At 38.8% G+C, this 62,077-nt stretch overlaps 3 protein-coding genes across 3 annotated transcripts; 2 read left to right on the top strand and 1 right to left on the bottom strand.

Moving 5' to 3' along the window:
* The first annotated feature begins 36,723 nt into the window (after window positions 1-36,723).
* LOC125582305 (uncharacterized protein At1g43920, Chloroplastic-like) lies at window positions 36,724-37,253 on the top strand. The gene is made up of 3 exons (XM_048748927.1): window positions 36,724-36,876; window positions 36,976-37,066; window positions 37,123-37,253. The coding sequence occupies exons 1-3, from the start codon at window positions 36,724-36,726 to the stop codon at window positions 37,251-37,253; spliced, it is 375 nt and encodes a 124-aa protein (XP_048604884.1).
* Window positions 37,254-40,865: 3,612 nt separating this feature from the next.
* On the bottom strand, window positions 40,866-43,361 carry LOC106388650 (lysM domain-containing GPI-anchored protein 3). The gene is made up of 4 exons (XM_013828771.3): window positions 42,547-43,361; window positions 41,713-41,830; window positions 41,444-41,637; window positions 40,866-41,373 (listed from the first exon to the last, which is right to left on the bottom strand). Exons 1-4 carry the CDS (start codon window positions 43,196-43,198, stop codon window positions 41,069-41,071), a joined length of 1,269 nt encoding a protein of 422 aa, XP_013684225.2. The 5' UTR covers window positions 43,199-43,361; the 3' UTR covers window positions 40,866-41,068.
* An 11,163-nt stretch (window positions 43,362-54,524) lies between these two features.
* On the top strand, window positions 54,525-57,314 carry LOC106408132. The gene is made up of 4 exons (XM_048748926.1): window positions 54,525-55,451; window positions 55,523-55,773; window positions 55,879-56,037; window positions 57,284-57,314. Exons 1-4 carry the CDS (start codon window positions 54,525-54,527, stop codon window positions 57,312-57,314), a joined length of 1,368 nt encoding a protein of 455 aa, XP_048604883.1.
* The last annotated feature ends 4,763 nt before the right edge of the window (window positions 57,315-62,077 follow it).

Below are 62,077 nucleotides of genomic sequence, written 5' to 3'. Positions count from 1 at the left end.
AAAATAATCTATGGTCTAGACCAACCTGAAGATTCCTCATCCAACACCACTAGACCACAACATTGTGGTTCTTAAAGCACTACAAAAAAGATATTTTTACATCATTTATTTTTAATATTTGCATTGTTTATAAATGATGTAAAATAATTTTACATCACTTAAATAAATGATTCTGAAAGTGGTGATACAAATAATTTACATCAATTCATTAACAATATGTAAAAATATAAATTATTTGCATCATTTATGATAAGTGATATCATTATATATCAATTACAAAAACATATTTTAACAACTACATCAGTTTTCATAAATGATGTTAGTATTGACATCAATTAAATAACGGATTGGAATTATTTATATTATTTATTAATAATTGAAGTTAAATTAATATCAAAATTTAAATTATTTCGTTATTATATAATTGATAATTATTAATTAAGAATATTATCATCATTTGTACATAAATAAAATTTTGCAATATATAAATTGAACAAAATATTTTCCATTAACATTTTATATTTTATATTATTGAACATATAACTAACAACAAAAAGGTACATGCCTAAAATTAAAGGAAACACGATGATGAATTTAAAAGAGAAAATAATTGCAATGGTTAAACACAATTTTACACTAAAGTTAAAATGTTAAGATCCTTCGGTTCTTCTTTATTTCTTTTTGTTCATTGTAAAATTCTCCACCGATTGATATATCTTGAGACTTCTATGCTTCTTCCACTTTGAATCATCTCCTTCTATATTTTTAGATGCTCTTGAGTCTTGACCCTAGTAACAAAGAATACTTAAACCATAAACAAATTTTCTAGAAAAAAACCTTGCAATCTTCTAAAAGAATGAGAACCAGGAGAAAAAGAAAAGTACCTCTGAAAGATTTCAATCAGATTCGACGGGTTAGAAAAATCCAGTTTCCTTTGAAGTTCTTCAACAGAAGAAACAAATACACATACTTTTGATAGAAAGTTTAAGAAACTGAAAGAAAAAAAAGATGAAGATGAGGACTTTGAGAGAAAAGAGTAGCGTTTGTTGAGGTTAAAGCTCCAAAAATATTATACTACCTCTCGTAGTCTTTTTTCTTTCTTAAGTAGATGCTACCTTATAATTAATTCGTTAACGTTTTATTTGGGATTGTAGTAGTGGTTCCCTTTTTTGTAGGGATTGTAACTGATCACTTAAATAATTTTACTATATAAAATATTTTTTATACATATTAATAACTTGTTAAATTATTTTATCGATGTAAGCTAATTTTTTTGTTAGCATCAGTTTTTATTAATATAAAGTATATATCATTTTAATAAGTGATGTTAACCAACAGAAATAAATATATCAGTTGTTGAATTGATATAAATCTATATAACAATATCAGTTGTGTTAAAATGATGCAAATTCATATAAATTATATCATTTTGTTGAATTGATGTTAATTTAACTTATAAAAACATCAATTGTTCTAACTGATTTAAATTTTTTATATATTTGTATCATTTCTAAATAAGTAATTTAAAATCATATCATTCAATTTTGTGATGCAATTTAAGTGATACAATTCAATGATTTTTTTGTAGTGAAGGTTCTTAAAAAGTTTATTAATCTTTCCGTTTCATAAATAATACTTTCTCCATTTCCGAAAGTTAAATTTTTTAGATTTTTTTTTCTTAAATGAAGATTTTCTAAAATTTTAAGATATTTTTAGTAGTTAATGTTGATAAGTTGTATACTTTTTAAAACATTAATTGAAAATACTTGAATTGGGTAAATAATATTGGTTGATATGTATTGGAAAATATATATAGTAAAGTAAACAATAAATTTAATTGTACACATTCATTATATTTTAATTTGCGTAAATACTCTAAAAATCACTGTGATACTTTTCTTACAGATTAAAAATTGATTGCAAGATTTTTTTTTTTTTAATTAAACTTTCTAGAATTTGTTATTGCATCTAAAAGATTGATGTTTAGAATTTTAATTAATTAATTTTACTTTAAAATCAAAAACAAATTTAAATGTAAAAATAAAAGTGGTAGAATTTTATATGAAAATAAATAAAATATTAAATTAATAGTATAAAAAGTAATAGATAAAAGTAACTATTATCGTAAATAATCAAAAACTAGGTTAAGATCCGCGCCTTGCGCGGGATCAACATTATATATATAAATTATTTTCTGTATTATATGTTCTTACATATTATGAAATAATAAATATATATTGAATAATTAAAAATCACTAACTATTACATATATAATTAAATTCGTGCGAACGTATAAATCAATTTTATTAATCCAAACAATTTTTTAAAAAATTTGATAGGATATGTAATTAAATTTAAATGATATTAACATACATAGTATATTTTTAATATTAATGTCTATTAAATGATACTTTCTACTCATATGTTTTTTTTATCATGTGTATCTTTAATAGCAAAAACATTAAATTACTGATAACAAAATTTTCATTGTGGGATTAATAATTTTAGTAATTTATAATTTAAAAAAATTTATCAATGTTAGTTCAAAACTTTTATCAAAAAAAATTATTCAAAGTAAATTTTGAAATTAAAATATTTATTTATTCAATATGGTTTATAGTTTAATTTAGAATGATATATATACATATATATTTTAAATCTTAATGATTAATTAAATTAGACTTTTATTTATATGAATGTAATCATTTGTATTTTGTCATAACAAAAACTTTAAACCATGGATCACAAAATTTGAATGTGAGACTTTTAACAGTTTTAGTAATTTATAGTCATTTTTAAAAATTTAAAATATAACATATACAGAAAAATCTAAATTTTTATAATATGGTTATTGTGATTTTCTTAAATTATTTTAATAGTTTAAAATTAAACAAATTTGATAGAAGATACATAATTTTTTATCAGATCTTTATTATTCAAAATCAGTAATTGTCATATATATTTTAGCCACATTAAGAAATTTTGTAATCTTTATTTAAGGAAATAATAAATGACATTAATAATGAATTTATGGTTAGTTAATAAAAAACTTATTATATAATTAGATGTACCAACATATTTCTCTAATAATTTTAAAAATCATCCTAGTGATGATACGTGGCTACAAATAAAAGTTGTAATGTTTCACAAATAATATATAGGGGATATCAATCTTTCAAATGCGTAAGAATATGCTAATTTATTAAGGTTCCGCGTGTATCGAATTAAACCACATACTCCACCGTTTGTGCAGGCCCCCGTCAATTCCTTTTAGCTCGGTCTTGCGACCGTTAAAGTAACTATTAACGCGTTAGCCGAGCCCCAGATCAGAATAGACCAAGGGCGAACACTCAACGGTTTACGGCATGGACTCAAGTGGGTCTATCGATACAAGTGGTAAGACCTAGTTAAATTAATTGAAGGATTAGATGTAATTGTTTGTCCAATGGGGTTCATTGTTTAACCCAAAGCATAAGGTAGGCCTAGCATAAGGGTCAACTGGTTTTCCCTACTACACTTCGCATCCGGTGATTTATGCTGATATACTTCTCTTTTTCTTCTCATCAACATTATATATGAGCTCACAACTTCGATACAAAAGTTTATAATGAACTTCTTTTTTCTTTCTTTCTACATGTAGTATAATTTCTACTAGGTTAAGCTGTGTGCCTTGCGCGGGATAAATATTTGATATACAAACTATATTTATATATTATTATTTATTTTATGTTTTCTACATATTATGAAATGATAAAATAACAAATATATATTAAAATATTGAGAAATTGATAATATTACGTATATAATTAAATTGGCTTGCGCATATAAATAAAAAACCACTCTTATTTATTAACGATCATTTTATGGTAAATAAATAAATAAAAACAATTTTATCCATTCTATATTATATAATTAAATTTAAATGATACACATAGATATAAAATATATTTTTAGTAAAGTTGTTTATTAAATGAAATTTTTAATCATATGGTTTTATGATTATTTTTATCTTATAATAAAAATTTAAACCATTGATAAAAAAAATTAATTTGAGATGTCTAATAGTTTTAGTAATTTATAATCATTTTTAATTGAATGCAAATTTCAAAATTAAAATATTAGTTAAGTTCTCAATATTTGTTCAATGCAAATAGGCATGGGCAAAAAAAAACCGGAACCGAAGAACCGAACCGGAACCGAACTGAAATACTTGAAACTGGAACCGAACCGAGACCCTCAAATATCCGAACGGTTCCTATATTTATATATCCGAACCAAACCGAAACCGAACCGAGAGCCAAACGGGTACCCATATATATAACACTATTAATTATATATACATATAACATAGCTAAATATATATTTATAATTTAAAAATCTATTAAAAGTACAAAAAATATTTGAAAATAACTAAATTATTATAAAGTATCCGAACTACCCGAAACTATCCGAAATTCGAAACTATCCGAATAATATTATCTGAAATATCCAAAGTAATCTGAAATATCTAAATTTTAATCTAAATCATCCTAATATTTTTTAATATTTTACCCTAGATAATTTATATTTTACCTGAACTATTCAAACTACCCGAACCGAAACCAAATGAGAACCGATTTTTCGGGTATTTTCCGGTTTCTAATTTTACTATCTTAAACCGAACTGAAATCGAAACTATCCGAACCAAACCGAACCGAAAATATGTCAAGTAGTAAATGAATCCTCTAACCCCCTACCCGAACCACCCGAAACCCGAAATACCCTAACCGAACCGAATCGAAACCCAAAATGACAGGTAAATGTAAATATCAATATATAGTTTGTATTTTATATGATATGTAGTTTAATTAAATGATATATATATATATATATATTAATATAAACACTGATTAAATAAGACTTCTTACTCATGTGGTTTATAATTATTTATATCTTATTATAACAAAAATTTCAAACCATTGATAACAAAAATTTGTTTGACACTTTTAACAGTTTAGTAATTTATACTCGTTTTTAAAAATTCAAAATACATATACTAAAAAATCTATTTTTTTTATTATATGGTTAATGCGATTGTGTAATTTATTTTAATAACAAAGATTTAAACAAAAATGATTGAGTGTATACAAATTGTTAGCAAATCTTTGTTATTGGAAATCATTAATTGCATATATATATTTTAATAACATTAGGTAATTTCGTAGCTTTTATTTAAGTAAAGAATGAAAAATAACTTTTAATACTAAAAATGATTTTATGATGGGTTTAATGAAAACTATAGTTTATGTTTAGATGGACCAACTTACTTTTCTAAGGACTTTTGAATCATTCTCATAATGATACGTGTCATGCTTCTAATGTTGTAATGTTTCTATTTTAATATATAGGAGATCTATACTATTATTTGCGAAGTAAATTTTTGTAACGGAGCTCTCACATCAAAAGTTAGAGTGGTTAATATCGTTTATACCCTTAATTAATAAAATATATAAATTATCTATAAAAACAAAAACGAATTTTAATATTTTTATTAGATAAATAATTAAAACTAATAATAATAAGAATTATCTAAAACCTAAAAATCTATTTTAAAATAAAAAGATAAGTCATATGTATACTGTGTTGTTATCTTAAATAATATAATGTTTTATTTTTTAGGAATGAATATAATGTACGAAATATTTTTTTAAAAACTTATACGTAAAATATCTCAAATGAAAATATATATATAATAATTTGTTAGAACACGTAAATAATTAATCATTATAATCTTTGAAATAGTAATGATTGTATTAATAAGTAACTATAAAATGTTTAAGCCCGCATGAGCGGGTAAAACACCTTGTTTAACCTAATACGGTGAGATTGAAGCAGAACTAACACGAATATATAATTTTAGATATAGTATTCTAATGTTATTATCCATTAATAGGTCCTAATTAAAAGAGTATAAATCTGAGAGCTGGAACATTGCGTATTATGGTGACATAATCACAACGTTTCTGAGTGAATATGATCTAAATATATTACATAGTTGCATTATTAACCTAGAAGAAGGTTTCAACGAAAAAAACCTAGAAGTTTATCCTCAAAAAACATGTAAATCGTTGAAACTTTTTCTTGTGATACATATTTATGGTTGGTATACCAGGTGGTTTCATGCGCAAAGCCTAGAAATAAAATTTATATAAAATAAAATCGTGAATTTGTTACTATTTAAATTTTGGTTCAATGATTACAAAATAAAAACATATTATTTTGTTTGATTTATTATGTTTTCTAATAAACTGATTTCAAGATATTATATCGTGTTTAAATTCAAATAAATTCAACAATTGAAACTTGTTTAATCACATATTAACGATGATTTCTGGATCTAGGAATAATTTTGAATGTTTAACACTCCATATTTTTTTAATTTTTAACTAAAATTATTTTAGTTTTATATTTTTTAAAAGTACTCATCCGTTTAATTTTGACAAAATATAGATATATATATATTTATATGAAATTACTTATTTTTATACTAAGTTGATTTAGAATTTTTTTTTACAATTGCTATTATATTAATTTAAAAAATTAACAATAATAATTATATGATTTACATATATGGCATGTACAGATTGTTAGAGCATTATGAGCCTCTCATCTTTATTATCATAAAATTAAATGTAAAAAATAGAAAGATAATAAAGATGAGTGAGGTACGATTCTGTGGGAAGGTATTTCTTCTGACCGTTTAGAAACCAAGTGCAACATGTCATTCTTTCATTAACTTACTTTTTTTGTTTTAAATTTTAACAAAAAGTAAATATTATTATTATTATATATATATGTTATATACTCATTTGAGGTATGAAGCACTAATGATGCTCTTATAATCTTATTTTAAGAATCTTACCAAAATTTAATAGTCTTAACATTAATAATGTAGATGTCATAATAACAGAATGCCATGTCATAATTTTTTGTTAGACATATCATCATTTTTCTTTGAAATCAATGTGATGATGATATACAAAAAAGTTTTAAAATGTTAATCTTTTCGTTTCATAATACTTGATGTTTTGCCTTATTGTACAAAAATTAAGAAAATGATATTTTTCTTAAACAATCGTTTTAAAGATATAATTTTAAAATCAATTAATTAATTTTTTAAAAGACGGTAAAATCTAATTGGTTGAACAGTTTCCAATAAAATTAAAGTTAACCTTAAAATCTCAAAACCTCATATAAATTGAAACTAAATAATCCTTCAAAAACATCATCTATATTGATACGGAGAGAGTATTCGGTAAATAATGTCTTCGGAGACAACAAAGACAAGGAATTTCACTCATTAAAATATTATTTGTCAGTAAAAATATTAAATTCCATAATGAAACGACATTTATTACAACTACAGTAAATAGAACGACAATGTTGACGTTATCAATTACACTAGAAGCTCAATAAACTAGGATCCGAACGGTGACCGCGATTTTGATAAATAAACGGTGTAAAATTAAAGTGTAGTACGGTCTAACTGTGGTTCATGCAGTTTGTGGGATAAGTGCAGATTTGGTTGAAAAAATAGTACGGTTTTGATAAAAGAGTAGTGTGGTTTTGAAAGAAAAATAATGTAAAATTTATATATTAATACAATTATAAATTATTTCTTTTGTTAGTGATAATGTCATAATAGTTTTCGTTTTAATATAATAAAATTATTCTAATTATAATTTATGAAAAATGTTGAAGAAATGTTAATTAATTAAATTGATGTTTGAATGTAAATTATCGATGACAATATTTAAAAACTAAAACTAAATTATTGATGTTTAAATAATTATTGGAAAAATAATTATAATAGTATACCATTCACTACCTTAGTATCTACCAAATTATAAAATGTGGAAAAATAGTGAATAAAACAAGTGCATGACAAATTCATATTTTCTCTATCTATCGCCTTTTATTTGGATAATAACAAATCATTCATTCATTTGTATATCAATGAATGGGCCGAGTAAGATTTCTGCTGAAAAATCACGGAGGAAGAACAAATGGTCTCTATTGCAAAGAAGACAAGATGGGTCTGTTTGAAGAATCCTGTTGCGAGTTGGGCATCGAATCCAAGACAAACAGCCAAGTAAGAAATTTGTTTTTTGGAATACCTCTCCTCATCCATACAATCTTACTCCATTTTGACTCGCGTATCGAATCGTAGACTGACGAAGTAGAGAATTTCTGAATTATTAATAACTTTTTTAAGTGTTTTAAACGATTTTACTAGATTTCGATCCGCGCAACCGTACCGATTTTTTTTTTCATTTATTTTTATATAAATATTTTGTTTTCAATTCTAAATTGAGATATATTATAATATATATCTGTCTATCAATTTTTAAAACATAATAAGTTTACTGTATATATTTTTATTAAATATATTGTTTCAAACTTTCACATGTATTTGTATCTTCTTCTATATATATTTTCAGATTATTATTTCATTATTAAAATCGTAACTATATATATAAAGATTAGTAAAATATTGTTTTATTGTCATATTCAAAGATATTGTAACATTTCACAAATTTAGAAAGTTTTTTAAAAATTAAACTTTTTGCATGATAGATTTATATTATCGAGTAAATAATTAAACATTTAGTTTTTGCTTAATTTTTAAAATAAACTATATAGTTTAAAATTTGTTTTCATTGGTTTAAGGTAGTAAAGTTAATCATTGTTAGATAATATGATTTTTGTTATTTAAAAAAAAATTATAATTTTAAAAGTTAACATAGACAAATATTTAAATATTTAGCATATAGAGGTATAGTATTACAACATTAAATTATATCTATTTAATTTATACTATCTATAAATCCAATGAATCATCTATTGTTTAAATCCAATTATTGATAACCCAATAAAAATTTCTGGTATGCCCAAAATTCAAATGATAAGATTAGATATTAAATGTAACATGACCTTTTGGGAATATGTCCATTAGGTCCATTTTTAAAAAAAATCACACATGAATCAAAGTTGTGACTTCTGTTTTAATATATAAGATATACCATTACAGAAATTAACTTTAATAATTATCTTCTTATGATTTTCGAGTTTTCATTTATTTTAAAATTATTACTTATTTGAGATTATTTGAAGTGCCTATAACTTATTTTCCTTCCGGCTACCGAAGAATTAACATTTTGGCATCGCCAAGAACAGGAGACCGACACGTGTGGCAACACGTAATTAGTCTGAACCATTTATGTGGGGCCATGATATCCTTGTATAATTAAAAAAAATAACAAGACGATTAATTGAATAAGTAAATGTTAACTCATGTATAAAAAGTAAATAACATTTCTCTAAGAGCATCTCCAAAAGACACTCTATAACTTCAAATTTGAAATTTTTTTGCTCTCCAAAAAGGAACTTCAAAACTTCAGATTTGAAGTTTCATATTTTTGTTTGTATTTTGGACCTTATAATTACACATCACATTATGATTCATAAATATTTTCTTGTTTATTGTTTTAATCCTTATAAAAATAATATCTCATAAATATTTTAAGTTTTGTTTACAAAATTTAAGTTTATACATAAAATTAAATAAAACTTTAAAATAAAATTTAAAATATTTAAAACTAGAATTAGATAACAAAAATATACCAAAAGAACTTAACAAAAAAACTTTTAAAAATTTACATGAAGACATAACTATTACACAAATTTAAATATTACAACAACACTAATAGTCAGGTAAGTTTGAACCGGAACCTTCAAAATTTCTAAATATTGTCCAATTTTTTTTTGTGTAACTGAAGATGGTTGTTGTTGTTGTTGATGATGTCTTTTCGTACAATTCTTTCTTGTTTATATTGAATATATTCACGAGTATTAATATCATCGATAAAAATAAGTCTTTTAGCAATATTTTATGTTTCTCTTTTACTTTCTTGTTCTTATCTAATGTATTTACAAGTACCCGATTTCAACAATTTTTATCTCTAATCTACAAATTAAAAATGAGGATAGCTATTTTTACTTCAAAATGTACTAGTAGATCATATATGCATTACGAAAATCATTTTATGGAATAATATGATATTTTGATTGAAGTTTAATATTAATTAATTAATTTTGTTTAAAATTTTATATGTTTATATATGTGCTAGTTATTTACAAAAGTATATGAATTCAAATTAGTTATGATAAATATAAAGATCATATTATAAAATATAAATAGTTTCAAAGTTGAGTTTGAAGTTTTGATTTTGGAAAAAAACATCTTTAAACTTCGAATATAAAGTTTTGGAAACTCCAAAATAGAGTTCCATTTTGGAGATGCTCCAAGCAAACACATTGAGTTGATATGAGCCCAATTATTAAAAGATCTATTGTAAAAAACCAGGCTTCTTTTTCTCTCTCCCCCTCCCCGCCTGCCCTCCGTGTTGTCGTCGATTATCTTATTAGGTCTTGTTTTTTTTTTTTTTTGTTATCGACGCCACGGCGGTTAATTGTCGTTGAGGTACGATGTTTAACTCTTTCTAAATCCCCCTACTAGTCTTTTACCTAATCTATATCTGTCTCTCTCCAATAGAAATCATAAGTTAAGATTTCCTATTTGAGTATGACGCAAGAAACCAGTGCTAAAAATTTAGGTCAAAACTGATTCTTATGATTCCTTGCTTTTGTAGAAAAAAAAAGAATAAAAGAATGATGCAACTTGATTTGGCACCACCTCAAGAAATCTTAGTAGTGATTGAGGAACAACACGGGCGGTAGCCAAGGGGGCGTAGTGAGAAGCTGATCTTGGAAATTAATCATCGTATTGAGTATGCACCTATCAAGCCGCCGCTTGGGAAGAATACTGTATTCGAGGTTGAAAGGTACAGCTTTTTGAAGAGTTCTGATCATCCTTATCACGACTTTTATCGGAAAAAGCGTGATGCATACATTGCTCAGTGCCAAGATGGGATGATTCATTTCCGACTACCTAAATTCGATGATCTAAAGCATCCTCCTCTTTTCAGAAACCCTCCTCCAGACATCACACCCATCCAGCTCGGTTTGGTTAAGGTCATTCATTGCTCAGTTTGTGGCGCGCTACGGGATACAATTTTGGCACGCTTTGATCGACATGCATGTATATGTTCCCTCATTTCATCTTTTTGAAGTCTACTGACAAGAACTTCAGTTACTACAATGGATTTGTTGGTCTGTACGTATCAAACAGTCTTAATTAAGGCCTCACCGTGTGTTTTGCCTTATGCTGATAAAGCTCTCGGGGAGTTTTTCCGCTATCTTCGGTTGGAGAAGCTGCATGAGAACGTCATCGATTTGCATGCTTTGGCGTATGGTCTTGACTGCATGGACGCCGATGCTCCTCCTCCACTTATGATGCTCCATCCTAATGATCAAGATGAGGATGACGACATCCAACCTGTACCTGATCCCCTTCCACCATATATATATATATATGGGAAGTTTACTAAAGTGACACAAATTTATTGGATTATTACTAGAATAATTCATATTTTTAAAAATTTATTAGAATATTTTTCTGGTCGAAATTACCCTTCTCCATAGTTATATCAAAAAACAGAATTACAAAAGTGCCATTAATAATTGATCGCTGGCACATTTATTTTCAAAAAAATAAATCTGCCGGATATTAAGTCTGCTAATTAAATCGGTTTAGAAAATAAAATCTGTCAAGAGAGTGGTGTCAGATTTTCTTTAAAATGGCAGATTTGTTTATACGACAGAGTTGTTTGTTCGATTTAAGTTGAAAACATATTTTTAAGGATAAATCTACCAAACGAGGTAGCAGATTTGTTATAAATGATAGATTTTTTTGTTAGACTTAATTTTTATGGCAGATTTACGTATCCGATTTAAATGAGATAATAGATTTATTATAAATTGTAGAGTTTTGTGTTAGACTTTAAATTTCTATGTCAGATTTTTTTATTTATGAAGGGGCAGATTTTTATAAGGAAATCCGGGTTTGAATAAACCAAACTTAGTTTAATTTTGAATTAAATTTGGTTTTCTTTAGTTTCAAATCCGGTTTATTTCTAGTGTAACTAAAATCAGAATTATGTTTAAATTTTTGAAATTGACGTTAACTTCTGACATGCACAAGTCAATAGAAAAAAATATCGCATGCACCACTTATATAAAATCATCTTGTTACGTTACACAGAGAATGATTTACATGTATCACTTTTATAAAAAAAAAATACATCTTGTTACGAAGGAATGATTTTGCTTGTTGAGGTACGGAGGAAATGATTTGTTTGGGTCGGTCAAACAATACTAATGGTCAAAAGGCCAAACCGTGTTAACGTTGAAACCTAATTGTACCTATAATGTTTTGTTCTCATTCTTCATCTTGTTTACAGGTTAAAGCTGCAAATAATAGCATTGTTCATGAACAATTCAATCAAACGGTTGAGAAATTTGTTCTTTATCGATTTGTCTCAGGTTTACAATTTGTCGAGTATTTAATAACCGACGAAGTATTTAATAACCGACGAAGTATTTGATAACCGACTTCCACTTTCCACCCAATACCTTAACGGTATTTCCACTTCTAAATAAACACTATACATACACTAAAGAGTGCAAACATGTAGATGTCTATTTACAGAGAACAAGAAGTAAAGTTAAAGAGTATTGGGTTGAACTCAGAGAGGCCTAAGGTTGTTCTTAGGAGAACTTATCCCTGGAGTGTCTGCAATGGAAAAACTCCATAAGGCATTGACATGTTGAGGTAATGCGTAATCCATCCCGACTCAAGTACCAACCAATACTTTCTCCACACCATCCAGAACCTCTAATCCTCCTGTTTTCACACGTATTATTGCACAACATATATTCTTGAGAAAGAGCAAACTCAGGAGACCACTCTGTTGAAAGTCCAAGCGCTTGCCCGACCAGAAAGAGGCACATATGAATGCAGAGTAAGTGAATATCCGCATAGTGTACAGAGCTTGATGCAAGGTATAATTGTATAAATTTATAAAGATCAGACTAGCCTATCCTGGTCAATTTAGAAGAACGGGGTTGTCGGTAAACTGGCCACAACGCTCATGTGTGGTCTCCATCCCTGCAAAACTATCACACCCTATGAAGCCAACCAAAGATCTATATAATCATTTTCTAATACAAACATCGAACAAGCAAAGAAGACACGAAACAAGTAGTAACTTCAAGTTCAAGATCTAGAAGACACATAGTTTTACTCATTCAAAGCACGATACTTTCATTAACAGAACACAATCCCTAAAAATCGATTGAGGGTTAAAGCTCTGAAAATCAATTGAGGGTTAAAGAAATACACGGGATTTTACCTTGAAATCACTCTTGGTTGAAAACGAGCAATTGTTTCGTCTCTTCGATTTAAAGGCGGAGGAGACAGAGGTGAAATCGGATTCAGGGTTCCTCTTGTCTTACAGAGACGACGGCGATTCGGGTGGAGGTGACGAAATGGAAGGCGGCTCTGGCAGAGAAGAAGTTGTCGGAGGCGGAAGTGAAAGAGAGGTGTCCGATTTGGTGTTGTCGCAAACGAAGGAGACGACTTTCTCCAGTCTTGATCAAAAGGTTTTGTTTTTCTTTATAAAAAAAACATTTTCCTATTAATAATTTCCGATGGCAATCTCGTGAAAAAATGAAAGAGAGACTGGTTTTTTGGTATTTTCGGTTGCCCTGTGCTTTAGTCTAATAATTACAAAAGTCTATGAGTTAGTCTAGTAATTACGTGTATGATAATTCTAGGTAATTTCTCTATATTTATTTCCCGTAAGGATTGCGAGGTTGGTATCATTAAGAGCATGATTATCCGGGATCCTTAGTGGGTTTCTTAGTGCGTGGGTCCCCACAAAACCCTTAATGATCGGTTACAAAAACTACTAATTAAGAACCGATCTTAGTGAGTTTCTTACACTGTTCGCGGGCCCCACTGACACGTGGCGGCCCATGATTGGTTTGCTTTTTAATCTTAGGGATAATCATGGCCTAAGCTTACTGCACTGTTTGTGGCTCGGCACAGACAGTGTTTTCTTCGGGCGCTGATGATGAGAGAGGTTATGAACCCTCACTTTGACTTTTTGTTTTTCCATTGGGACATAGGCCTGATAGATTATTGATATCTCTAACTCCTTTATTGAACATCAGAAATGGATTACAAGAGTAGCTTTGCAAGTTCCGATCTCAATCACCTTCTCATGGCGAAGATGAATGATCACGACGATCTCATAGCGACCGTGTTGTGACTCATGGCGTCAACAATACACACATACAAAGCATGGAGAAGATAGAATGAAGAACTCTCCTTTTTATACTCCTTTCTCTTCTCCAAGCAAACCTTCCATTTCATCCCAAGTCTCTCCTTCCGACTAGCAAACCTCCACGTCAGCTTCGGTATATTGAAGAAGCTTATCAAGGCCTCAGTTTCCGGTCGATGGAGCCAGCTGAAATCAGGTCCCATTTTTTCAATGTGCTTGTTTACGCGTATTCAAACATACTAATGGAGTGAAGACTAGGGCTATGATTGATTTGCATGCCTTTGTGGCAGGTGTCGACTATCTTGCTCACGTGCATGAGCCTCTGTATTCTGGTATCATGTCACCACCTCAATTGTAGGAGATGGATTACATCCCTCCACAAGGCCCATCGAATAACAGACCCTAGCCCGACAAGCTTGACCAGTTTAGTCGGCTTAAGCGGCTAAAGGTGTCGGCTCGATCCCAGAGTACTTTTAGCCGATCAGCTAAGCCGACTAAATACGCTCGGCTTATAGAGAACAGTACCAAGGCCCACATACTCGGCCTTTAACGACAGGGCCCAAAGGACGACACGATTAGGGCATCACGGACGGATACACTATAAGAGGGGATGAGGAGACAACGAAAAGGAGGACTTTTTGGACAACACACACAGAGGCGGCTAGATCTAGGGTTTCCCAATCATCTCTTTGATCCTGTTGCTTAAACCTTTGATCTTGTCTCCTTATTTCCCGTCAATCTTGTAACCTCTTGTTTGATTCTAATAAAAGCGTCTTTAGTCACCCCATTCCTACGTTCATTATTCTAATCAACCGAATCCTGCACAAACAATTGACGCCCACCGTGGGGCCGACTAAAGTAACGTTCTAGATCTACATGGTTCAAAACGACGCCACCCTCGGCGCTCGAGGAGGCGAACCAACCCCAACGCCTGAAGCCGCGCCGCCCATCACCACAGATTTCATGAGCTCTATCATGGCTCGACTTGCTCATCAAGACGAAGTCCAAAAGACGACCAACGACCAGTTAACTGCTCTGGTCGCGGCTCTCACAGCTCCCGACGGCCAAACAAGCCGTCCCCAGCAGATACGCCGTCGCCTCTTTAACACCAACCCGACGGCGACCGGAGGCGAACATCTCTCCGACGACTCTGAGCCTAACGAAACCCTTCTCGCCGACCACCACCTGGTAGGTTATGATCTGGCAACCATACGCGAGCTCGCCGAGCTCAAACTCAGTTTCCAACAAATGAGCGAGAAGATCCATCAAGTAACCAGCGCGGCCCCGCAAATCGAGAGCGTCCTCGCCGCAACCTCACACACTCCGTTTACTAGTGCTCTGACCAGCGTCCAACTCAGAAAAATAGAAAAACTGCGCCTACCCGAGTACAAACCCGGCGGAGACCCGGTGGAACACATGACAGCTTTCAACATTGCGATGGCACGGGCTCGACTCCCAGAAGAAGAAAGGGACGCAGGCTACTGCCAACTGTTCGTCGAAACTCTCCACGAGCAAGCCCTAACCTGGTTTTCCCAGTTAGAAGAAAACTCCATCGGAAGTTTCTGCGACTTGTCGGCAGCCTTTCTGAAGACTTACATTATGTTCACCAAGCGCAGCGCTACTGCCTCTAGCTTGTGGAACCTCAACCAAACCAAAGACCAGAGTCTTCGCGACTACATGGAGAAGTTCAAAACCGTAGTCTCAAGGATTGACATTCCAGACGGTATCGCCATTGACGCCTTGCGGAACACTTTGTGGGTTCGTTCTAAATTTCGAGAGGATTTATACCAAAACCCAACTACGTCGCTTCAGGACGCTATCGCGCGATCTGACAACTTCATCAAAATGGAAGAAGATACTAACGCCATTCTCAGCAAGATGAACGCACCCAAAGCGCCAGCGGCTAAAAACGCCAACACGCGACAAGAACCGCGCCAGCATGCTCCAACCGACAAAAACGGCCGCAAAGACGGATACATGTATGTCGTCAACGAGAACAACGTGCCGGTTTCAACTCTCGTAGTCCGCGGCGAGGGATGGAACAAGTGGGTAAGGGAGCTCGATTCGCCCGACAAACCAGTCGATACTGTTTGCACCACCCAACCTGCAGCCGGAGCCGGGTCAGCAGCGGGGTCTTCCAGGACCGTCGATCTCACCAAGCATTGCAAATATCACGACGTCAAGGGACATGATACCACAGAATGCAAATCACTCTACGCTCATTATCTCTCGTCACTTGCGAGCGGTGAATTTAAGTTCGAACCCTTGAAAGCTAAACCAAAGAATGACAAGAGCTGGACCAAGAACAAGGAAAGAAGAGCCCAGCGCAAAGCAACCGGCAAAGGTCGGCAAAACGACGCTCAACGACAAGACGACGAGGAGGAAACCCCGAAGGATAACGGTGGGGGAGACTCCTCCGCCGACGAAGAGCATCCTGCTAATCGCAGACGCATCGAGGCTATACTCTCTCAGCAATCTTTGTCGTCCGACGACGATAACGACGATACGCCTGTACTCGGAGATCTAAGTGACGTCCTGAAGCGGAAGTTCGAGTCCGAAAATGATAGCAGCCCCAAGCACAAAGATCTACGGACGATGCTGGACACACGGAAGTCTCGTCGTATCTCGACAAGCGACGCTAACAACAACAAAGGGCCAATTACAGACCTCCAAGATAAACTCAACGCTGGCGCCTGCGACCTTCGCATACAGCTCAACCGTTCAAAACCAACAGACTTACGACGACAGTTTGAGCGAGCTAAAGGCCATTTTCATCCCCCAGCGCATGACACCAACATATCCACGGACCTCCGCACCTTGCTAGACTCTAAGCGAGTACAAACGGGACAGTCGCTGAACGTCATCATGGGAGGCTCCCCTCCTAGCGGAGACACTGTCCGTTCTGTAAAAGACTATCGTCGACAGGTCGCGACTTCCCAGAAGTGGCCGACTAAACTGACAAGTCATCTTCCGATAACCTTCTCACCGGACGACGCTGAAGGAGTTCACGCTCCCCATAACGATCCTCTTCTCGTCGTCCTTGGAATTGGAGAGTATGATGTCACCAAGATCCTCATTGACACCGGAAGTTCCGTCGACCTCATCTTCCGAGGAAATCTACAGAAGATGGGAGTTGATCTTGACGACATAAAAGCATCTTCCAGGACATTAACCGGATTCAATGGATCCTCCGAAACTATCTTGGGAACGATCCGCCTCCCGGTACGCGCGTGTGGCGTTACTCGAACGGTTAAGTTTGCCGTTGTAAGCACAAAAGCTCCTTATCACGCTATACTCGGCACCCCTTGGCTACACTCGATGCAAGCCGTTCCTTCCACCTACCACCAGTGCGTCAAGTTCCCTGGTACGGACGGAAGGATAAAAACGCTGCGAGGGGATCAAAAGGCCGCTAGGGATCTCCTAGTCGCCACAGTCAAACTCCAACGGTCATCTCTACCCGTTAATTCTGTGTCTCCCCCAACCTCAAAAGTCCGTTCCCAGGAAAGCGAGATTCTCGAGTTACCTATTGACGACGCCGATCAAAGTCGAACCGTAAGGGTTGGTGCATACCTTTCTGAGGAAATGCAGCAGTCAATTCTGAACTTCCTCAGGAAGAACGTGTCTACATTCACTTGGTCTATGGCAGACATGAAAGGCATTGATCCGACTATAACGACCCACGAGCTAAACGTTGACCCGACATTCAAACCTATCCGCCAGAAGCGACGTAAGCTCGGCCCTGATAGGTCGAAGGCCGTAAACGAAGAAGTTGACAAGCTACTCGGCGCAGGTTCGATCGTTGAGGTCCGCTACCCCGAATGGTTGGCAAATCCGGTAGTCGTCAAAAAGAAAAATGGCAAGTGGCGCGTCTGCGTCGACTTCACCGATCTGAATAAAGCCTGCCCAAATGATAGCTACACTCTTCCCAACATTGACCGTTTAGTCGAGTCTATGGCCGGAAACGAGATGCTGACCCTCATGGACGCCTTCTCTGGATACAATCAAATAATGATGCACCCGGATGATCGCGAGAAGACAGCCTTCATCACAGATAAGGGAACCAACTGCTATAAGGTCATGCCGTTCGGTTTGAAGAACGCCGGAGCAACCTACCAACGACTTGTAAACAAGATGTTCGCAGATAAGCTGGGCATCACTATGGAAGTGTACATCGACGACATGTTGGTTAAGTCGCTCCATTCCATTGATCACCTCCGTCATCTTCAAGAATGCTTCGAAACTCTCAACAAATACGGCATGAAGCTGAACCCAGCAAAGTGCACATTCGGAGTCTCTTCAGGCGAGTTCCTCGGCTACATAGTCACGCAGTGAGGAATCGAGGCGAACCCGAAGCAAATATCCGCGGTCCTGAACCTCCCAAGTCCGAGGAACAGTAGAGAAGTACAACGGCTCACAGGCCGGATAGATGCTCTAAATCGTTTCATCTCCAGATCCACCGAGAAGTGCCTCCCCTTTTACGATCTCTTGCGAGGAAATAAGAAGTTCATTTGGGATGAGAAGTGGGAGGATGCATTACTCAACTCAAGCAATACCTGACAACACCTCCAGTACTCGCTAAGCCGGACGTCGGTGATGTTCTATCTCTCTATGTCGCGGTGTCACAAGCTGCTGTCAGCAGCGTTCTGATAAAGGAAGACCGCGACGAACAAAAGCCCATTTTCTACACAAGCAGACGCATGACCGGACCAGAGACGCGATACCCGACTCTGGAAAAGATGGCTTTAGCAGTTGTCGAGGCAGCAAGAAAGCTTCGACAGTATTTCCAGTCACATTCAGTGGAGGTACTGACTGATCAACCTCTCCGAACGATACTCCAAAACACCAACAGATCTGGCAGACTCACGAAGTGGGCCATCGAACTCGGCGAGCTCGATATTACCTACAAGAACCGCACAGCGGCGAAGTCCCAAGTCCTCGCGGACTTCCTGGTCGAGTTGGCCCCAGAATTGGAACAAGATCTTATACTCCCAAGCTCAAACTGGACGCTGCACGTCGATGGATCATCGACCAACAAGGGAGCAGGTGCCGGAGTCCAACTACAGTCCCCGACCGGAGAGCTAATCAGGCAGTCTTTTAGCTTTGGCTTTCCCGCGTCAAACAACGAAGCAGAATACGAATCTCTGATCGCCGGACTCCGCTTAGCAAAAGCCGTAAAAGCTAAACGACTAAGCGCCTATTGCGACTCTCAATTAGTCGCCAGTCAGTTCAGCGGCGACTACGATGCCCGCAACGACCGAATGGATGCCTATCTCAAAATAGTGCAAAGCTTGACAGCAGAGTTCGAGTTCTTCGAACTCATCAAAGTTCCCAGAGGCGAAAACGTCTGCGCCGACGCCCTCGCGGCCCTTGGCAGCAAGCTTCGTGATCAAGTTAAACGAACCATCCCGATACATCGTATCGAGAAACCAAGCATAGATATTCCTGCCGACCAAACCCTCGTTGCCCCGGTCATCGAACCCGCTACTCCAGACGACGACGGATTTGGTCCTGATTGGAGAACTGAGTTTATCGACTACCTCTCGAAGGGAGAACTCCCAAACGACAAATGGGAAGCTCGCCGACTAAAAACACGCAGCGCCCATTACGTCGTTCTTGACGATGAACTACACCGCTGGACCGCGAGTAAAGTACTCCTAAAATGCATTCATGGCGACGAGACAGCAAGGGTTATGGCAGAGACGCACGAAGGCGCTGGCGGAAATCATTCGGGCGGACGTGCATTAGCAATCAAAGTAAGGAGCTTAGGCTTCTTCTGGCCAACAATGAACGCAGATTGCGAGTCTTACGCGAGAAGCTGCGACAAGTGCCAACGGCACGCACCTAGTATCCATTGTCCAACTGAAATGTTGCGAACAACCACCGCTCCATACCCGTTCATGCGATGGGCAATGGACATCATAGGACCACTTCCCTGTTCCCGCCAAAGACGCTTCATCCTCGTCCTCACCGACTACTTTACCAAATGGATCGAAGCTGAAGCATACGCTCAAGTCACGGACAAAGAAGTCCGCGGTTTCGTCTGGAAAAATGTTATTTGCCGCCACGGTTTACCTTATGAGATCGTTACCGATAACGGATCGCAGTTCATGTCAGGCAACTTCAAGGAGTTCTGTGGCAAATGGAACATTCGATTAAGCCCCTCCACTCCTCGTTACCCGCAAGGTAATGGCCAGGCAGAATCCTCCAATAAACTCATCATCGATGGCATTAAAAAGCGTCTGGATCTGAAAAAGGGTCACTGGGCCGACGAGCTCGATGGTGTCCTATGGAGCCATCGCACAACGCCGCGAGGATCGACTAAATCGACACCTTTCTCCCTCGCCTACGGTGTAGAAGCCATGGCTCCCGCTGAAGTCAACGTTTCAAGCCTCCGACGCTCCAAGATGCCTCAATACGTCGAACTCAACAAGGAAATGCTACTCGACGCCCTTGATGAGATAGAAGAACGACGAGATCAAGCTTTGCTGCGCATCCAGAACTATCAACACCAGATCGAGAGTTACTACAACAAAAGGGTCCGTGCCCGACCTCTGGAACTCGGTGACCTCGTCATGCGCAAGGTGTTTGAAAACACTAAGGAGCTAAACGCCGGTAAACTCGGCGCCAGGTGGGAGGGACCTTATAAAATCATCAAAGTCGTCAAACCCGGAGTATACCGACTCCAAACCTCACGTGGTGAAGAAGTTCCCCGATCATGGAACTCGATGCACCTAAGACGTTTCTACTCGTAGGTGTATCCCAAAAAAAAAAAAAAACCAAGTAGATGCACCCCATGGTCACTTCTAATCGACCGAGTAAATGCGCCACTCACGGCCACTTTTACTCGGGAAAAACGAACTACGAATGGCTTGATCCTCAACCGAGGTACGTAGGCAGCCTTAAACAGGTCCAACTGTAACAAAATCAAAGTCAAAATCTTGTTCTTTGTCTCAACTTCTACTGAGTGGATGCCTGTTATCAAATCCAACGGCTCCCGTGTCTCCAGCAGGAGACACGCGGACACTATCGTTCCATTTCCTGGCTATGTCCTGATCAGACACTTAGCTTGAGGACCCAACAGTCGCTAGTCACCTATGCCCAAGGAGCATTGACCGACTAAACGGAGTGAATCTTTAACCTTTCCTCGACTAAACGCGTAATGGACTACCTACCCAATTACTCGATTGTCATAGAGGAAACATACAAAAGAACCTTCCACTCTTAGACCCAGTCCCTTGTTCTCGATATAGAACGATGCGCCTAAACGTCGTCTCGATCAAAACGTGACAAGAGCTGAATAAATCCCCTAGCGGTTCGTTTCCTTATCTATTTGCAAAAGCCAAAGGTCGGGAATCTATTGTTTCTAAGCGAACACATCGCGAGACACTAAAGATACTGACATTTACTTTAACAAAGTTTGCAAGTACAGATGAGAAACACAACCCACAAATTTAAAGATCGCTTAAAACAGCGACTTGCCAAAAAAAAAAAATATATGTCTAATCATACAACAACAGGGTCTATCAAGACCACAACAGATAAGAACATAAGTGACACGTCAAAGAACAGAATCTTGATCGTCAGGACCCTTGGTAGCGGCAGCAGTTGGGTCCTCCGCCCGAGTAGGAATAGAAGCAAGAGAGTCTACAACGGGACGTGGAGGAACATCTGTATCCCCAGCTTCGTAGATCACCTCCTCCTCAGCAGGACGTGGCAGCGACGCCTCCTCGATCCCATCGTTATCCTCCTCCCCATCCTCTCGTCTTTCGGAGGAAGAATCCGAGACGAGCACAGGATCCTCGACACCCACGTTCTCGGTCTCTCAATCTCGAACCAGAGTGTCGCCTATCTCGAGGCCGTCCTTTCCAGGAGACCCCTTCAAATTCTCATTCGCTGGGCGCTCATCAAAACCGCTTCCCACCGGGGACTTGACATGCTCGGTGGGGACAGACGTGACATCAACAAGTGGCTCCTCTGACGGCTCCTCAACAAATTCGAGCGAGGTAACGAGCCGAGAAGCCGTCTCTGGCCCGAACAAATTTACGTTCGACCCATAGGGATCGAATGACGTTCTGAACCTGTCCTCGCCAAAACGAGAAGGAAGGACCAACGGAGAAAGAGTAAGGTCACTATCGGACAGCGGCTCTACTCGGAGTTTCATAACCTCCGCCTCGTAAAGTTTCTCCTGCTCAGCGAAGACATCGATCATTTCTTGGGGGATCTCCGTCCCACTCGCCTTTATAACCTCAAGGCACTTCTTCGTTCCCGAAGCTTGACCATACAGGTTCTTCGCCTTCTCAAAAGCCTCCAGACGAGTAAAATGGTTGCGCACGCGATCAAAACGGCGACTTGCCTTCTCAGCCATAGCAGCCTCGACTCTTTCCCTCTCACGAGTAACCTCCAAACCCCGGGAGTCCCTCAAGCGTTGCCTCTCTCTGATTAGTTTGTCTACCGCGGCATCTCTCTCTTCGACTAGCTCGGTCTTCTCCTTCTCCAGGTTCGCAGCCGTTTGCTCCAAATGACTTTTCTCTCGAACGAGCTCTTTCCTCGCCGCGCTGGAAGACTTAAGCTTGCCCTCCAGTTCTTCGAACTTTACTCGAAGAATCTCTTTCTCCTCTGCGGCCTTCTCGTTGGCCTTCTTATGCTCCGCCCTTACTCTCTCGATGACCTTCAACCGCGTCTGGGCAAGCTTCTCCGAAGATCCCAACTGGATCATCGTCTGTTTCAGAGCACTGTCGTATTTCTCAACGAGAAAGTTCATACTCCCGTCACTCTGCAAAAACGACAAACACAGACCACGTGAGACGAGTAAACCCGACGAATCGAATAATGAGATAAAGTATGAAGGGTAGCGCAGTTACCCGAGCTCTCGAAGAAGCAGCGTCTATGTATTCATTCCTAAAGTAAAGGTCGTCCAACTGTGGCATCTCCTTCGTCCCACCACGAATTTGGCGCGTCAGCTCCGCGCACCTAAGAGGATTAAGGATTAGGGGGTTGTCTCATTGTAGGAAAACTCGACCCGATCGGGGAACTCGATCTTCTTCCTCCTCGCAGTAGAACCCTCTGAACGAGACCCTTTCCTCGCAGACGGATCGGGAATAGATCTCTCACCCGTAACAGGATCACTGCCCCGCGCTGAGACCTCTCTCTCCTCAGGAGGGGTTTCAAGAGAAACGTCTTCTCCCGCGACAACTTCAACGAGGCCCGTCTCCGCATCAGAAGGACGCGGCTCTGCCTCAACGGACTTCTTCTTCTTCTTCTTTCTGGGACGATCTTCAGGCGCCGCTTCGGAACGGTCAGACTCGGCAGAACCCCTTGTAGCGCCTTCTCATCCTACAGCCGGCGCCTCGCCGCGATCAATGGAGGAAGTAGCCCCTTCATAAGGTCTCTTCCTTCCTCTCTCCCTTCCTTGCTTCCAAACCCTCGGAGGTTTCGTCGAGAGAAGCGATCTCTTCAAGAGGAAGCTCTTCGGTTGCTTTCCTCCTGGCTTTCTTGCTCTTCTTCTTCTTTTTAGGACTTGAGGCAGGAGGCTCCGCCCCAACGTCTTTGTCGACTAAACCAAGAGCTCCTTCCTTGGAAGCTCGGCCTGCGTCAGAACTGGTCGCCCCTTGCACATCGGCAGTAATCGACTTCTTCGAAAGCAATTGCAGCTTCCCCTTTAACAGTGCACTCAAATCCGGCACTCCGTCCATCTTCCTAGCTTCGTCCAGAAGTTTCTGATGTTTCCGAGTAAAAAGAGACAGACGCGACTTACGGGGTCCGAGCACAACAGGAAGCCTCGATTCCCAATCAGCTGTAAAAAAAAAAGAGAAGAGAGACTTAGTTGTTGATAGAACTTCTCGGAGAAAGACCGATGAACTCACCTCTAGCAATCCGAGCTTCTTGGCGTCTTATCCACTCTCGACTAAGATCAGGCCAACGAAGATGACTGTGAGCCGCGATCGCCTGAGCACTCTCGAAGAATTTCTCCGGGTATGCGATCGTATTCGGGTGACGAACTGCAACAACAAGAAACACCCCGTTAGGATACTCGAATAAAGCATGATGACAACAAACACTATCTACCAAGCGTTTTGTTCCACAGAACGCGGTAGTCGTCCCCAGGTGGCTCTACGAAGGCATGCTCGTCAGATTTGACGTAAAAATATGAGCGCTGCCAGTCCTTCGTCTTGTTCGGGTGCCCTGACAAGACGTTGTAGCTCGAGCGCATCTTCACTGAGAATATCCCATGTGGCTCCGCCTTCGTAAAAGTCAACTCTTCGAATACTCTCACACTCATCGAAACGTCTATCTCCGCTGCCATCACCATTAGCATAACCGCGATGCGCAGCGACCCGTTAAGCAACTGACAAATGGTGATGTCCCGACGAAATGCGTACGACGTGATCAGTCGGGGAATTGGAAACCAGAGCTTCGTATGGTCTCCAAAATAAGACTCATAGACGCACTGATAGCCAATCGGAGGCGACCAAGGACGCTGTCCCCTGGAAGGAATGATGTATGTAACGCCGGCACCTCCACTTCGCCTCAATAAATCCTTCACCGTCTTGTGGGAGGAGCAAGAATCGAAGACATTCCCCCACGACTGAGTCCGCGGGTCACGAAGCAATTCGGACGGGAGTGGGCCGAGTTCTTCGAAGATCCCACTAGGATGATAGATCGTGGGTCGGCAGTCTATCTGGTCGAAAGGAATCTCCCGACTAGCTCGTCTCAAAGATCTTGAGGCTTGGCTAGACGCTTCAGAGCCGCTACCGCTCACGTCACTGCTCCCGACTTCAACGCGATCCGCGCGTTCGTCACGGATCATCTTATGAGCATCAGCGACCAAAAGGCGTTGAGATAGGGTCATATTGTCTAAATCCTGAAGAGCGTCGCGATGAATCAAGTCGAAATCATCCAGCGGGCTGTCAGCTACCCGTTCATCTCTGGTCGGACTCGGAGAATCTGCGACGCCCTTCCCTTTTTCTTCTCGCGACAAACGACCTTTCAGAGGCATGATCCTGGATTTAGGGGACGACTACAACCGCTAGACGATACCGACAAGCCTGTGTGAGGAGAAACGTACCTAGAGGGAGAAAGTAAAAGTAGAGAGAAGGGAGAGAAAGCAGAATACCTAAACTTGCAGAGAAGAATGACGAAAGCGAAAGGGAGGAGCCTATTTATAGCAAAAACAAGGACACATCCTCCGAAGCGCAATCATTAGGTCTACAGAAACCTAAATGGGCCTCAAAGGCCGCCTAAATACCCAAAGGCTTACTCGCGACGGTTCGGTTTCTCGTTCAAACCGATCTCTAATCGAGATGCCAGACCGAAATTAATCCCCGATTTCGGTCTAAACCGGTCCTCTAACGTAAACCGATGAGATAAGCTTGAGCCCTTATATCGGAGTAATTCGCCTACCGAGTAAAACGTGCCTCCGTGACAAGAACCTCGGCGAGCAAAGCAGATCATGAAGAAGTACTACTCTAAGCGACTGGAAACGTCAATAAAGCGGCATGCGACTAAACACGCTAGGACCTGATATACGAACGAACCTAACCCACAAATTCACTGAGACCGCTACGCCGCTCACAAGTGAACTGGGGGGGACTTATTGTAGGAGATGGATTACATCCCTCCACAAGGCCCATCGAATAACAGGCCCTAGCCCGGAAAGCTTGACCAGTTTAGTCGGCTTAAGCGGCTAAAGGTGTCGGCTCGATCCCAGAGTACTTTTAGCCGATCAGCTAAGCCGACTAAATACGCTCGGCTTATAGAGAACAGTACCAAGGCCCGCATACTCGGCCTTTAACGACAGGGCCCAAAGGACGACACTATTAGGGCATCACGGACGGATACACTATAAGAGGGGATGAGGAGACAACGAAAAGGAGGACTTTTTGGACAACACACACAGAGGCGGCTAGATCTAGGGTTTCCCAATCATCTCTTTGATCCTGTTGCTTAAACCTTTGATCTTGTCTCCTTATTTCCCGTCAATCTTGTAACCTCTTGTTTGATTCTAATAAAAGCGTCTTTAGTCACCCCATTCCTACGTTCATTATTCTAATCAACCGAATCCTGCACAAACATCAACGCCTTTCAGTTATGATAAAGAACCACCAGCCAACACTAGGTATACTTGTTATGCTTCCCTTGGGACCTAAGATCAGTGACTCCCCTCATAGCTCAAGGTCCCAGTGTAGCCGCCTTGAATACAACTTTCCTCCAGAGATTAGACCCGATGAGCTTGGTGTTTATCAAGCTCACAGCGCAGTTTGTAACAAGGTATGGGATGTCGTCTTTGATGAAGATAGCAGCGCCTACTACGTCGGAGTTTGAGTTTCTGAAGCTAACTCATAGCAGGAACGAGCTCTTTTTTGGCGTTTATTGAGTGAGGAGTATTGGAGGATATTGAAGCCGTTGGAGAAAAGCGGTGATCATATGGCCAAGGCTCTTGAGCTTTAATTTTCTTCTGCTGTCTTCAATTGAATAAGCTGAAAAATGGAGTGGCTGTCATGGAATTGTCTGTTTTTTTTTAGTGGTGTTGATTATTTTGCATTCATGGATGTCGCTGGCTACTCTGCTATCGTGGCTTGACCTGAACGCCGTTCAGTGATGATGAACCGGGTAACAATGGAAATGGATACTACTGGTGGTGGTCTTGCTCTAAGAACTCCTTTGTCGTTTCCGTCTAACTATGATGAATTTGCCTCACCATACCATGAGATTGGTATCATTAAGCTGACGGCTATGTTTGTGGCACGGTATGGGGTGCGCATTTTGTCGGGAACTGACGAAGAAAGTGGATACGAGAGCAGTTTTGAAGTTTATGGAACCAAGTGATGGAAGGTTCCATCTTTATGAGATGGCTGTTGATGCATATTCCAAAGTATTAAAGGATTCAGATGCTGATACAGAGACAGTTATTGAGAGATATTTCCAGTGTCTTCAATGGGAGGAGGAGCAAAAGACTTTGGATGATTTGTATGGTTTTGTGGAGGGTGTTGACTGCTTTGCTCAGATGGAGGATGAATACTTTTCTGAGATCATCTAGTACATCTGTATGATTGTCCTTACGATCATTATGATCTTGAGACCTCTTTGTTGGGGGTGGATTTACATCTTCCCTCAAGGCCCATTAGACAATGAATTATGTCTATATTGTTAGAAAGCTCTAGGCTTCATCTTTCTATAAATAAAGAGCTACCTCCCTATGAGAAAGGATCTTCTCTTCTCTATTTGATACCTAGAACACTTCTTATAAAGAGTTTATGAATTCTTAGATTTACTTTACACTTGTAATCATACATGTAATACAATCTTTGATCAATAAACTCTTTTTGATGTTCATTTTTCATTTGATTTCTATGTTGATTTCTCTTAAGCCTCAAGAATCTAAGAAATCTATTTCTTAAATTCTTCATTGTATGAATCTGACAAACACACCGTTTTCGGTTCAAACAGTTGGCGCTAGAAGGAGGGGGCCAGAGAGAACAATTTTCATAGGATATCAAACTTGGAAAAACCCTAGATCTAGGGTAAAAAAAAAAAATCAAGATCGACTCTTTCGTCTCCCATTCTCGAAACAGCTCATGAGACTGGTCAGTGCATCGAGAGGAACGGGATGTTTTACCTCAAGCTCTCCAGGCTTGGTGACATTGCGGCGAGTCTCTCTAGAAAAGCCTCAACCTCCCGAGATGGGCTCTGACTCCGTCACCGTTGGGCTCTGACTCCATCACCGTTGGGCTGAGAGTCGCTTAAGGTCTGTGTCCAGGTGATTCGATGCCGTTTAGCTCCCCTAACGAAGAAGGCAATCTTCGACAAGAGTTTGATTTTGGAAAAGCTCGTGACTTTATCTCGGTGAGAGCTTGTCATTGTGATTCGATCTCGGTATCTCGTCTTCATGGGTGACGAAAACTAGTAAAGGATCAAGCTTTACTAGTTAAATTTACTCTGGAGTGGTCGGCATCTCCGCATCTCGGCTTCTCGGCTTTTCGTACTCTGATCTTGTCCATCAGCACTAAGGATCCCGAGCTTAACATCACGAATGCAGTTCTGATCTCGTCAAACACTAGTTCAGCATCGCCACAGTTCTTTGCGTAACTAAGAAGATCGTGTGCGAAGAGGATCCACAAGACGACGAGCTCGTACCCTAACTCCACCATTTTCTCCACAAAGGAAACAGCTTCAGCATCTTCCAAAGAAGAGACAGAGCGAGAGAGAGATTTGAGAGGAGCGAGAGAGAGATTTGAGAGGAGCTACAGAAACACTTGATCAAGGCATTGAACGTGTAGTGATCGTTTCCAACCTCTGAAAGTTTCTATCTTTTTGCTAGGATAGATGAGACGTTGTGTCTCTTTAACTTGACGAGGGAGCTTAGGAGTTTGGTAAGCTGATGATTGATGGATTAATTGTGTTAGAGGAAGCTCATGCCCAGTAATGGAAGATCCTTTGATGAAGGAAGACGTGTTCTTGGTTTAGCTTTTGTGGAGGATTCCGGTGAAGCAATCTCTTCGCTGTCATCACAAGCCATCTCTGCATCTTAAGGACACAAGATAAAGGGAGAAGAGAAACAAAGAGAGATCTTGAGCTAAACTTGTGGTTTGTCTTGTCGACAATCACCATCTGGTTTTGAAATGATCTCCGCAGGTCAGTCTATGCGGCTCCTTCTCATCAATGCTCAAGACTTGATCCAGGCAAGAACCATCTCGTCACAAGAGCTCGTCCTCTCATCCTTTTGTTTGCAAAGACTCCTAACAGAAAGAGAGCACAAGAAAAGAGGGATCTTGAATCAATCGCCTCATCACCTCGTCGTTTGTTCTGCCATTTCTGCAACTCGCTGAAACTTGCTTATCAGAGGGTACATGACAGAGGAGAAGGAGGAAGAGAAGCCCAGATATCTGTTTCAATTGGAGAAGACAAGCACGGAAGATGACGTAACGATCTCAGCACGATACGTCTTGAGGCCGACATGACCTCACCTTGTTCTCCACGTTTCGCCAAGACAAGCCTGCCGCAACCGGTACGAGCTTCTCTGAAGTACCGCCATGTTAGGCTTGTCCACAAGAAAGCTCAGTCTTTCACGCTCCATCAGTGGCAACGAGCTCATCATGAGATCATCTCAATAACAGTTCGATCTCAGCAGACGTTTGTCTCTTCTCCTCCTCGAAGATAAGCATTCTATAACCTTTATGAGATAACTAGCGTTGATTGATTTATTACTTATAACCTTTGCATATTGCTTAATAATTAATCTATTATTGCTATCATGTGCAACTCGTGAACACTATGTAAAACAAGTTCGGTCACTTAATTATCAATTACACAAAATTGATAATTTCTTTTCTTATGGCTTATCTTGATCTGATCACCAGTGTTTTTGAAAGACAGTATTGCTGCTCGTGTTAACCGCCACTCTTGCCAGAGACTATGCTCGACGAGACTATGCTCGACGAGACGCTGCTCTTGCCGGTGACTGTGTTCTCGGACACGACGCGTTTCTCTTGACAGCAAACTGCGCGTTCATCAACGTTATCATATAGCCTGACAAGCATACACGCCAACAACTTGCTCGGCAAACACGACCTCAACACGAGACTTCGGGTCGGCAATAGTTTGGTAAACATGTATTTTATGTTAGGAAATACGCGGTCAAATTTTGCGGAAAACCAGAATTTATGGGAGCGGGAAAACACACACAAAATTGTTAACGGAGTTCGGCCAATGTTGCCTACGTCTCCGGACCTGCTACAGATCTTTTATTATCAACCCGGGAAATTTTACAAACTCTCAACTCACACCCGATCCCAAATACACTCAAGAAATTATTCGTAATTTCTTAAAGAGAAAGATTTTCTCACAAGAAAGATTTTTTTTTTTTCTCTCTTGCACTCTCTTCTTCTCTTCTCTTGTTCTCTCTTACTTTGTTTTTCTTGTTTGGGATGAATTTCCCCTTCTCCTTCATGCATGTATTTATAGAAGGGGGATTTGTGAGTTGGTGGTGATTTGGTGTAACAACCAAACTTACCAACCAAAAAACCAAAAAAACGTGTTCTTTTCTGATCAACAATCTCCCACTTGAATACTGATTTCAATCTGTCTTCACACTTTGATCGATGTAGCAGGTCTTCTCAGCTTGTTACTCTGACAAGCCAACTGAGGTTACACACAACCTCAGCTTATCATACGGCACGACCTTCGTTAGCATGTCTGCCGGATTCTTGCTTCCTGGGATCTTCTCAAGCACCAACATTTCATCTTCCAACGCTGATCTGATGAAATGATATCGACGATGTATGTGCTTCGTCCGAGCATGGTAAACTGGATTCTTTGCCAAGTCGATGGCACTCTTACTATCACAGTACAACACACTTTTCTCTTGGCCATGGCCTAGCTCCTCTAGAAAAGACTGTAGCCATATCATCTCTTTTGTTGCCTCCGTTACCGCAACATACTCAGCTTCACAGCTTGATAGAGATACAATTTTCTGCAACTTTGAAACCCAACAAATTGCAGTACCGCCAAAGGTGTAGACATACCCGGTTGTGCTCTTCGTGCTGTCAATGTCACCTCCATTGTCAGCATCAACATATCCCTGCAATCCCGTCTTAGACTTCGTGAAACGTAGCGATAAACTTGGATTTCCTTTTAGATATCTGAAAATCCACTTAACGGCTTCCCAATGTTCCTTCCCTGGATTGCTCATAAATCTGCTAACGACTCCCACTGCATGTGCAATGTCTGGCCTTGTACATATCATCGCGTACATCAGGCTTCCTATAGCAGAAGCATATGGAACTTTATCCATACATGCCATCTCGTCTTCCGTCTTTGGAGACTGTTCTCTGGATAACCGAAAGTGACTTGCCAGGGGAGTACTAACTGGCTTCGCGTCATCCATGTTAAACCTCTTGAGGACTTTCTTCACATACTCCTCTTGTGATAGCTTAAGACCTTCCTTGCTTCTACTGATTCTCATCCCTAGAATCTGTCTTGCTTCTCCAAGGTCTTTCATCGCAAACTCTTCTGAGAGTTTCGTCTTCAAGCTATTGATCTCGTGCAAGTCTGCTCCTACTATCAGCATGTCATCGACATATAGGAGCAATATCAAGTAGGACTCTTCAAGCGTCTTGAAGTAACAACAGTGGTCAGCTTCACACCTCAAGAAACCAACGCCTTTAATAAAGTTGTCGAACCGTTTATACCACTGTCTTGGAGCTTGTTTTAAGCCGTACAAACTCCTTTTCAGCTTGCAAACAAGGCTTTCCTTCCCTTTGATCTCAAAGCCTTCGGGTTGCTTCATATAAATTTCCTCATCCAAATCACCGTGAAGAAATGCCGTCTTCACATCCATCTGTTGAAGATGCAGATCTTCTTGTGCTACCAGCCCAAGAACCGTTCTAATGGTCACCATCTTGACTACAGGAGAGAAGATTTCGGTGTAGTCAACGCCTTCTTTTTGTTGGAATCCCTTCACAACAAGCCTCGCTTTATAGCGCTTACTCCCATCAGGTTCTTCTTTTATTCGGTAGACCCACTTGTTATGCAATGCCTTTTTCTCCTTAGGCAAATCTGCTAACTCCCACGTGTGATTGGATAACAACGAGTCCATCTCGTCGTTCATTGCAAGCTCCCACTTGATCGACTCATCAACTTGCATAGCTTCCTCATAACATTCAGGCTCGCCTCTGTCTGTGAGCAGAATGTAGTTGAGCGATGGAGAGAATCTTACTGGCTTTCTGATGATTCTGCTTGACCGTCGTAACTCCGTGACTGGTGTATATGGGACCACTTCAGAATCATCACTTTCTTCAGCCTCACCACTCTCGTCTTGAGAGATTTCTTCTTCTGCTGTTGCGGTATCCTGTGGCAACTCCGGTGTCAGGATATCTTCTAAGTCAACAGCTCCAGGCTCTTTCTTCTCCGAGCCTTCTCTTAGCTTATCCTTGTACAACGCTTCTTCGTTGAACACAACATTCTTGCTGCGGATGATCTTCCGATTTTCATCATCCCAAAACCGGTAACCAAACTCCGCGTTACCATAACCGATGAAGTAACACTTCTTAGACTTCGAGTCAAGTTTACTTCTTGCAGCATCATCAATATGAACATAAGCTAAGCATCCAAACACCTTTAGATAAGAAAGATTTACTCTCTTTCCGCTCCAAACTTCTTCAGGGATCTTAAATGCCAACGGTACAGACGGTCCTCTGTTTATTAAGAAGGCTGCGGTATTGATTGCATCTGCCCAAAACGTCTTTGGCAATCCACAGTGCAATCTCATGCTCCTTGCACGCTCATTCAAGGTTCGGTTCATCCTTTCCGCTATTCCATTCATTTGAGGCGTTCCAGGAATAGTCTTCTCCATCTTGATCCCATTATCAGCGCAATATCTCTTGAACTCGCCGCTGATGTACTCACCACCATTATCAGACCTTAGACACTTCAACTTGAGATTCGTCTCAATCTCAACCATGGCTTTCCAAATTTTGAAAACCGAAAACACTTCATGCTTGTTCTTCATGAAGTAAACCCACACTTTTCTTGTGGAGTCATCAATAAAGGTCACATAGTAGTATGAACCTCCCAGCGATGCAACAGGAGCGGGTCCCCACACGTCAGTGTGCACCAGCTCTAACTTCTCAGATTTTGGCTCTCTTCCTCCTTTAGAGAAACTAACTCGTTTCTGTTTCCCAAGGATGCAGCTTTCACACATCTGATGATCCACCGTCTTCAGATCCGGAAGAGCGCCATTTTCCACCATGAGTTTCATCCCTTTCTCACTCATGTGTCCCAACCTACAATGCCACAACTTGGTCTGTTTGGCATTCTCGACAACAGCAACAGTGTCTTGATAACTCGTCGTCATATAAAGAGTGCCTCTTTTATGACCTCTAGCCACCACCATGGAACCTTTCTTGACTCTCCAGGCTCCACCACCAAAATTAACATCGTGCCCCGTATCATCAAGTTGACCTACTGAGATCAGATTTCGCATCAACTTTGGCACATGTCTGACCTTCGTAATCTTCCACACATGTCCGTCTGACATCTTCATGTTGATATCTCCAATACCAACTATGTCCAAAGGTAATCCATCAGCAAGATATACATTTCCGTAATTTCCCGCAACATAATTTTCCATGATGTTATGGTGCGGTGTGGTGTGGAACGACGCTCCTGAGTCAAGCACCCATGAATCGACTGGGCTATCGACATAGGAGATTGACGCTTTGGTGGTATTTGCAGTTGCATCACGAGCTTCAATTTTCCTCGGGGAATCAACAGACACTACCAATGCATCAGCGATTTCACGTGTCACTACATTGGCTCCGCCTCTAGTGTTGTCTTCCTTCTTCGGTGGTGCTCGGCAATTCTTCTTAATGTGACCTGTCTTTCCACAATTCCAGCACTCTGCAGGCTGTCTGGATTTGGACTGGCCCCATCCATTCCTTGACTTCGATCTGCCATTACTCCGGTTATTTCTATCTGGGTTTCTCCCTCTGTTTTCCACGTTGAAAGCAGAGCTCGTTGATGCCTCCCCAGAGTCTATCCTTCGAACTTCCTCACCAAGGATACGATCTCTAACATCATTGAATTTGAGCTTTTGAGTACCCACAGAATTACTAACCGCTGCCCTCATCGGCTCCCAACTATTTGGCAGAGATGCCAACAAAATCAGTGCTCGCACTTCATCATCAAACTCGATTTCAACCGATGACAGTTGGTTGACAATCGTGTTGAACTCGTTCACATGTGCGGCAACCAGGCCACCTTCTTCCATCTTCAAATGAAAGAGTTTCTTCATGAGAAATACCTTATTGTTTGCCGAAGGTTTCTCATACATATCAGAGAGAACTTTCATGAGCCCTTCCGTGGTCTTCTCCTTCGCAACGTTGTGAGCAACGTTTTTCGACAGTGTTAACCTTATAACACCCAGAACTTGTCTGTCAAGGAGCTCCCACTCATCCTGATCCATCTTCTCAGGCTTCTTGCTCAGCGGTTGATGAAGCTTCTTTCCGTACAGATAATCTTCAATTTGCATTCTCCAAAATGCATAATCTGTACCGTCAAATTTCCCGATACTGTGCGCCAAACCGTCTTCGCCTCCCATCGTTTCTGGAACCACCGTGTATTAGAACACCTTCGTCGACAAACCGATGTTACCGACAAAATTCACTATTCACGAAGTACTGTTCACGAGAATAGTAACCCCGCAAAATATTTGACCGATCACCGTAACTCAGGCTCTGATACCAGTTGTTAGGAAATACGCGGTCAAATTTTGCGGAAAACCAGAATTTATGGGAGCGGGAAAACACACACAAAATTGTTAACGGAGTTCGGCCAATGTTGCCTACATCTCCGGACCTGCTACAGATCTTTTATTATCAACCCGGGAAATTTTACAAACTCTCAACTCACACCCGATCCCAAATACACTCAAGAAATTATTCGTAATTTCTTAAAGAGAAAGATTTTCTCACAAGAAATATTTTTTTTTTTCTCTCTTGCACTCTCTTCTTCTCTTCTCTTGTTCTCTCTTACTTTGTTTTTCTTGTTTGGGATGAATTTCCCCTTCTCCTTCATGCATGTATTTATAGGAGGGGGATTTGTGAGTTGGTGGTGATTTGGTGTAACAACCAAACTTACCAACCAAAAAACCAAAAAAAACGTGTTCTTTTCTGATCAACATTTTAGGCACGAGTTTAAATTGAACTTGCTTTTTATTAGGCACGAGTTTGCGGTCGACTCGTTTATTGTTAGACACGAGTTTAAAAAAACTCGTCTTTGACTAGACATGAGTTTACAGAAGCTCTTCTTCTACTAGGCACGAGCTCTCAGTAAACTCGCTTCTGTCTTAGCATGAGTAAAGTAAACTCGTCTTTCGCTAAGCACGAGTTTAAAGCAAACTCGCTTCTTACTAGGCACAAGTTCGAAATAAACTCGCCTAAACCGTCATAGGCATGAATGTGTCTAGTTCATTGTCTAATAAACCCTATTCGTAAACTTCGCAGAGATCGATTCCATCTCTCTCAACGAACTTGGGGGGACTCACTGTTGGGGGTGGATTTACATCCTCCCTCAAGGCCCATTAGACAATGAATTATGTATATATTGTTAGAAAGCCCTAGGCTTCATCTTTCTATAAATAAAGAGGTACCTCCTTATGAGAAAGGATCTTCTCTTCTCTATTTGATACCTAGAACACTTCTTATAAAGAGTTTATGAATTCTTAGATTTACTTTACACTTGTAATCATACATTTAATACAATCTTTGATCAATAAACTCTTTTTGATGTTCATTTTTCATTTGATTTCTATGTTGATTTCTCTTAAGCCTCAAGAATCTAAGAAATATATTTCTTAAATTCTTCATTGTATGAATCTGACAAACACACCGTTTTCGGTTCAAACACTCTTCATCAAAGCCAAAGAGACGAAAGGTTGACGAGTCAGCTAGTGTTATTGAGGTAATGTTTTTTTTTTCTAACTTGGGACCTTGTTGATACGGTTTACTTATCCGAACTTGTAACACAGAGAATAGAAAACGAGAGTGATAAACTGATGATGTTTTGATATTGAAATGATAAAGCAATTACAAGTTTAGAGAGATTTAACAGGAGTCTCTCAACCTCTCCATGAACATGATGATCAAACTCTCGATAAAAGATCTCTCTAACTCTCAGCACAGCTTATATACTAATGACTATCTTAGGTTAAAAGACACTTAACCCAGCCCATATTATTCTGGTTGGCTGGCCCATTTACCCATTTACTTCTCTGAAATATAAGCCTTCGTATCACTTGTCTTGTGTGTTGACTTGACTTGTACTAACTAGCACTGGTTACATTTCTATTAGGGTTCCTCTAGGATTAAGGTTTGTGTTCCAACGGGTGGATGGAAGGAAAGCGATTTAGATAACAGTGGAGTCATGGTGGGAAAACGGCCAATTCATACATCAACAGGGGGTCCCGGTCCCGATCAGTACATGCACTCAACACCTGTGCTAAAACATACATTAACTAAATTTAAATTTAAATTTCATACATCAACTTACACTTTTAGGCCAATTCATACTTTTATTGTGTTGCCGTTAGTCAAATTATAACGGTGTCTTATGTGGACATAACGGGTTATTACGTGGATCAAGAGGGTGATTACGTGGATTAAGACTCGAATGTTAAAAGAAAACGACGGCGTTTTGGGGTATTGAAAACGACGCCGTTTTGTGTTTTCAGAAACTAAAACCCTTTTCTTCGTTGAAGTCGCGACAGAAGGGAAGCATCAAACTTTGAGAAAGACGAGATTGAGAAAGACGAGATTGAGAGAAGAGAATCGCTAATGTCTAGCTCATCTAACCTTAATTCTTCGTATGGTACAGGTAAACACAATCAATTTTGTCTTGAATCAAGTTTTGTGTGGATGTTTAATTGAGTTATATCTAAGCAGCAATGAGTGCGAATCTGAGTCGCCGTAGAGTTGAAAAAGAAAGAGGGTTTCCGAGTTTTTGTAAGAAGTGTGGAGAAGCTGCTAAGATTTTCACTTCTAAGACCATCAAAAACCCAGGAAGACTTTTCCATGGTTGTCCTAATGGGAGTGAAGAGGTACAAAATTAGACTTTGTTTGAGTTTCTTGTGTCTTTTCTAAGACAAAGCGAATTGACTTTGTTTGGTTTAACTATAGTGAACGATTTTCTTGTGTAGGATAAGAATCATTTGTTTAAATGGACTGATGAATCTGCTGTAGAAGAAATTGAAGATATGAAGAGCCATTTGGAGCTTCAGTCTCAGAGATGTGAAGATGTAACAAGAAGCTATGACAAAAAATTGAAGATTTGGGTGATGCTCTAGCTGGATTTGGGAAAGAGATGAAAGAGATGAAAGAGTTGGTTGATGGGTATGAGAAAGATGTGAAGAACTTGAAGAAGATGGTTGTTTGTGGAGTTGGAATGATGGTAGTGTATTACTATTTTGCTATGTAGTTGTGTGCAAGATTGGACTGAATGTTCTCAATTTTCGGATAGAAAATTCATCTCGGATTGTTGGTTTTTCTAGGTGTTACGGCTTGTATTATGAACGAGAACCTATTAGGAATTTGTCTTCTGTTTTAATATAAGAAGTTTGTTGCAAGATTGTCATAGCATAAGTTTTATCCGAAATTATCATAGATGCTGTTAAGTTTTGAAACAGAAAATTATCATAGCATAAGTTTTATCCGAAATTTTACAAAGGAGATTAATAAGTTTAGAAAAGAGATGACTTAACAGCATCTTAAGTCACAACTAAACAAACCGACAACATCTAAAACACCAAAAACCAACATTCTTGTCACTAAGCCGCTTCCTACTTGAAAACATACCAATTTCACCAAAAACCATCATCAAACTCATCTTTCTTCAAAATACATGAGAACCTGAATAAGAAGCAAAATATGTGTTGTTACAAGAGGCTGACAAGTTCAATGATTAGTGAAATCTAATTAGGAAAGCAAACCTGAAGTTAGTCATTCAAGTTGGATGTTTGCGTTGGCTGACTTGGTCCCGGAGCATCACGTTGATCGAATGACATTGACTCTCCTTGTGAGGACTGTTTCTTCTTCCTTGGATAAATCTTTCTTGGTTTGTTAGGGACTCCAGCATGCTTACAATGTAGAGAGTTATGCCCAGCCATACCACATCGATAACAATGAATCACCTTCAAGTGTCTAGACACTTTCTTGCATTTAGTAGGCGACTCATGAATCGACTTCATCCTCTTCTTTGGATTCTTCTTCCGTCCTTTCTCAGCAGGTCTTGGCGGTGGCTCAATCTGAGAACCAGGAGTTTCCTTCCAAAACTTCATTCCTTCCACCGGAGTGATTGAATCACTATATTGCTGCTTCCACAAAGTCGTCAAGTAACAATCCGCCACAAAATCTTCGGCATTAAGCTTTTTATCTAAAATCACCTTCAAAGCATGACGACAAGGAATTCCGGTGAGGTCCCATCTTCTGCAGCTACATGCTCGCCTGTCCATATTGACAGTGTGGGAAACGTTATTCTCTTCTACTTCTGAGACACCATTCGGACCAGGTGTCCTTTTCTTACACCATTTCCGTTCTTCCCCCTCTTCAATGATGGTCTTTGCAACCTTTTCGCTATACTTCTTCCTATACTTCAACAATTTCTTCTTCCTCACCTCAATTCTAACCATTGTTTGTCTTCTCATGGTCTCAAGCATTTCCACTAAAGGCAGAGAACGAGCTTTCTTCAGACCGCTATTGTATGACTCTGAGAAATTGTTGAGTCCATCTTCGCAAGTAGAAATGGTGCTGAAGAATGCCCGAGTGCAGGTTCTAGGATCTCTCGCCATCAAGTCATCATATATCTGAGAGTCGAATGCTTTAAGCTCTTTAAGTGCCGCTTTATAATCACCTTCGTTGAAGCTATTTGCCACTGCCCAAAACAGTTTTTTAAACTTAGGCTTGTTGGGATGTAGCTTCTTAACGTTTCTAGCAATATCATGTGTCACTGTCAAGTTGTATCTGTCTTGAATGATATCTTGTATGAACCTTGGCATCAATGCATTGTTGTGCCTAATCTCATTTATGAGAAGCTTAGCAATCGCATAGTCAGTCAATAACTTGCAATACCCGTCTTTGGTACAAGAATGCTCTTCTTGATATGACTTCACCATGTACAAATTCACCGCTTTCTCATAAGAACAATAGACTCTCCAAGTACAAGGAACCTCACCCACTACAGCACACTTTGCCTCGGAAATTTCATCTCCCCATCTTGTGTATTTGACATTCCAACCTCCCATTAATGCATATTCTAACACAGCTTCCTTGAACTCGCTTATGCTTTCAAAAACCTGCATAATTTTCAACTCTCCACTTCCTCTTCGCCATCTTTCATATCCATTTCCGATGTCATCATCTTCATCATCCGAGGCTGGAGGTGTATCTCTATGAGCTTCATTGTACTCTTCCTCATTGACAAACTCGCCAACTATAGCTGCTACACGCTCATCCCGCGGGTCTGGTTCAACATTCTCTCGTGCTTCATTAATTTCTATTTCAGACTCAGCACCATCCTGCGGACCTGATTCACCATTCCCCTGATCTGATTGACCACCCTGCGGACCTGATTCACTCTCTTCAGCCTCATTGTTAACGTCCTCATGCTCAAGATACACTTCCACGGTATCTACCCATTGTGTCGCATCACACATCTTTTGGAAGTTTAAACCACCATCACACAAAACCTTTAAATCTGATAATGTTTCATAGGGAAACTTGTACCAAACTCGCTGCCCATACATATCAACAATTTCTGCCGAGATTATCCCACCAAATAGACTGTGAGGAGCGGTTTGGAGATAATGAACTTTTCCACCGATATAGCAAAGACCTCCTTCCAAGTTCTCAAACTTCCCATCATAGCTTATAATAAACGTAATATCATTCTCCCCACTGCAACAATTATACAACACATCAGTTAATCATGATTATTTTTTCATTGACACATTTCATCAAACACCTTGTGTGCCCTCGAAATTATTCTTCTTTTTCCTAACAGAAACTTACCTCATTGCAAGTAATCTCTCATACACTTGCTTTCGACTCCTCTAAATCATCTTCTGTCAGCACTTCTCTCGAAATTCTCTTCTCTCAATCTCGTCTTTCTCAAAGTTTGATGCTTCCCTTCTGTCGCGACTTCAACGAAGAAAAGGGTTTTAGTTTCTGAAAACACAAAACGGCGTTGTTTTCAATACCCCAAAACGCCGTCGTTTTCTTTTAACATTCGAGTCTTAATCCACGTAATCACCCTCTTGATCCACGTAATAACCCGTTATGTCCACATAAGACACCGTTATAATTTGACTAACGGCAACACAGTCAAAGTATGAATTGGCCTAAAAGTGTAAGTTGATGTATGAAATTTAAATTTAAATTTAGTTAATGTCTGTTTTAGCACAGGTGTTGAGTGCATGTACTGATCGGGACCGGGACCCCCTGTTGATGTATGAATTAACCGTTTTCCCGAGTCATGGTTATTGGAAAAGGTGGCGAGTTTGAAGGAGAAGATAGGCAAGATGATTCAAATGCAAGCAAAGGAACTGAAGTTAAGGAGAAAAGCAGGAGGGGTTTTAAAGGAGGACAAGTCACTTGCACATAACAATGTTGAAGCAGGAGAAATCCTCACACCGACCGACTTGGCGCATTTCAAGGTGGAATTAGGGAGATGCAAGTCTTGATTATTTACTAAAATATGTTTAAAACTTGTTTTTGATTTGGTAGGCAACTGTGTTTTGCCTCTGGTTTCTTGAAATATATATGGTAGGCTATGTCATGGTTACATCGACAGTTTTGACTGAAAATGTTGGGACATTCAAACGTTTGGAAGTCTCCTCTCTTAACTACCCAACATGCAAAATTCCTCTTAAGAAAAAAAAAACTGTTGGTACAATTTTTGGAGCATCAAAGAGTTATATAATGAATTTCTTCTTGAATGGCTGTTTGCAAGAGCTTGTTTCCATCAATATAGAACAATGAACGTCACAGACAAAAAAAAAACATAACATCAAAAAAACACACACAAAAAAGAATAGGATCCAAAAGACTAATGAAATAAACCATAAATCAAAAACAAAAATACCAAAGTATTAAAATTATCTACTTGCAAGACAGTTAACCGGACACTTTTCAAACCATCAACTGCTTTCCATCAATACAAAGCTGATTCAATCACACACTAGTAGTATTCATATAATTAACAAAGAACAAAGACTAATGGTAATATATCACCTTCCACTAAACCAAGATTACAAAAGAGTAAGAAGCAAAAGAGATCAAAAACACAACGAGTGAGTGATAGCTAGTCAGGCAAGAAGCTATAGAGATACTCCCAGCTGGACCATTAGCTGGATAGCCAGGAATAGAACTGCTTGAAGCAACCGTAGGTCCTCTTGGTGCAGCTGCAACTATGGAGGGTCCTCCACTAACAACACCATCAGACTCCGGTGCGGGTGAAGGTGTAGGTGAGGGTGAAGGTGCATACATCAGCTCCTTTGGAACAGTATCAGGTGGAGCTATAAGGGGAGCCAATTGTGGAGGTCCTGCAGAGACAAAAAGATTTTCATTAAGTGGGTTCTCATTCTTGTAAGAGTGATGTGTCAGTGTACTAACCAGGACATCGAGGTTGTAGAGACCTGGATAGCGTGGTCAAGATAGTGCCATTGGCGAAACCATTGTAGGTACAAGTGGTAAGTTTACAACCAGCACTAGTCTCCTGCGAAGTGATGTTTCCAAGCATGAACTTGCTGTTTCGACATTGCATACTAGAGCAAGAGACTTCCAAAGAAGCTGGCTCGCAATACATACTGCAAAACATCAGCTCAGTTTTAGCTAAACTCGACTTTAAAAACAAAATGAAGTCAATCGGTATTATTAAGTACCTGCGGCTTCCGAGTGAACAGCTGCATTGTACACAGTGGTCTGCGGTGAGAGCGTAGCTTCCGTTTGGAATGATCAGTCCGTAATCCGTAGCGTATTTGGGGAAGTTTGAACCACAAGCTGTGATGATTGTATTACAAAACAACAAAACATTCTAAGTAGTTACATGTCACTTGAAATACAAAACTCATATAACAAGATTAGGACTTTACACCTCTTATGCCACCGAAGATGACTTTTCTAATCAGAGCGTTTTAATACAAAACAACAAAACATTTTCAACATTCAAAGTAGTTACGTATATGTCTGAATGCAAACTCATATAGAAAGATTGAGACTTTACACCTCTCATGCCACTGAAAATGACTTAAGAGAGAGTGTGTGGAACTTATCTAGCAATGGGACAGCAAGGATAGAAAACAACAAAACATTCAACACTCTTTAAGTAGAACCACCACAAGCTGTGATGATTTAGGACAAAAAAAACAAAACACTCTACACTGTAACTAGTTACATGTCACTGAACTACAAACTTCTATATAGACTTCACACCTCTTATGCCACTGAAGTTGACTTCAGAGCGTTTCATTACAAAACAACAAAGCATTCAACACTCTAACTAGTTACTTATGTCTGAACTCCTATAGAAAGATTACGACTTTATACCTCTCATGCTACTAAAGATGACATAAGAACGTTCTAACTAAACAAAGGGAGAGTGATAGACACTTTATTACAAAACAGCAAAACATTCAACACTCTTAAAGTAGTTTACTTATGTCTGAACACAAACTCCTATTAAAAAAAAAAAAGATTGAGACTTAAAAACCTCTTACCTAGCAATGGGACAGCGAGGATATCACCAGGGTTAATATCAGGAGCTCCCATGGCATTCACATTCGTCAAATCCGCAACAGTAGTCGAGAACCTCCTCGCAATCCCAGCCATCGTGTCCACACCTCTCACAACATAAGACAGATAAACCGCAGGGAGAGACTCATCCGTCCCATTGAAGCAAGCACACGGCAAAGGAATCACAAGGCTCGTCCCAACATCAAGAGACTCGATATCCGGATTGGCCACCTGAATCTGCTCCGGGGAGACGAGACCGCCGTAAACGGAGCCGGCGATGGAGTCCAGCGTGTCGGAGGTGCGGGTCTTGTAACGAGTGGAGGTGGATTTTCGGATGCCGTCGACGCAGGAGCAGGTGATTGGGATCTTGAGGAAGAGGTGGGAAGGGAGGACGTGGTTCTCGACGTCGGGGTAGGAGGTGGAGATGGAGTTGGAGAGGAGGATGGAGACTGGGTCGGCTTGGAAGAGGGAAGCGAGCTCTGTGACTTTGAGGTCGGTGTAGAGTGTGTAGCCGAGGAAGGAGTTGCATGTGGAGCTCGTGGAGCAGGGCTCTATTGTTGATTTTGAAGTGGCCGTTGATGCTAAGGTCGAAGCTATGATTAGAAACAGGAGTATTGGTTTTTCTGGGTTTTTCATTTTCAGGTGAGTTTGGGTTTGGTAAGAATCAGAAAAAGCTTTGTTCTTTCTCTTCCAAGTAGAGTGAGAGAGTAAAGGTTGAAGCTTTTTTTAAATAGTTGAGAGGTGTGTGAGATTGAGAGAGAGAGAGAGAGTAGAGCAGCAGACAGAAGACAACGGTAGCTTAGTGATTAGGTCTGGGCATTTTAACCTGAACCCGAAGACCCGAAACGGAACCGATCCAAAAATATCCGATCCGGAACCGGATCGAAAATGTATAAGTACCTTTTGGATTTAAAATCTTTAACCCAAAAGAACCGAAACCGAAAAAGAACCGATCTGAATAGACCCGGACCCGAATAGACCCGATCCGATAAGAACCGTTTTGTACCCGACTTAAAACATATATATTTAAAACTACGATATTTTTGTGTTCTATTTTATATATATTATTTTATGATTTAGTTGAAATATCTTTTGTGAACAACATTTGTTATTATTTTTTAACATTTTTTAAGTAATATAAAGTTTTAAAATGTAAAATTTAGAGTTTTAAAATGTTTTATTTTAATTATTAATAGTTTCATTTAAGTTGGTTTGTAAAATTTTAGATATATATGACATATATTCAACTAAAGTTGATGGAATTGAGTATATCATGTCCTTTTCAGATCCTAAATACCCGAACCCGACCCGGACCCCATATGATCCGAAAAATTACGGGTATTTTATGGTTATTTTAATTATAGACCTGAACCGATCCGAATCCGAGAAGAACCGACCCGAACCCGAATAGAAAATTTCTAAGTACCTATTGGGTCTAAATATTTAGGATCCGAAAAAATCCAAATCCGAAAAAAACAGGCCTGAACCCGATCCGAAGACCCGAACGCCCAGGCCTATTAGTGATGGTGCAGGTGACATTTTTTGCTATGACGTATTTGCCCCTCTTTGTTTATATGTTCGGTTTGACCCAACCGGTTGAAGGTACGTACATGGAATAATTCACCTGTATAACGGTCAACAATGATAAATTGTAGTCAGATTGTATTCAGTTATAATTTGGGAATCTGAGATGATTTGAAAATTATGAAGGTTACAAGAATTTTAAATAAATAACTCTAGAAAAAAACTACAAAAATTAAAGTTCAATGTTTTTAATTAGGACATTCTAACAAAACCTCTAAAATCACTAGGGAATTCTTCAAATTATTTTTTAAATAATTTTAATAAACGAATTTAGAGTACATTTTATAATTACAAATTCAATGATACTAGATTTCTAAATTTTCTTTTTCAAATTATCATATTTATTACAAATCACTTGTATACTCAGTACATTATTTTATTGAAAAATAATAATTTCTAAAGTTGAGTTTCACTATATTTGTATTATATTTTGAAATAAAAAGAAAATTTATTATTTTATTTTGAAATAATCTTAATTCTACACTATTTGATTATGGGATAAAGTTAAAAAATAGAGGTGCTCTTTACATCATTGAACTTTAACTACATTTTTTTCATGTAATAAAATGTGAGATCATTTGAATTGTGTATGTACACACAAGCCAAAAAAAAAGCTTCTCTCTCTTTTTCGTTCCCTCACTAACATCTTTCACGGAGATAGAGATGGGATGAAGCTTTTCCTTTTTGCCAGTTTGTTTCCGGCGCCTTTCAACCGGTTTCGGATTCTCCGACCGGTCCCTTTTTCCGGAGACACACCTTCTCTTGGTGGTCTGCCGGCTCTGCCTCCGGCGTCCTCGCCTTCCCTTCCGGTGATGGACGTCCGGCTTTTGTCTCCGCGTCACCCTTCTTTGGTGTTGACGACGGCTCTTCACCGGGGCTCTTCACTGGGGCTCTCCCGGTTTCTTTGATCGACGCTTCTCTCAGCTTCATTGCTCAACCGTCTCTCCTCTTTCCCCTCCGATCGATCCCTCTTCCCTTGTTTAGGGTTGATTCATCTTCAAGCTTATTCTCATCTTTAAAAATGTCTGAAATTCATGAAGGTAGATCAGAGGCTGTAGGATGGATTGAAGATGATTGATTCAAGTTTTGAAGTGTTGACCTAGTATGCGACTTGGTTCGTTGAAAAGATGGCTCTGTGTGAGCGATTCTTCATCATCGGCCTCCGCTGTCGGCTGATTTCGTCGTATCACCTTGTTTTCTCCGGAGGAAGCAAACTGCGCATCGGCCTGTAGCGTGTCCATTGATCACCGGGCGATCGAACACGTGATGGTGTTGCCATCTTGTCTTTCTTCTACTGTTTTTCTCTTTGGGCTTACGGCCGAGAGTCGTTTGTAAAGTGTTGACATTTCTTGGGCTTTTATGTTTTATAGTTTGTTGGGCTTTGACCCACTAATAAATTCCGGTTGACAAAAAAGTAAAAAAATTGTGTATGCAAACATTTCGACCGGAATCGGTTAAAGAAATTAGGGGTAATTTGGTAAATTAAGAATCTGAACAGAGGCCCACTCAATAAATCCCACTTGCCTCTTTTATTTCACGAGCAGAGGTAGGTATAAAGGCTAAAGAAATTATCGCACCGTTAAAGTAGCTGGAAAGAGAGCTGAACTATTTATCGATCCAAACAAGGTCATAAGATTAGCAGGAAAAAGCGAAAACATAATCTTCTTCCCTCCCTAATTCATCATCTACGACTTCGGATATTACAGTTAATCTTTTTTTTAACCCATTTTAATGTTTTTACCAAGATCCCCAAATCAACACTAGAAACCCTAGATTCTCTACCCTAACTCTGATCTCTCCAAATTCAAATTCCTTGATTGACGATGGACGAATCAGACAGGATTGGTGCGACAGTGATCCAGACTCCACGGAGGAATGTCCGTCGGAAGCTGGTTCAGTCGACGCTGCTCCCGCATAAATCGGATGATGAGATGGAACCCCGTGGAGATCGGAAGTGCGATGCTGGGGAGAAAGAGGAAGGCGAAGGAGGAGATGGTGATCTCTGTAGTAGCAAGGGAAGAAGAGGAGAAAACAGAGGAACGGAGCTTCCAAAAAGGATGTAATTGAGTCCAGCGGGGATCGAACATGCAACGCCGGAAAAAAGAGAGGAAGAAGACGAAGGAGGAGGAGGAGATGGTGGGTCCTGTTCTAGTCAAGGGAAGAAGACGAGCAAACAGAGGACTCCGAAGAAGAACGGAGCTTCCAACGACAAGGTCAAATAACGAAATGCTTTAACTTTAACATTTCGTTTTTTTCGTTTAGCAGTTAGAATAATTTAGTTAAGGACTCTACTACAATGGTTGATTACTTTGGAGAAGATTATGTAAATGTTGTCTCGCTTTGTTTCTCCCGATAAAGATGGCTAAAGGAAAGTCGCCTGGTAAATCAACGCCTAAGAAGAATGCAACTAAGAACGGGACTCTAGCTGCTGATGATCACATGAATGTCTCACCTTCACTTCCCAATTTGAGGCTGGAAGCAAAATTAAGAGCTGAGGTAAGTATATTGTCAACACAATTAAGCATTAATGTGATTTTCTGAAGTAGCATCAAACGAGATTACAAGTTACTTGTTAGGAGTCTAAGTGGTAACAAGTTCGAATCCTGTTGGGAGTGTCTGCTCTTCAAAAGGATCAAGGGAAAGATAAAATGGTCACCATAGTAGTGTGACTTCCTCGCTCATGTTAACTAACAAAGGAATCTGAATGGCTACACTTTCTTCTTCGGATGTTTATCCGACCATTGACTGGAAGAACTGGACTTTCACTGAGCAAACATCCACCACTTGGAGTCCTCATCAACCAATAAAATCCGACCCTCTTACACACCGGCTCAAAGAATTTGATCTAAATGAACTGCCAGCCCTTTCACATCCTGACGTGTGCATTATCGATGATGAGTAGCCTGAACATTATGCTAGTCAATCAGAAGGTATAGCAGTGGCATCTCCAGTAGTCTTAATATCATATCCGGAGGCATCAGACAAAGCAGAAGTGGTGGTGAGCTTGAACTTTTCCTTTCGGTTTGTCTTCTTTCGTTTCTTGGAACCATTCATGACAAAAGGGTCATTTCCTGCACTCTTTCTAGGATGGTGAAGCTCATCAAGCAGTAAACTTGTCTAATCGTGTTGGTGGTGCAGCAGACATTTCTCACGAGTTGCAAAGCATATCATGTCGAGAAAGGTAGGAATTTTGTTTTTTGTTATCACATGTTTGATCTTCAGTTTCTAATGTACGCAATAATGATTTCAGTGGCCAGCCTTGTAATAGCTTGTAGGTTGATAAGTACCAGCCAAGAGGTGCCTCGGAGGTTAGAAAATTTGAACATACCGCCTACATCTTGTGGGATAATATGATTATATAAAAGCAAGCAAACACATGGTTTCTCATAATTTTTTACCTGAGTTCTTGCAGGTATGTGGTAGTACTGACTCTGTAAAACTAATGAATGAATGGCTGGGCCAATGGCATGAGAGAGGCTTTCAGCCAAGCAAAGATTTTTTGAGCAGCGATGAGGAAAAATCGCAAGATGCTGATTACAAATGTTCTGAAAGTGATTCTGACTCAGAAAATACTGGTGCAGAAGACCGGCTCAAAAACGTTCTGTTAATCGTTGGTCCAGTTGGGGTGTGTGATAAGATATTATGCCACAAACTTTCAGTTTTTTACTTCTACATTACTTTCTGCGCTTCATGTATGAGACTATTATGTTAGTTAGTACATGTGTTGCAGAGTGGGAAGTCTGCAGCTATTCATGCATGTGCCAAGGAGCAGGGATTTAAAATCCTCGAGGTATGAACATGTCTCCACTAAATGTATCTGAAGGGTTGTCTCCTGCAAGATGAGCAATTTATTTTCTCTTCTGGCATTGAAATATCAGATAATATCTAGCTACTGTGGCAGAATGTCTCTAATGCCTTTGTCTATAGTCTAATGCATCAGAATGCCGAAGTGGAGCAGTTGTTAGGCAGAAATTTGGGGAGGCTCTCAAGTCATATAGCCTGTCAAGGTACAAAGAGTTGCGACAATTTATGAATACTTGGATTTGCTATTTTCTGTCGGTATATGTAAACTCAGTATGTTAACATTCACATAATTTGTTATGTCAGGTCCTTGGAGCCTCTTTTCCATTCATGTACTGATGGCAATGGGGTAGAGGATGTGATTGAAGTGGGACCTTGATAGATACAAGAAGGTGTATATTCGTAAGAGAAGGAAGGGGGTCACGTGTGAAGGAAGGGATGAGTTGGCAAGGGAGCAAGAGAGTTTGGGACAGCTGGAAGAGTAGGGCAAAGACTCTCATTGGAGTAGAGGGTCTGCAGTTACGATGCAGCTGAGCTAAGGAGTGAAGAGTTATTAATAAACTGAAGAGGATTCATATTGTGGATTCTTATGCTTGAATGTTGTAGAAGAAATTCGTTATGAGACTTATCTCTTGATCGTTATGAGATCAATGTATCGTTTGCTTTCGCTATGAGATTGTACTCAATTACATACTTCAAGCTATAATAATACTTTGTTACAGAGTTTATACCATTAGAGATATCTTTGCTCTATCACTGGTGCGGTGAAACTGATCGGAAGCAACGCGACGGAAGAACGATGGTAGAAACGAGGACCGGTGGTGATCGGGAGAAGACGACGACCGCAGATTCAATGAAATCGATGGATCTTCAACGGCTTCAAGATGAAATGGAGCTAACGAAGCTCAACTATGATACACTATCTAGGAATGAGAGATCTACGAAGGAGCGAGTAGAGTCGATGACGACGAAGGTCGATTAGGTGGAAACGAAGATAGAGGCGCTTGGTGTTGAGACTACTGCGCGATTCGAAGCTTTAGAGAAGAAGATGACCTCGATCGCAGATCTATTAACGCGAATCAAAAGTTTGGCGGTTCTTCAACAAAGACCGGGGAAAGAAATTGCCTCAGCTTCAGAAACTCAGATCAATCAGGTATCGGTACCTTTCTCTGCACCAGAAAGATCTCCAACAACGTTAGGTTATCGGGGAATTGAAAGTACTCTTGCGAATTGAGATAAGATGTTGAGAAAGATTGATATGCCTGTGTTTGCTGGTCCATTGCCGTTTGATTGGATCTCGAGAGCATAAAGATTTTTTCGTATAGGTAACTACGACGAACAGGAGAAATTGCATCTCGTGTCCTTGAGTTTGGAAGGACCAGTGCTACAGTGGTTTAATGGGGAGATTATCAATGAGCCTTTTATGAGTTGGAATCAGTTTACGAAGAGGATGCTTGATAGATTCGGAGATCCCATTGATAATGATCCAGCGGCAAGGTTGTTCTGTTTGCGTCAGGAAGGGGAGATTGAAGACTATGTTAATGAGTTTGAAGCTCTGCGCAATCAAGTGACAGGAATAGATGAGAAGAATCTTATTAAGGTGTTCTTTAACGGATTGAAACCTGAGATGAAGGAGGTTATTCGTATGAAGGAACCAATTACATTAACGGATCATAAGTTGACAGTTTTAAAGATGCAGAGTACAGCTTTCTGCAAGGTGATCAGCTCAGCCGAGGGTGGAGATAATCATAAGAAGTTTCATAAGTAGAGTACGGGGTTTCGTACTGGGAGCTTTGTTCCACGGACTGAGGCAGGGGCTAACAAAGAAAACGTGCCCCCACAACAAGGGCATGGGATACGTTCAAGACAACAATATTCTGATAAAGAATTGGATAAGATGAGGAAGGATAAAGTGTGTTTTCGATGTCAAGCACCATGGTCACCAGCTCACCGAGCAGTGTGTCCAAACAAAGAGTTAAGAATCTTGACAGTTATCAATGGTCTTGAGCTAGAAGTGGTGGATTTACGAGACGAGGATGACATACGAGACAAGCAAGCAATTCAACAAACATTACATACATTATCGTTGAATTCTTACTTGGGGATCAACTCACCAAAGACTACAAAACTTCGTGGAGTAATCAATAACAAAGAGGTGATAGTTATGCTCGATAGTGGAGCATCTCACAACTTCATATCACCAGAGGTTGTGGACAAGCTACATTTGAGTGTTTCTGTTGATAGTAGCTTGGCGGTGTTGTTGGGGAATGGTGTGACTGTGAATGCTTGGGGAGTTTGCAGATTAGTCACATTTCAATTAAGTCAAACCAACTTTACTACAGACTTCATCTCTCTTGAATTAGGAAACGTGGATGTTATACTTGGTATTCAGTGGCTTGAAACTTTAGGCAAATGTGAAGTGGATTGGAAGGAGCAGATCCTTTCCTTTGTCTATGAAGGGAACCGAGTGACTCTGGTGGGAGATAGGATGTTACATTGCACGAAGTTCTCTTTCAAGTCACTGTCTCCGGTCTATACAAGTAGTACAGCGGGAAGGGAAGCACTGCTTGCTACTTCTATAGTTACATCTACAAATCCTGTTATTACACCTAAACTCTCGGAACTGTTGCTAGAATTCGAAGATGTGTTCGCAATTCCCACAACTCTTCCACCTCATCGAGGTCAAGAGCATGCAATCACATTGGTTCCTGGTGTCTCAGCGGTCTCGGTTCGTCCTTATAGATACCCTCACGCTAGTAAAATTATCATGGAGAAGATGGTTAATGAAATGTTACAAGCGGGTATCGTTAGACCGAGTACAAGCCCTTTCTCTAGTCCAGTTTTATTGGTTAAGAAGAAGGATGGCTCGTTTCGATTCTGTGTTGATTATAGAGCATTGAACCGAGCCACAGTAGCTGACAAATAACCTATTCCAGTCATTGATCAACTACTGGACGAGCTTCATGGCACGTCTTACTTTACTAAGCTGGAATTGCGATCGGGTTACCACCAAATCCGAATGATGGCAGAAGACATTCCCAAGACAGCTTTTCGCACTGTGGAGGGACATTACGAGTTTCTAGTAATGCCTTTTGGCCTGACGAATGCCCCAGCGACATTTCAAGCTTTGATGAACAAGATATTCAAGCCTTTCTTGCGAAGATTTGTCCTGGTGTTTTTTGATGACATACTGATTTATAGTCAGACCTTGGAGGATCATATACTACACGTACGTGCAGTATTACAGGTGTTGAGAGAGCAGGTATTATTTGCAAATATGAAGAAGTGCTCTTTTGGAGTTGAACAGGTGGAATATTTGGGTTATTTGATATCAAAACAAGGGGTGGCTACGGATGCAGCAAAGACAAAGGAGATGAATATGTGGCCTATACCGAAAACAGTAAAGCAGTTGAGAGGATTTTTGGGGTTGACAGGTTACTATAGAAACTTTATACGTTCATATGGCGTTATTGCGAGACCACTGACGAATCTGTTAAAAAAGGATCAGTTCGATTGGTCTTTGGGAGCACAGACAGCGTTTGACGATTTGAAGCATGCGATGATAATGGCACCTGTGTTAGCATTACCGGACTTTGATCAAGTGTTTGTGATCGAATCAGATGCTTCCGGGTTTGGCTTAGGGGCAGTATTGATGCAGAACAAACGTCCTATTGCGTTCTTCAGTCATGCGTTAACAGAAAGGGAGCAGTTGAAGCCGGCTTATGAGCGAGAATTAATGGCAGTGGTCATGGCAGTTCGAAAGTGGAAACACTATTTGATGGGATGCAAGTTCCATGTTCACACAGATCAGAGGAGTTTGAAGTTTCTATGGAGCAGAAGGAAGTTAATTTGGAGTATCAGAAGTGGTTACAGAAGCTTTTGGGGTTTGACTTTGAGATCTTTTACAAACCAGGAAAAGAAAACACGGCGGCTGATGGATTGTCTCGTTGTTTGTCTGTGTCGTGTCTGTTACTGGCATTAACGGTACCAGTGGCATTGCAATGGGAAGATCTTTACAGAGAAATACAGGAAGATGAGAAAATACAAAGGATTATCGCACAAATCAATGCGGGGGAGTTGGTCTCATCGAAGTATGCAGTTATTGAGGGCAGATTATGGTCTAAGAGACGTCTGGTTATACCGAAATCTTCTCAGTTTATTTCTTTGATTCTACATGAGGCTCACGACAGTAAGATGGGAGGACATTCCGGAGTGCTGAAAACGTTGAAACGAGTACAGTGTTCTTTTTCTTGGAAGGGAATGTACAAGACGGTTCAGGCCTATGTCGCCGAGTGTGGCATCTGTCAGATGCACAAACATTCGACTCTATCTCATGCGGGTCTTCTACAGCCTTTACCGATACCGGACCAAATTTGGGAGGACATCAATATGGATTTTATTGAAGGATTACCAACTTCTAATGGCATGAACGTCATCTTGGTCGTCATTGATCGTCTCAGCAAGTACGCTCATTTTGTGGGACTTAAACATCCGTTTACGGCTTTGGAAGTAGCTAAGCGTTTTGTTAATGAAGTGGTCAAGTTACATGGCTTCCCTAAGAGTATTGTCTCAGACCGCGACAGGATATTTCTGAGTACATTTTGGACAGAGGTATTTCGTTTAGCTGGGACATCGCTGAAGTACAGTACTGCTTTTCACCCTCAAACTGATGGACAATCTGAAGTATTGAATCGGTGCTTGGAGACATATTTGAGGTGTTTTTCGTCAGCACACCCACGTTCTTGGGGTTCTTATTTGGAGTGGGCAGAGCTATGGTACAATACCACCTATCACAAATCACTACAAGCTACTCCTTTTAAAGTCGTCTATGGCCGTTATCCTCCTTCTATTTTACGGTTCGAGCAAGGGTCGACTACGAATAATGAGTTGGAGACAGCTTTACGAGCTCGTGATGAGGTGCTGGACCATTTGAAGAGTAATCTTTTGACAGCTCAGCAGCGTATGAAGAAGCAGGCTGATAAGTCCAGATGGGATGTGGAGTTTGAGGTTGGGGATATGGTTTACTTGAAGTTACAACCGTATCGCCAGAAGTCTGTGGCTCGTCGGTTTTGCCAAAAACTTGCAGTAAAGTTTTATGGTCCATATAAGGTGTTGGAACGCATTGGTAAAACGGCTTACAAGCTACAGCTTCCGTGTGAGGCGCGTATTCATCTGGTTTTCCATGTGTCGCAATTGAAGTTGGTTATGGGAGATCATGATCAGGGAAACATCTTACCACCGGGCAGCATTCCTGAAGTTGATGACGTGATTATTCCCGAGGAGGTGTTAGCTAAACGTTACAATGCTGCGGGAAACTTGGAGTTATTGGTGAAATGGTTGAATAGGCCTTCGTTGGAGAATTTTTGGGTGTTGTTGGATGAGTTTGTTACTCGTTTTCCGGATTACCAGCTTGAGGGCAAGCTGGATTTCGCAGAGGGGAGTATTGATAGATACAAGAAGGTGTATATTCGTAAGAGAAGGAAGGGGGTCACGTGTGAAGGAAGGGATGAGTTGGCAAGGGAGCAAGAGAGTTTGGGACAGCTGGAAGAGTAGGGCAAAGACTCTCATTGGAGTAGAGGGTCTGCAGTTACGATGCAGCTGAGCTAAGGAGTGAAGAGTTATTAATAAACTGAAGAGGATTCATCTTGTGGAATGTTGTAGAAGAAAGTCGTTATGAGACTTCTCTCTTGATCGTTATGAGATCAATGTATCGTTTGCTTTCACTATGAGATTGTACTCGATTACATACTTCAAGCTATAATACTACTTTGTTACAGAGTTTATACCGTTAGAGATATCTTTGCTCTATCAGACCTCTGTTACATCTCCAGAATGACAGAGCTAATTTGAAGCCTTTAATTCTTTTTGAAGATGTAGATATTTCTTTTGCTGAAGATCGTGGTCTCGTTTCTGCTATCCAGCAGATTGTTGAGAAAGCAAAAGGGAATGTGGTATTGACTGCCAATGGTAGATATTTTTGTCCTGAATTGTAGTGTATCTTAATGAATCTAATTTACTGATGGCATTTGTATTACCTGGATGATATACAGACAAGAATCATGGTTTACCAGACAACTTGGAGAGGATAGAAGTAGGCTTTTCTTTGCCATCAACAAAAGAGCTGTTTACCCACCTTTCTTCGGTACATATTCTCATGCATAACCTTCGATTGTTAGTTGGATTCTTCTAACATAAGTTGTTTCACAGGTGTGTACTGCAGAGGAGGTTAAAGTTTATCCTGGTTTACTAGAGCAATTAGCCATCTTTTGTGGTGGTGATATACGAAAAGCTATTATGCAATTACAATTTTGGTTTCAGAGCAAATTCAATGGAGGTAGATACAAAAACTAATTTGTCTTCATACGTTCACAGTTAAAGACTATTATTTACTATGTTTTAACATTTGATCTCTTTGTATTTTAAATTCTCGTACCCAGCCAGAAAGGCGAAGAACACCGCTAATCCATATAGCTTTGATCACGAAGCTGGTCAAACGCTACTTCCCAAGATAATCACACATGATTTTCCTTCTCAATTATCTCAGTATGTGGAGAGTGAGATTGCTAAATAATTATCCATGGCGGAAGAAAGTTACAACACAGTTGAAATATTTGTTGAAGAGGTGGAGAACGAAAAAATGCTCAATAGATACTGGAGACAAGGCGCAGAAAAGAACAGCACAAAAGCCAAGAAAGCAGCCATGTTAAGGCAAAACATTTGTGTTGAAGATTATGATGAATTAGAAGACGTCTTGAGTGTTCCGTTTGAACTTAGCAATACTTCCTACCAAGCAATGTCTTTCTCTCGGCCAAACAGAAGGAGGAAGCTCAATGTTGTGATGTCTTCTGATTCAGATGATGAACCGGTGAAGGAAACAGTCCCACTAGCAGCTGATCCTTCAGTTCCTTCCAGAGAAGAGTTATTGGAAACAAGTTGTTATCAGTACGAGACATCAAAACTCTCTTGCGTCAATGAGGTGTCCCAGTCAGTTGATGTCTCATGTGTACCAGAATCTTCATATGTTCCAGAAACTTTGATGGATAGTGAAGCTGAGCTGTCTCCAAGAGCAGTATCTTGTGGTCATTTTGATGGAAGAGTCGAAGTGACCATGAGTGAGGACGTTGCCCAATTAAAAGAGATATACATAGACAGGTTTTTCAGAGTTTCGATTGCTTCAAGAACACGTGAGACCAATGCAGAATCTTCTGATGGGACAATGATGATGGAAGATTGTTTTAAGGAATATGTAGGGAGTTCCCAGAAGATGCGACAAGTAATAGATGAATGCAGCCGTATAGATTTTGGTACGATATTCAAGACCGCTAAAAAAACGAAGCATGATACGGTGCAAGAATCATGGAAAAAACTTTGTTCGAGTCATACTGATATGAAACCATACTTGGATTCAGAACCTGTAGAAGCTCCACAAGTTCTTGATCTCACTCATCAGATAACCAATCTAATTTCAGAAGCTGACCTGACGTGTTCTAGATACCTGAATCTTGTGAGTATCAACATTACTACTCAGCTTTATCTCTTTCCATATTTTTTAACTTGTGGAATTCACCTTTTTAGGTTGCTATGGAGCCAACGATGAACGTTTCTGGAGACCTTGACACGTCTGGTTATGTGCTTGAACAGATGACTTCCATTGTGGCAGAGCAAGGATTTAGCTTTTTCACAAACCAAATTGCTACAACAGTATCCTTCCCCACTTTGTCAGCCACCATGGTACTAGTTGTAGACGAGACAAAGAAGGATCATACATGGAGCGGTGGAAGCTGTTTGGATATGAAACCAGAAACACATCTAGACGTATTAAAATGGTAAGATTATCCTCCCATCATAAATGATTAATGACTTGTATACCATTGTCACTGTCTTTTATATCACTGTTCTCTTATCGGAGTTGCTGTTTTTTTTTAATGCAGTGAGCGAATGGTACTGCTTTCCAGCGTATTAGAGTCGGTAGTCCCTCTGAGATCATTGAGAGGAAGAGCCTTCCATGAATATGCTTCATTCATAGGGCAGATTTCAAGAGCTAATCCCTCTAATTTATCTGGAGTCATGGAGAATAGCAGGCGGCAACGGTCAGTACCAATTAGCTCCCCCACTGTTTCAGACTATGTTCTCTCGCTCTCTCTCTCTCTCCCCTAATCTTCATGTCTCCTAGATTCAGGTCAAGAGAATCTCGACATTATCTGTCAATGGATCTTTCCTCAGAAGATATTTGCATGCTTGGGTCAACAAAACACATATCTAAGAGATGAATAATCAAACCAGTTTCAGTTGTATAGAAGTTTGAAAAGTTCCACACCTGTGAAAGAGCTTTAAACATGTATGCTCACCAAATAACTTATCAGGGATTAGAGCTTTAAGAATGACCTATTTGCATAGTTTCTTCATTTATGTATTACACATATCTTGTCGTACTTCTCATCTTGTGGTTTCTGAAATTGTATTAGATAAACTAAAGGCCAAAATGTTATTTTCTTTCTACGATCCCAAAACGAAAGGAAAAAGGCCAAAATGTTATTTTCTTTCTCTCTTAAGGTTCTTTTGTAAGACCGGTTCTTTCTCGTTTTGAACGTGAATGGGCTGTGGAGTGAATGACATAGAAGATGGAGAAGTTGAGACTGAAGGCTAACACACCAGGGAGGCAGGTGTGCTTCAAACCAACTCAATTAAAGTGACAGTGTAATTAATGATGCTAAGGTGGCATACACATGATTACTATATACAAGAAAGACTCAACAAAACATACTGATACTATCATTGAATAAGAAGGTGAGTGGAGTTTTCATGAATCACATAATTCACAACCGAATGGTGTGTCATAGAAGATCATTAATGAGGAGACAGGCACCAGGAAAAGCACTGAGAAGAGATTCAGCTAGAATAATGGTCTTGGTAGAAGAAGCTAAACAACCAAACACGAACAGCACAGAATCCAAACATTAGCAAAAGATGTCAGCAGAATCACTCCAACAAGGGGGACATATGTAACACAACTACTCAAACATAATCAGATTCTATTGAGAAGACAAAGATCATCTCAAGATGTCACTACATAAACATATAACTTCAAAGCAAAACAATTTCATTACATAAACATATAAAAAGATTCATAACCATTGTCCTACAAATAAAATCCATACTTTTCTCTCCTCTTTTCCTCCAACAATCTCAATTACCTTTTCTTCTAATAATTTTGAGTCCTCCAATACTTCACATCATTGTAAAGGATGTTCGCCATCCACCTTTCTTGTTGAGTGGGACGCCAAGGATCATTTTTACTGATTCCAAGTCTCTGCTTGTTCATAACTGTTCTTGCAGTTTGCAAGCGCTTAACCAGCTGACGAAATGAGTCGGCCAAGCTACTACGAAGACTGAGGAGGCCAGGATAAACCGGAGGATTGTTGGGGCTGGGCGGATGAATTCCAGCTGACGAAATGAGTCAGCCAAACTATTATCTAATAACTTATTTAAACACTTTCTAAGGTTTTTTTTAAATTCAAGAAAGTATTTTTTGCATAGTTAATTGATTTTAGGGTCTGGAAGACTCACATAAGACTTAAAAAGAAGTCTTCAGACACATCCCACCTAAATTTTAGTAGAATTTATGGTTCCAGCCTAAATTTTGGAATAATTTAGGTTTCCCGCCTAAATCAAAGTCTTCCATAAGTCTTCCAGGAATCTTCCATAAGTCTTCCATATAAAGTCTTCTCATGGATTAGATCTTAAAAATAATTTAAAATTTTTATAAAAAATATTTTCATGGGTTAAAATTTGAAATCATGTAATAATAAACATTTTTCAATGATGTAAATTTAGTTTATCTGAAATTGAATTATTTTCAATACAGATGAGTGAATATATATTAGTTCATGAGTCATTGGTTTAGGGTTTGGTAACATATGTTATAGTATTGTTGGTATCTTTAGGGTTAGATTTGAAATCTTATCTTCAATTTTTTTTCTTTTTCAAATTGACCTATATATATTTAGTAACTATCTAATAATTTGATTTAAACACTTTCTAAGTTTTTTTTAAGTTTAAAAAGGTTTTTTTTGCATAGTTATTTGATTTTAGGGTCTAGAAAACTCACAAAAAACTTAAAAATAAGTCTTCCGACACATCCCGCCTAAATTTAAGTAAAATTTAGGGTTCCTGCCTAAGTTTTGGAATAATTTAGGTTTCCCGCCTAAATCAAAGTCTTCCATAAGTCTTCCATGAGTCTTACATAAGTCTTTCATAAGTCTTTCATAAGTCTTCCAGAAGTCTTCTGGGTCGATAATATTTAACCTAATTGGAATTTTTGTCTCTATATATAAAGAAAATTTACACATTCTTTTTCTTCCTCTCAAATGACTTCAACAAAAATGTAATGTATCTCACTATAAAACTCTCCAACATCTCTCTAATCTCTTTGAACATCAAAACACCAAACTTTATATCCATTTCTCACTTTTTTTTTGTCTTCTCACTAATTTATCTTCTTTTTGTAGGTTTTTCATTACATGATTCTCATCTTTCACTCTTTCAAAGGTAGATCTCTAAATTTTGGATATGAATTTATGTGTGTGTTTATATGTTAGATTCTAAAAAGCTATAGATTCAATATAGTGTGACTGTTTTTTTTTTGTAAGCATAAAATTTTCATTTTTGAAGTTTTTCTCTGTTTTGAAGTCATTTGAATGTTTTTGAATTTGCAGATTTTTCCAGATCTGAGAGACTTTGAAAGACTTCTCAAAAGACTCTCAGAAGACTTCTTAGAAGCCTTCTTAGAAAGTCTTCTAATGCATTTTATGCTAGAAGGCTTCCCACGAAGTCTTCAGAAAATCTTCCGAAGTCTTCTGCCTAAAGTGGTATAAATTTTGGATATGTATTTTGTGTGTTTTATATATATATTCTAAAAAGGTATAGATCCAACCTAATGTGACTGTTCTATTTATTATCTAAAAATTTATTTTTAAGTCTTCTCTATTTTGAAGTCATTTGAATGCTTTTGAATATGCAAAATTTTCAGATCTGAGACAGATTTTGGAAGACTTCTGGTATAACTTTGGAAGACTCTCGGAAGACTCTAGGAAGATTTCTTGGGAATATGTATCTTATGCTAGAAGACTTCCCACGAAGTCTTCAGAAAGTCTTCCAAAGTCTTCTGCACAAAGTGGTACAAAGAAATGATGTGAAGTTGAATCCAAGCTTATCTATGTTGATGAATAATATCTAGCTGTGTAATAATTTTGTTTATGGTCTTTTTATGATTTGTATGTGTAATATTTTAGTTGCGAATAATTTTGTAAACTTTAAGAGATGTTAATCAAAAGAATGATAAATATGTTCTTGTTTTGCCAAATGTACTTGACTTCATTAAAGTTATTGATGCAATATACCAAAAAATATTTAATCATTCTACCCACACATACAGGGAAACGGAAGCGGGTACGTGGAAGCGGAAGCGTAAGGAAGCGCAGAAGCGAGATTTTTTAAAATATTAGGAAACAGGTATGTGTTGGAAGCGTATATATATATATATATATATATATATATATATATATTTTTTTTTAAAAAAAATAGGACTAAAAATTATATGATTTAAATTTGAAATAAAGCATTTATTCATTTATAATAATTTTGAAATGATTTTATATTAAAACTGTAAAAATACACATAAATTAAGTTTACAAAAAATATTATATTAATTATTTTTAATACTTCATAAATAATTAACACAATATATTTCAATATGAGCTATATCTTTAGTAAAAAATCTCATTGCATAAAGATAATTTATGGTATTATTTTTAATATTTGTATATTTATAACTCATTATTCATTACTATTAATTTTTTTTATTTTATATAGATTAAAACTATGGTTTTATATTTTATTGGTATACATTGCATTTGTTTTAAAAAAAACGGAAGCGTGATTCCAAAACGGAATCGTAAGCTTCCAACAGGTTTTTAAAGAGAATATTTTAGAAACGTTTTGGAAGCAAGATTCCGCAAGCTTTCACAAGGTTCCGAGTCCGATTCCGGTTCCGAAGCGAGAAGCAGACGTCCGATGAAGCTTCCGTGCAACGTAGTTACAATACACAACAACACCAAAACTTAGTAAAATTTGCTAAAACTAAGAGAGAAGACTTCTCAAGAAACCTTAGTCAAATTCACAAAAGATCAAAATTGAATTTTAAGTGAAAGTTGAAATTTTAAATCTCATGAAAGTTAAAAATTGTATCTTATGAGGAAGACAACACAAACACAGAACATCAACTTAATAAAACAAAATCATCGGAGAAGACTTCTTATGAAGTCTTCTATGAAGAAGACTTACAGAAGACTTCTCCGTTTAGCTAGAAACATTATTAAACATCAATGTTTGTAACTTCATAATTATCACCAATTAAGTTATAAATTCGACTCAGTTGTCCCAATATTGACTAATAAACATGAATTAGCAAGAAGATATTAAAAATTCATTTTAATTTTGGATAAATTTGAAGTTTAATGAAGATTTACGTAGAAGACTTCTTTTGAAGTCATCTACAGAAGAATTTAAAATAAGTCTACTCTGTGTAGACTTCAAAAGAAGTCTTCTATTTAGGTCATTTTTGCAATTGCAAATTTACGAAGGAAGACTTCTTAAGAAGTCTACTCTACAGAAGACATCTTCGGAAGTCTTCATTTGTACATATTGGTTTACTTTTGAAATTGAATTTTTTTTGAAATTCCCAGAGAAGACTTATCTTCTCGGATAAACAGGTTACTTTTGAATTTGACCGAAGTTAGTCAGAATTTTGACTTTTTGTAGAAGACTTCTACGGAAGTCTACCTGGAGAATACTTCAAAAGAAGTCTTCTCTAAGTCTTCCGGAAATCTTCTCAATGTCGCAAGAAGTCTGTTGGGTTACTTTTGCAATTGACTATATTTGACTTTTCGAGAGAAGTCTTCTTTAGAAGTCTTCCGTCGGATGACTTCTCTAGAAGTCTTCTCTCGCGGGAAAAAGTTTGACCAAAACTCAGAATTAAACTCGAGAAGACTTTAGAAGTCGTCTTATTGATATAAAATGTCTTACTATTATTTTTCAATTGCAAAAGTAACCCACACAGACATCTTCCGACATTGAGAAGACTTAGGGAAGACTTTCAGAAGACTTCTGTAGAAGTTTTCTCCAGGAAGACTTCCTTAGAAGTCTTCTACAAAAAGTAAAATTTCTGACCAACTTCGGTCAAATTTAAAAGTAACCTATTTATCCGAGAAGACTTCTAAAGAAACCTTCTCTGGAAATTTTGAAATTTTTTTGTTTATAAAGGAAAGTTAGAATGCTTCTAGTTCTATTAAAAGCACACAAAATGTCAATTGCAAAACTAACCTATGCATTGATCAGAAGACTTCTAAAGAAGTCTCCTCGATGAAGAAGATTTCTAAAGAAGTCTTCTTCGTCGAACATATCTGAAAAATAAAATGTGGTTTGCAATTTTATACCTTGAACTCGTGAGATGACTTGCGTGGTTTCTCCAATCACCCAGAACTTCACCACAACAGCTACCTACTCGTTAATCACCAAGAATCGTGAGCTTGTGAACCTTACATAATTTGTAATCAAAATTTTCAGTTTTTTTGATGAATTTTGAGAGAAAGTGTAAGATATGTGGTTTGTGTGGATAGGAAATGAGAAAGAATGAGAAAAAAATTGAAACTTTATGGCATTAACACTCTCAATTTGCTAGTTCATGGTGGTTGCAAGGTATTGATGTCAACGACAAAGTTGTAAATATTTGGTGAAGATGAGGTTGGTAAGGTAAAAGCATTATTTTCGAAAAAAAGTAATGGCGTTTTCGTGAATAACTAGAACTTCTAGGGTGAATAGGACAAAACAAAATTTCATAAAAAAAGGGAAAGTTCACAAAATAGTAATATTACATTTAAAAAATATTTTAAATAACATAAAATATACTTTTAAAGTAATAAATACTTTCTTTATATTTATATTTTCTTAGATTAAAATTTAAATTTGTATATAATGTGATTTCACTAAAAACTATTTACACAGATAATCTTGATATTAGAAAAAGAAGTATTATTTCTTTTACAACATCATTTTAAACAATACAAAAAATTT

The sequence above is a fragment of the Brassica napus genome, chromosome C2, assembly GCF_020379485.1.
Source record: "Brassica napus cultivar Da-Ae chromosome C2, Da-Ae, whole genome shotgun sequence".
Taxonomy (NCBI): Eukaryota; Viridiplantae; Streptophyta; class Magnoliopsida; order Brassicales; family Brassicaceae; genus Brassica; species Brassica napus.
The sequence above is the reverse complement of the archived record's forward strand: the minus strand, read 5'-3'. Positions and strand labels throughout refer to the sequence as shown.

Bases quoted from the DNA above. Each gene is read 5' to 3' on its own strand.
- LOC125582305 (XM_048748927.1), top strand. From the start codon at position 36,724: ATGAGTGCGAATCTGAGTCGCCGTAGAGTTGAAAAAGAAAGAGGGTTT. The intron at 36,877-36,975 runs GTACAAAATTAG...TTTCTTGTGTAG, and splicing joins GTCCTAATGGGAGTGAAGAG to GATAAGAATCATTTGTTTAA. The intron at 37,067-37,122 runs GTGAAGATGTAA...GTGATGCTCTAG, and splicing joins GGAGCTTCAGTCTCAGAGAT to CTGGATTTGGGAAAGAGATG.
- LOC106388650 (XM_013828771.3), bottom strand. From the start codon at position 43,198: ATGAAAAACCCAGAAAAACCAATACTCCTGTTTCTAATCATAGCTTCG. The intron at 41,831-42,546 runs GTAAGAGGTTTT...CAATCATCACAG, and splicing joins CCTCGCTGTCCCATTGCTAG to CTTGTGGTTCAAACTTCCCC. The intron at 41,374-41,443 runs GTTAGTACACTG...TTGTCTCTGCAG, and splicing joins TCTACAACCTCGATGTCCTG to GACCTCCACAATTGGCTCCC.
- LOC106408132 (XM_048748926.1), top strand. From the start codon at position 54,525: ATGGCGGAAGAAAGTTACAACACAGTTGAAATATTTGTTGAAGAGGTG. The intron at 55,452-55,522 runs GTGAGTATCAAC...TCACCTTTTTAG, and splicing joins GTTCTAGATACCTGAATCTT to GTTGCTATGGAGCCAACGAT. The intron at 55,774-55,878 runs GTAAGATTATCC...TTTTTAATGCAG, and splicing joins CATCTAGACGTATTAAAATG to TGAGCGAATGGTACTGCTTT.